Source organism: Zingiber officinale, chromosome 4B, assembly GCF_018446385.1.
Source record: "Zingiber officinale cultivar Zhangliang chromosome 4B, Zo_v1.1, whole genome shotgun sequence".
Taxonomy (NCBI): domain Eukaryota; kingdom Viridiplantae; phylum Streptophyta; class Magnoliopsida; order Zingiberales; family Zingiberaceae; genus Zingiber; species Zingiber officinale.
The window spans coordinates 9,061,144-9,132,505 of NC_055993.1; the positions used below are offsets into that span (position 1 = coordinate 9,061,144).

A 71,362-nucleotide genomic window follows, 5' to 3' on the forward strand; every position below is an offset into this window, starting at 1 on the left:
TATAAAGACTATCCATCAACTTTATATGAGATTATATCATTAATAACTATTTTAAGTTATTAAATCATTTTGATTATATTAACTATAATGTTTAGCCAACCCGAGTACCAAGTGGGATAAGAATTAGTTGTTATTATTGTAACTATAATATTTTCTTTTATCTTGATCTTCTTCCACCTCTTCCAAGTTCCACTCTGATTGATTAAGTTGTTTTAAAAATGTAATTGTTAAATCAGATAACACCGTGAATCTCAAGTCAAATCCAGTATCATCATTGTATGACTTGACAAGTGAAAATCTAAACAAAATATTGAAATATTGTTCCTGGATTGACTTAACACAGTGGCAAAAACCAAATTTGCTAATAGTTGCTATTACAATTCCCTAGCATAATCTATTTTTATCACTTGGCAACAACTGCAAAATGTTCCAGTAAATCAATGAGATTGGGATCTTGTTAAAAAAACCTCTTCATATGCCATGACACAAGAATACACATGAAGGTAAGAGCATAGTTTCAAGTGTGCTGAAAAGTAAATTCTTACAGTATTTGTTTTGCTTAAAATTGATGCGCAGACAGTAAAAACATAACTGAAGATCCTACAGTCGGAACAAATCTAACCAATTTTCCATGGGGCAACTGAAATTTGGTCAATAATCTCGCAGAAATGGGAGAATCACATTTTTCAAAACAAAGCCCCAACTGCAAGCATCATTAGTTCAAACAAAAGAAAATCCTTACATACCTTTTCCTCCAAGCAGAAATAAGGTCTTCAAGGAAATTGTACGCATCAGCAGAGTTCATGGACGAGACGTGCAGCCTTATCTACTCATAGCACAAACTATAGTCAGTTGTTACATCTAGAGAATCTCAATTTACATGTTTATTTATTTAATTGCAACCTAAACTTCCACCGGTAACAATAAAAAGGAATTACTAAAAAAAAATATACTGTCTACCCATTAGAAACACAACAGACCTTCCTTGAAGAAATCTTTGCATCACTTGATATCATGTCGCCACTGTAGAGATCTAGAGAAGTACTAGTAGGACTACTTGGATCACTTGCTTCCTTGGAAAAATCATTTTCACTGATAAATCCCAGTTCTCTCAGCTTATCTTCTAAGCATATTGTATCTTCCTCCATTCTTTGCAGGACAACTGCACCAGTGAACATTTTTAAACTTGAAGATGGCAATGAAAAACTTAAGTTGTCAAATTCCAAAGTCAACAAACTTTTGAGTTTGCTCAAGATATATGAAGAGCACATTCATTCCAAATTCAGAAAATGCTAACAGAATCACAACTTCATCCATGCAATTAATATCAGTATCAAAATTATTAATATGTTTCTATAGAAATGCGTAGAAATTTATTTTAAATATATTTCTAATAGATCAACAACATGAACTTAAAATCAAACATCATTTATCAGAAAGTCTCTTTATTGTTAGATATAACCATATAATGGAACAACCCATTCTTAGTGCATTTAATCAGTTCCTCAGCTAGCTATTTCACAAGCATTGATGCACAACTAGACAACTGATTCTATTAGACTCTACCTGCCACTATATCAAGCATAACAAATTTGTTATAATTATTTTATCTGAGCATTTTCACAAGATTTCTAAGTTTGTATGGAAACACAACATAGTTAAGAAAAAAAACATCCATTTCATTTCACAGTTAATGGGATCAAAATCAAATGTTCTAAGAATAATCTATACATTAAAAAAGGAAAAACACGGTACCTCTTCTATCAGTTGATTGTTTTTTCACTTCCTTGATTATTGGATCAGTTATAGCATCCTCAATATCTGCAGTCAATTTTGCCATAGAATGCTTTCTCTTCTTATCATGCGTATGTAGCTTTGGAATTGGAAGAACAGCATGTTCTGCATTTGTTCGATCTAGTGCAGTAACCGTTCCTACAACACAAAAATAAGACACCTGTGAAGACATAAAAGTAGGAAGTAGATAGTAGTAATTATCAAATCAAAGTAGGGTTGCGCTATGTAACTATAGGCTGCAAAAAAAATAGTCCTTTTCCAAATTTCAAGTATTTAACAACACAAACCAGTTACTCGAAGCTAAATATTTTTTTGTTTTGTAAATCGTACCTTTCATGCTCCTCATTTGTGGCTTCTGAGGATGAGGAAAGCTGCCAATTGGCAAAAGAATACCACCTTTGGAGTCATCTAATTTAATGTCTGTTCCATAATGTACCAACAGTTTCTGAAATGAAGGCTTAACTAGTGAACCATAAGCAAGGAAAACATGTCCTGAAGCAGCTTTAGGTGTATCTAGAAGTTTTGCTCCGTATATGCCCAAATCATTTATCTTTGGCTCCATAAAAACTGAGATCTTTGTGGGCTGACTATGGCGCAATTCTTCAAGGTTACTTCCATACCAAAAATAACCCATGCCAACTTCAGAAATGGCCAGAACAGAAAACCCCTCTCCAAATTTTTCATCCTTTTGTACATCTTTGCCGTCCAGAAAAACAGCTGGATGCTCCATTGAGAGAATACAACTAGCAGATTGCTTTTTGTCTCCACCTACTCTCCAAATGGCAATATGTCTCTCACCAACTCCAGATGTCATGATATATTGCCCATCTTGACTGAAAATCATGCACTGAACAGCCACCTGAATAACTTCTTGGTGTTTAGTTAAGTAAATTCAAGTGGTAATGAATTGATGAATGAAAAAAAGATAGAGGACATGATGTAAAAGAAGGAAGAGAGTGTTGCAAGTATATAAATAACATACTGGGTGTCCAGAAAACTTTTGTAGTTTCTTGTTATCAGAACAACCAAAAGTCTTCAGCTGTCCAGATGCAGTGGCCAATATTTTACCATCTGATGAGATTATAAATTCATCCATATAAATATCAATCGCCCATGATTGAAGTTTATAAAAAACATGTGCATTGTAAAAAAGCCATGAACATTTAGATGTATTAGATATGGACTATAAAAAATAGTTGCTGAAAGAAAATTCAAATGACTGCGAAACCTGAAAAGAATTGTACCAACAACTATCTTAGTAATGAATACATGCATGATGCATCCACATGCGTCCACCACATATTGCAGATGCACGATAGGGTTATCAAACAACAGGCTGAAATGTTGTATGCATACACTTTTTGAAAGATTGTCATCAACTATCACAAGCCTTAACTAAATGTAGAAGCTAACACAAGCATTAAATAAAACGTGGGATTTTGCCCACGATATTGCTACAAGTCAACATTTTAAAACAAAGTTATGTGCTAAAACTAGGAAAGAATTAAAAATAGGTTAAATGCAGTATTGGCATGATATTTGTCAACAGAAAGATTAAAAAAAATAAACACAAAAGCTAATATGTGGATCATCTAAACCAATCAAAGCATATCTATGAAGACAAATAAGCTAATTGACAAAAAAATAGTTTCTTTTGGCATAAAATTTCTTGCCACTAAAAAATAATAACAGATTTGATCTTTTATTGGTCCAAATTGCAAGAATCCTCATTAGTTAGAATACCATAATATATTGTTTCTGTATGTAGTTCTGATACACAAAAATAAATATCTGTAGTTCAAGAAACAAAGTTAAATACAGAACTGAAACAAAGTTAAATACACTATTAAAACAAAGATATCAAGGAGAAAAAATTTGTCTCGTAATTAAACATTACCAGCAGAAACAGCCATAGAAGAAATTGATTTAGTAAATGCCCTAAATTTTCCTATCAAGCTCCCCTTCGCTGCATCAATCTCACAAACCATACCATCAACACCCGTTGTGTACACAGATTGATGAAACTCAGAAAAACAAACAGCATTCACACCCCTGCCAATGATTAGCAGGAATCATAACAAAATAAAGAAAAACATTACAGAAGCAATTGAAAGAACAAAAGTTAAAGCATTACATGCAAATACGAACAGGCTTATAGATTATAATCATAACAAGGGGAAATAACTTAAAGGAGCATTCCTAAGCTTCGAACCTTTAACTTATTCAAGCAATCAAAAACTGAGATAATTAAAAATTATTCAGTGTGAAAGAATTATAAAAAAAAAAATCTTGGTGGAACGCTCAAGTTAAACATCAGTTCTCATATTTCATAATGGATATATTCTATGATGTATAGTGAACATTTAAAGATTAGCAGTGATCTAATTATTCCCTATAGCTAAGGATTTACGCATGAGAATTAAAAACAAATTAAGTGATAGTGACAAAGAATAGAACCCTTCAAATTGTTCAATAAACTTACCATGAAAACATGAAGATGAAATATCTAAAAAAACAATATTCATATGCAGAGTTAGATACAGTGCAAGAATGTGTACAAGCTTATTCTGAAATGCCAAGCTTAAATGTACAGATATTTGTACCTCATGATTATGGTTAAAAGAGAAGTCAGCAATTAAGCGTCCAATGATAAGCCCGGGACAAAATACAGCTATATAGAAAAGACATACTGAAAAATGGTACTTTGTCCTTGTACCTAAGATCTATAATAAATGTCACCAAAAGTCTAAATCATGAATGTCAAAGCATTAACAGTTCTTGACCATATATCAATGAAAGAATTGTTCAGTACTGGCACCATTGACTTTGTTCACTATTTTTCTTTCCCTAAAAAAATACAATTAGTTTACCACAATATAGGCACATTTCAAGTCAAAGTATAATCCTCAAAGAGATTCGCACCCAGGATGACAGTCACTAATTTTCCACTTCAATTGTCCAGCAGATACATCCAACGCTAGAACATCGCCGTTCCCAGTTCCCAACACCAAGAAGGAGCTTCCTGATTTTCTTTTTTTCTACAAGGCAGATAAGAAAAGCAATTTTCAACATAAGTTGTTTTGTCCTGGTTAACGGATGATGAGCAGAAATATCTAAAATAAAACCTTTCTTTCAAGTGGAACCCATTTCATGCAGGTATAGTCAAGTGAAAGGTGCCCACTTTTAGGCTGAGACAAAATGCTTGATGCATCAGAAGGCGATAAATCTGAAAACTCCGTCTGCAACTGACCTTTTATAGTGTCCCATATCTAACAGTCAACACATTCAAAGAATATAAGCACAAAAACAAAACCTGTTAACCAAAACACAAAACTAAACAGGTAATGACAGAGTAGATGAGGACCTTAATACGACCGTCACCCGAAGAAATGGCAAAGAACTCTGAAGAGGGGCTGAAGGCCGCTAGGAGACCTCTGACGTCATGAAAGTTGAGAGCCATCTTGAAATGGGAGTGAGTAAGATGGGATAAAGATTAAACAAGAATCTCCCAGCTGAAAGAACAAAAGGTGGTTTCAAAACCTAGTTAGAACCCTATGTATCAGTTTTTTTTTTTTTTGTGAGAAAAACATAATTAATAAAAAATAATTACACAAAGATATCAATATCATGCTACGATATACAAATAAGTTTGCAAGATAACACTACTGAAAAAGTTGTCTATGCTATGACTATGCGTTGTTTCACATGCCACATACATGCAATTTTAAATTAGAAAATACTAAAACCAAATTAATATATTGAAATTAAAAAAAAACATTCATGTAAGCATGCTTGGGTGTTTTGAATGTGGAGTACAATAGTCTAAAAAGTGTTGTAGGCGGACGCATAGCCTAAATTGAAAAGGGTCCCCTTTGCCTGGGGATTATATAGTTGGCATAAAATGGATGAGAAATCGATCAGGAAAAGCTCCAAGTCAGTGGATCACTAGTCAACACAGTGTGCTAATTGGTCTACTTGCATATCAAATTGTATCACTATTTCGACGAGCTTTCATTTATTGACAAGCTTTCATGTCTTTAACAAATTAATATATTGAAATTAAAAAAAAAACATTCATGTAAACATGCTTGGGTGTTTTGAATGTGGAGGACAAAATTCTAAAAAGTGTTGTAGGCGGCCGGATAGCTGAAATTGAAAAGGGTCCCCTTTGCATGGGGATTATATAGTTGGCATAAAATGGATGAGAAATCAATCAGGAAAAGCTCCAAGTCAGTGGATCACTAGTCGACACAGTGTGCTAATTGGTCTACTTGCATATCGAATTGTATCAGTATTTCAACGAGCTTTCATTTATTGACAAGCTTTCATGTCTTTAACAACACATATAAATCAATAAAACAGGACAAAAGAAAGAAAAAAAAATCTCCATTGGATAAAACTTTGACCAAATGAAAGGGTGGCTCTTAAGTAGGGATGGCAATGGGTAGGATTTGGGTAGGATTTCATATCCTCCATACCCATCCCCATTTATTATATCTATACCCATACCCATCCCCATACCCATCAAGAATAGAAGACAAATCTATCTAACATAAAAAGGGAAATCACAGATCGATTTCCAATTCAGTACCATTGGAAAACCCTAGGAGCAATCAAACTCAATCCAACGTGATACAAGAAACCCAAAAGAGGAGGGAAGGGGAAAAGCGCCACAAAAATCCAAAACCTAGGACTTTCCAATTGGTCCACCCCATGTCAGGCAATGAGACAAGCGCGGCCATCGAACAGGAGAAGCAACGGAATAAGACGCAATGGCATAGAGATGTTACCGATCAGAGAAGAGGATGTGCCGGAGGATCTCGCCGGATCTCGGTGGTCGCCGTTTTGTCTCGCACGCCGCCGCAGGCCGGAAGAGGGAGAGGAATGCGAGATATTAATGAGTTAAGTCGGAGTGTTTCAGTTCCAGCTTCTAGACCCGGTTTACCTCCACGTTAATCCGGTTCGATGTGAATTGTACTCAAATCTTTTATTTTTGGACGGATTAAATAATTGTTATCTGGTTCATGCAAATTTTTAATTGTAGTTAAATTATATTTCATGAAAAAACTATATTTTAAAAAATAACAAAGTTTGATGATTACCAAAACAACATAAAAAATTACTAAAATCATTAATGAATGGGGTGTAAAAATCAATTTGACCCGTCAAGTCTAATCCGATCTGAGTCATCGGATTGAATTCGAGTTAGAGGTTTATGGATCGATTTAGATTTAGGATCCGAGTTTTTTTATAGGTTAAATTAAATTAAATTTTAAATTTTAAAATATTTTATAAAAATCAATAATAAAATAGTAATATAATAATTATAAAATATTATAATAAAATTAAAAATTATAGAAAAAAATGAATTGGTCAGTTTATTCGAATTACTCTACTTAAGATTTTCATATTGAGTTTAAATTCAGATTGAATTAAATTTTTTTATAATATTCTTCAACCCGAATTCATCCGATGCATCTAAAATTATGTTAATGATTTATATAATTTCCCCTAGTTCCATGAAATAAAAAATACAGGTAAATACCTCCCTTATATTCCAAAAGTTAGTAGTCATCTGTAATTTATCTCCTTCGTGTTAATCCTGGGACGAATTGACGGGAGCACTTGAGACAAGCTTATTCATATGTTACCATCATAAAATAGAATGCACCGCTTCAATAAGTGTGTTATTAAATAATTTTGATGTTTAAACAAAGATTTAAGTTAAAAAATATATTATATTTATTAATAAAATAAATATTAAGCTTAAACAAAATTATTTAATAAGTGTATTATTAAATAATTTTGATGTTTAAACAAAGATTTAAGTTAAAAAATATATTATATTTATTAATAAAATAAATATTAAGCCGAGACCAAGTAATTGTTGATGAAGAAAAAAAAAACCAGTGTAATTTGTCAATGTAGTTTGACAATAGATTTACTAACATTACATTTACAATTAGACAACAAGCCAAAAGGTACACAATCTAACACAAACTTGATGTTCTACCACCCAACTTGTTGGAAGAAATGCCACATAAGATTGACAATTACAGAAACACTAGTGCTTGGAGAAGAGATGATAGAACAAACAAGATTTAGTTTCCTTCATTTTGAGATCTGTAGATCAGCCTTCCTCCCAGTCGATGTCGTCCTCTTCATCACCGGATTCAGTCGCCTCCATGTTCAAGTCCGCAAGTACATACTTTTCACTTGAACCTATAATTAACATTTCAAAGAAACGTGATGAGACAATAGTATCGAATTTCAATGTTAGACGCAATCATTCGATGAAGTGAGATCAGATACAATATGTAAGTATCTCAATATCACTGTCAAATGATAATTTTAGAGAGACCTCCACTTGAAGAATAAGCAACTTTCTTATTTAATCAATAAGTAGAATTGTTAGTGCCCACAACAAATCCATGCAGGAAAAAAGATTCAAGATTTAATTGCTTAGAGCTAAGTCAGCATGGTCTATCTTATGTGATCCCACACACAAACATGTATGATGTATCGTTACTAGAACAAACGATTGAACATACAGTGTGTGCGCGCGCTTGTGTGTCAAATATGTAATGTGAGTTTGTCACTATTGCACTCAATTGAAAGAACTGAATGACACTGAAACTGAATGAGAATGGACAAACCGGAAGTTGGAGCATCTTCCCACTCCACAATATCTTTTTCATAAACTTGTCGTTTAGCTTTCTTCCCCACTTGGCGTTCTGTTTCAGAAACACCATCATCTTGCGTCTGAGTTCTGTCTATCCCTTGTTGTATGCTTAAAGCTTCTTCCTGTTCTTTCTGCCTCTTTAATATAGCTTCGTAGTACTCCTTGAGATATTCATCCTAAAAGAAACATACATGTTGTATAAAAGTAGATTGTATACGTGATCAAGCATTGAGACCAAATGATTGCAATTTCAATACTAGCCTGTATACTCTTCTCATCTTCTTTGGCATCTTTTGTTTTTTTGTCATCACCAGGATCAGAACTTTTATCTGCATTTATCATATCTCCTCTTTGTTCTTTTGTTAGATTCATTCCTTCTTTAATCATCAATTTCCTTTTTCTAGAAATACACCCGTTCGGAAAACAAACACCTTGTCATGCGTGGGATTATAGAAGTAATATTCCTTCGTTTCCTTGGGATATCCAACAAAATAGCACTTATCTTATTTAGGTCCTAGTTTATTTGAGACTTGTCGTCCAACGTAAGTCTCACAACCCCAAATCTTCATAAAAGACATCTTGAGACTCTTCCTGTCCATATCGTATATGATGTCTTTATGACGACCTTGGATGGAACTCGATTAAGTGTGAAAGCAGCCATCTCTAGAGCATGTCCCCAGAAGGAAGTAGGAAGATTTGTATGACTCATCATCGATCATACCATATCTAATAATGTACGATTCCTCCTTTCTGATACACCATTCCATTGTGGTGTTCCAGATGAAGTGAGTTGAGATATGATCTCACACTCAACGAGATGGTCATGAAACTCTTGGCTAAGGTATTCCCCACCTCGATCTGATCGAAGCATCTTAATACTCTTACCTAGTTGGTTTTGTACTTCATTCTTGAATTCTTTGAACTTTTCAAAGGATTCGGATTTGTGTCTCATCAGATACACATATCCGAATCTACTGGAATTATCAGTGAAGGTAATGAAGTAATAATAGCCTCCTCTAGCTGCTATTCTGAAAGGGCCACATACATTAGTATGTATGAGTTCTAACATATCATTAGCCCTTTCGCCATGTCCACTAAATGGAGTCTTCGTCATCTTGCCTCGAAGACAAGATTCACATACCTCATATGATTCAAAATCAAATGAGTCCAAAAGTCCATCCTTATGGAGTTGTGATATGCGACTCTCATTTATATGACCTAAGCGATAATGCCAGAGATATGTCTGGTTCAGATCATTCGACTTGAACCATTTGGTATTTATGTTATAGATCGGGTTTTCAAAGTCTAGAATATAGAGTCCATTTATCATAGGTGCACTACAATAAAACATATCATTTAAATAAATAGAACAACATTTGTCCTTTATTATAAATGAGAATCCCTTCTTGTCTAAACAAGAAACAGAGATTATGTTTTTGGTTAAAGCAGGCACATAACAACATTCTTCTAGTTCTAAAACAAGCCCAGTGGGTAAAGATAAGGAATAGGTTCCTACAGCGACAGCAGCAACTCTTGCACCATTACCTACTCATAGGTCTACTTCACCCTTTGTCAATAATCTACTATTTCTCAGTGTCTGCACATTAGTACAAATGTGAGATGCACATCCGGTATCTAATACCCATGAAGAAGAAATAGATAGATTGACTTCTGTAACATAGATACTTGAGGCAGAGGTCTCACTTTTCTTCCTTTTTAGTTCCTCTAGGTACACCTTGCAGTTCCTCTTCCAATGTCCGGTCTCACCACAGTGGAAGCCGGTTCCTTCCTTAGCAACCCCACCTTTGGGTTTCAGTGCATTAGCCTTACCCTTGCCTTTGGCTTGGGTCTTACCCTTACCTTTAGGCTTCCACTTCCCTTTGCCCTTAGATACCATCAGAATGGAACTAGGCTTTGCCTTCTTAAGGTTGATTTCAGCAGTTCTTAACATGCTTAACATCTCAGGCAGTGGTTTATCAATTTCATTCATGTTATAGTTCATGATAAATTGATTATAACTGTTAGACAACGACTGCAAGATAAGGTCAGTGGCCAATTATTGGCCTAGTGGGAAGCCCAACCTTTGTAGATTCTCCACATACCCGATCATTTTGAGCACGTGAGGTCCTACGGGACTTCCTTCTTGCATTCTACATTGAAACAGTGCTTTAGAGATCTCGAATCTCTCATACCTTGCTTGTCCTTGATATAGTTATCTAAGATGTTCAACCATATCATAAGCATCCAGGTTCTCATGTTGCTTCTGAAGCTCAGAGTTTATGGTGGCAATCATGAGGCATGACACATCTACTGCGTCATCTTGATACTTCTTGTAAGCATCCCTATCAGCTCTAGTGGCATTAGCAGGGGGTGCTTCAGGAATAGGCTACTCTAGGACATACAGTTTTCGTTCTTGCTTGAGGACTATTCTCAAGTTTCTATACCAGTCCAGAAAATTAGCTCCATTGAGTTTGTCCTTATCAAGGACAGATCGCAAAGAGAGGATATTTGTTGTACTTGACGGCATGGTAATCTACAATAGTGAAATGCAGGTCTTAGTATCATATATCGATCATTTAATTAGGTCTTTAATTAAATGATTCTCCCACTAAATTCTAAAGCTTGATAGAAGCAAGTCACTACTAGTTCTAAACTCATAAGCAAAGACATTCTAGTGGGACAAGATCCACATTATACCTCATCTTGAGTTAGCTTTGGCTAATCGTCCAAGGCTTGTAAAAATAGGTAGGCAATTTGTACCAATTGGACAAAATCCATATTATACTTTTCTTGAGTTAGCTTTGGCAAATCACCCAAGATTTGTATAACTTAGGTAGACAACCTTCACCAACTACATCCTATATAACTCTTGTATCCTTAGATGAACAACACTGTTTGTTCATTTTCCCCATCTTATGAAATACATATTACAATTCATCTTGAGTTAGCTTTGGCTAATCACCCAAGACTAGTATAATATGATTTACATCTCATGGGTTATGCCTTTAAGTTCTCAATCCAATTGAGATAACTTAGTTAAGTCACATCCAAAGTTCAATAGTCGGACATCACAATTGTCCTGTCGCACTCTACTAAGATAAAACGAGTCACTTTGCTTTGGCAAACCTGACTACAGATGATTGAGGTAGTAGTGAGTACCAAAATTTGATAGGCATATGACACAGACTTACTTACGATAGCTACACATACATCACATACATCATGACATATCATGGCATATATCAACATATATACACAAGTCTAAACGTGACATGGTTATGGCCCCTATAAACTACGATCTTCTCAAGCCAATGAGAAGAGTGATAAGTCAATCTAGGTCCAAGCAGCTTCTCCAAGCGCTTCCTTGGTTGTCATGTGTTGTTGTCCTTCCTTCCTTTTCACCCGTCGTCCAGAAGACTATCTCTTTCTAATTTTGTACATTACAAAATCTAAAGAAACTCGAGTTACATTCAAGTGTAGTCTATTTTACAACTATAATAAAAGGAAGAAGGCACGACACGCAAGTCGTATTATGAATTACAACATTACACACATCCAATCACATTGGGGTGGTCAATAGGGTCATAACCATGCACCATGTCATTTATATTCACAATATACTAATGACATAAATTTACTATGATTTCAATAACAAATTATAAGCCACAACGCCACGGTAGTCCCTGTTCATTCCAAACAAAACACCTGCTTCGGTTAAGACTCAGGATTTGGCCGAGGCTCAGAATCTGGCCAAGACTCATAGTCTGGCCGAGACCCATAAACTGGCCGAGAGTCTTGTGTGGTCGAAAATCATAATTTGTCAATCATAGAAAACCCTATCATGCAATTTCTATATCATATATAAAAATTCTAATAACTTAGCATATCCCTTCACAAATGGCTCTGATACCACTGTTGGGATCTAGCGCTCCAAAGGCGCGGAAACGCAGCGAAAAAACAACTAGATCCTCTTATCCAGCGGATCCATGCGAAGGGAAGAAACAATTTCTATAAACTATTTTATGCTAAGCTACATGGAAGAGTTATACCTTTGAAGCGTGCTCACGATCTCCCGACAGCTCGGATCACATCACGATCAAGCGTTCGCGCCTCTACGGTATCCACACGAACAAGCCTTGCCTTCGTTTGTCTCACAAACTCGACAAGATGGAGAAGAACACACAAGGTTGTGCTAGCAACCTTAAGGGATGTGTTCGGCCAAGAAGAGGGAAGGAGGAAGAAGAAGAATGCCAAGGGTTTCAAAATGAAAACTTCTCAAAAAATATCATCCAAATGATATTTATAACCACCCATGGAATATCAAGAGTCTCCACCCTTTCATCTTCTCATCCAATGGTTCAAAATCAACCATTCAATCTAATGGTTGAATTTTGACCATGCAACTTCCTTAGTGAACTCAAGTTCACCCAATGAGTCTAACTCATTGATTCCCATGCAATTCGACTCAATTCAACAATTGTATCTATTTGAGTCTAACTCAAAGAGTCCAATTCGGATTACACTTAATCCAATTAATGGGTTCATTCGAATCTAACTCAATGATTAATCCAAAAGACCTAATCATCTCATGATTGACTCTTACCCTCTGTTTGGATGGGGTGGGGTAAGGTTCATTAATGGAAGGGGATAGAAGGGGAAGGAAGGGAAAGGAAAGGAAAGTAATATATTTATTTTACCCTTGTTTGGAAGGGAGAGAAAGTTTATGTGAGAGGAAAGTGATGGAATGAAGGTTAAATATACAAATTTACAAAAATATCCTCTTATTTTTTTAATAAATCTGTATGTGAAAAAATAAATAAGGATATAATTGTAATAATTTCTCCTTACCCTTCCTTACACCCCAATTTGGGGTGTAAGGAATTTCGCTTATTCCCGAGCATGCAAGGGGAGGCTTTACCCTTCTCTCCCCTTCCCCTTCATAGCTCACTCTCTCCCAAACAAGGGTAAAAGTTCATTTTACCCATGTTTACCTTTCCCTCCCCTTTACTCACCTCCTCCCAAACAGAGGGTTAGGGCTATTACTAACATTCTCCTCCCTCACTGCCTCAATCGAGTGCCTCCTCTTCTTCCTGGCCACCTCAACTGAGTAGTGCCCCCTCCTCCCTTAGCGCCTCAACTAAGCAACACCCTCTCCTCCCTTGCCGCCTCAAGCAACCACCTCATTTCCTCCCTTACCAGCTCTGTCGGTCGCTCCTTCGTCATCTAATCACGCTATGCACGCCCTTCCTCTACGTAACCATTCCATGGACTCCAAGACCTCGATACCTCGCGCCCCTATCGTGATCCGCCACCCAGAGTCCTACGACCTCCAAGCCCTTGGTATTGCATGCGACCCTGTCGTGCTCCGCATCCTAGAGCCCTCCAGCCTCCAAGCCTTGGCCGTCGATCCCCCTACCATGCTATGCCTCCTGGAGCCCTATGGCCTCCAAGACCTAGCCATTCGCAGGCTCTAGCCCCAACGCCAAGAGGGCATAGAGATCGTCTCTTGTGATGGAGCCACGCTTCTTCCAGTCTAGTTCTCGTCTCCGAGGTCTTCTCCGACCCTAGCACCCTCATCCTGCTTAGGAGTGATTCCGCAACCACCAGCCCAACACTCCGTTCGATCCCGTCGACCCTGATCCACCACTCTTATCGGCTCTACCGACCTAGCTCTTCATTTGGCCCTGCCGACCCTGATCCAGCACTCTTATCGACTCTACCGACCAAGCTTTTCATTCGACCCCACCAATCTCAATCCAGTGCTCCTCTCAAGCCCATCTGTAGGACCGTTGCAGCCGGCTAGAAAGGGAGTTGGATAGCCTGCAAAAATAAGACAACCCTTTCTCGAACTCTCAACAGTACACTTGTATAAAATTAAAGCAGTAAATAAAAAGCAGAAAGAAAGAGGCAGAAGATTTTTACTTAGTTACAACCAAGGAGGTTGTTAATCCAAGAAATGTAGCACTAGTATCTCCTTCAAGTGGAGAAGTCTCTTACAGCAGTGAAAGCGCAAAATAGAGAAGCTAATCTAGAACAGTAGTGTACAAGTGTTGGAAATGGAATGCACTGAGTTGTTGAAAAGCTTCTGGACCAAGGCTATATTTATAGCCTTAGTCGGGGCGCCTGGAAGGGTTCCAGGCGCCCTGGGGGGATAAATTTTATCTCCCAACTTTCAGATCGAGTCAAAGACTCGATCTGGTCAAAACTCAATTCCGAGCGCCCGGAATGGTTCTGGGCACCCGGATGGTCCGGGCGCTCGGAATGAATCTGGGCGCCCGGACCATTAAGTCAACACTGGTTGACTTTTTGGTCAGGGCTCTCTGCTCCGTTTCAGTCCGCCTTTGGTCTGGGTCTTCCGCTCCGGATTCGCTCGCATGGGTGATCTCTGCCATCCGGAAAAGGGCTCACCCGAACCCAACTTCCGGTCTTCTCGAGCAGGCTTCCCTCCGGCTTCTCGTCCCTCGAAATCACCGCGTGCTTCCTTCTCGTCCACCAGCGTACTCATATGCAGTCTTCGTCCCTCGGTCGCCGACCTTCTCGCTAGCTGCGTCTCTTACTCCCCGAGCAATCTTCCACTCTGGCTTTCGTCCCTCGGAACCACCGCACACTTCCTTCTCGTCCACCGGTATACTCTTCCGCAGCGCCTCGTCCCTCGGACGCACCACGTGCCGTCCTTCTCGCTAGCTGTGTCTTCCGCTCGAGTACTTGTGCTCATAAGTTCCTACACACTTAGACACAAGGTTAGAAACACACAGGACCTAACTTAACTTGTTGATCACACCAAAACAACCTTGGGGTTCCAACACCATCAACCTAACACTCCATTCGACCCCGCCGATCTCGATCCAGCTCAACTTTGATCGGTTTCACCGTTCGGACACTCTAACTCACCTCCACTCTGATCTAACACCCTTTCACAAGTCCAACCTCTGATCCATTCATCCAAACTGGTTAATAGCACGTGGATTATGAGAACACATGGAGCAGCATGATTGACGTAGCATGATCCCACGAGATCTCCCACGGTACCAGATATAGATGATGTGACTTTCTGATATGGCGATGGAACACCCTCCTATCGAGATATGACATCCTATCAAAAGTATATCATTCCCTCTAACAACCATGGATATGACATTCCACTCCTTCATGGTATAAATGGAGCCTACCCTCGTAGGCCAAGATACGCAGATATATTCGCACACATCCATTTCCATTAGCCTACTATTGTTCTTCATCATTTCTCTCCACTAGAGACTAACTTGATCGTAGAAGTGGACGAGCCGGAGCACCCCGTCTTCCATTCTAACTCCCTCCCTCACTTTTGACTCCTCGTAAGCTCTCTAGGTGATTAAACCTTCTTGGCAGCGCTTGGCGACTCCCTTCTATGGGCATCTTTGGCAGCCCCACCTTCCTACTGGTCATGGTGACTTCGTCAACATCAGGTACACCTCACCGATGTCTCACTTGTCGATGATCTCAGGCAGCAACGATATACATAAAGTGATTGAATAAAAGATTTGATCATGGAGAAAATGTTGGTTGATTAAATAAGGTGGGTTGTGTTGATCTGATTTTGTTATGATTTTTTCATACAATTACATCAACCTTGTATTGAATTCAAAAAATGAACCCATGTAGAGAATACCATGAATTCTTCATCAATCTCCAGTAGCTTGCACTATAAAATAAAAACCCCCTGGAGTACTGACAAATTTACCAACGGAGTTTAATTTCGTCAAAGATCCCCGATTAAAATAAACTTTTGTCAAAGACTGAAGATGATTTTCGTCAGAAAAGTTTCAAACTGATGACCATTTTGGAGGATACCGATGGATACCCATTGAAATATAATTTCGTCAGAAACAGATTCCTGATGGATTGTTGTTTCCGTCGAGAAGGAAGGACCCACCAATAGAAACACTCTTCCTTTGAAAGAGTGGTTACCAACGAACTGTTATTATCATCGAAAACCCCGGGCAAACGCTAATTTCCCACGGGTGTCGATGGAATTGGAATTTCATCGATAAACACAAATGAAAATTAGATTTCATTGGAAATCACCAAGGAAATTCCAATTCCGTTGGTGATCCTTAGTAAAAATCTAGAGCACAACCTCGATTTTCACTCAAGCTCGCATCCCTTCCTGAGCCCCGTTGTCTCTCCAACCCCACCAGCAATCTCTGATAAGATTTCTCTACCCGCCCCAATCTCTCCCTCTTCCCCAACCTCCGGCGTGATGGCGATTGGAGGCTTTGCAAGCCGCAAGCATGTTGTTTGTTTCATTGTTGGCCGCCATTCGCCACTTTACCACCACGCGAGTAGCTGCTGGTGCCTTGGCCAACCTGCAGAATGCGGCCAGCCGCTTGGTTGGCCAGAAGAACATTGCCATCCGATGGCAGTTGGCTCCTTGGTTGGCTGGCAGAATGCGACCGGCCGGGGCTGACAGTGTGGCCTACCGCCAAAATGCAGTCGACGTCTTGGCCAGGCACCAACTCATAACTTACAACTTGGCCGGTCATCGCTTGGGCGGTGGGCAACTGTTGGCCACGACTGACAACTATGTTGTTGCCTGTATGGCAAGCCACATTTGGCGATATAATTTATTAAACAATACCTATGTTAAGTTATATTTTTATCTATAACATGAAATAGTCATTTTATTATTTTAGTGTTGGTATATTTAAATCTAAGATAATTTTATATCTCATTGTCTTTAGTTAGAACATGAAAGATAGTATAGTTTCTTATTTTGTTAAATCCATATACTTTGTAACAAATTATATGAAATTGAATTCTCATTAAGTGACAATGTCTATGAACAAAGATTGGACATACAATCAATTAGAAAATAGATTTATTAAAGATAATTTTATTATTGAAGTTGAATACTTTATAAACTTTGTTAAGAGTCATCCAGAATATATGAATAGTGTCGAGTTATAGTGTCCATGTAATAATTTCAAATGTAGAAATAGAGTCTTCCGTGATGAGGATATCATGAAACTACATATATGTAGAAATGTGTTTGTGTCAAATTACTACAATTTGTACTATTATGGAGAGTCTTATTTGTATGAATCAATTGGGTCTTCCGATGGTTCATTATCTGGCATAACTATTATTGGAGAACTATCAACTAATGATATTGCAATGCAATCAATGGTTCACGATGCGATGAATGTAGATGTTTATTCTAATATAGATAAAATATCAACACCTGAAGATTAGCAACTATATGAAATGTTAAAAGCTAATAAAAGAAAAGTGAGGGAAGACATTCCTTCTAGTCATTCCCAAATATCAGCTACTATAAGGTTATTGAATATGAAAGAAGAACATCATTTTTTATAATGATGTTACAATGTCATATGTCAATTAATGTCAGAGTTGCTCCTTGCTGATAACATAATAATTAATACCTTCTATAGTATAAAGAAATTGGTTAGAGGTTTAAGTTTGCCTATAAGAACATTGATTATTGTATAAATAATGCATGATATTTTGGAATGAACACAACAAACTGAGTGAATGTAAAATTTATACCCTCAATATAGGCATCGTTCTTGCATACTAGGGGAAAAAAGAACAACATTACTTGGAAAGTAATGTATTATTTTATCTTAACTGCTAGACTTCAATAATTGTATGTATCTGCTGCTACAGCTTACCACATGATGTGGCATCATGAGCATGAGTACGAAGGAGGTATTATGTGTCATCCTTATGATTTCCCTACATGGAAACATCTTGATACTATATTTTCCTCCATTGCAATAGAATCATGTAATGTGAGATTGAGACTTTTTTAAGATAGATTTTAGTCATTTGGTCAATCGGGACAACAATATTCATCTTGACTAGTTATATTAATACCATACAATTTACCACCATGGATATACATGAAAGATGAATTTATGTTCCTTACTATACTTATTCCTTATCTAACCAATCTTAAAGAAAAGATAGATATTTTCTTTCAATCTTTGATTGCCAAGTTGAATGAATTATGGAATGTAGGGTCGGTCACTTATAATGTTGCAAGTAAAATTAATTTTAGATTGCATGCTACATTATTTTGGATGATCAATGATTTTTCAGCATACCCAATATTGTCGGGGTGGAACACGGCTGGTAAATTAACATGCCCACGATAGAGTTTGTTGCATTTTTATTACCTTGTAGCGGAAAGGTATCTTGGTTTGACAATCACCTTAAATTTTTACTAGTTGATCACCCGTTTAGAGGAAATAAAAAAAATCCTAAAGAATGTTGTAGTAAAAAAACCTCCTCCAATAGTCATGCTTCAAGTGAAGAAATCATTAAAGAAATAGATAGTTATGGATTTCTACCAGTATCTCAACCTGGTTCTGATGAGATAAAAAAATACATTGTTGGGATGTGCAAGTATTGTTGGAAGAAAAGGAGTATTTTTTTGGAGCTGTAGTATTAGAAGTATCTACTCATTACTCATTCAACATAATTTAAACATCATTCAACATAATTTAAACATCATCCATATTGAGAAAATTTTCTTAGATATTATCCTCAACACTGTGATAAATATACCTGGAAGAAATAAAGACACTGCAAAATCATATGAGGAATTAAAATAACTAGTTAATAGATCAGAGTTGTATCAGAAGGAAATAATCAATAGATTTCTAAAGACTTGTTATATATTAGACAAAGGTGGTAAACAAGTTTTATGTAGTTTGTTGAAAGAAATCAAATTTCCAAATAAGTATGCCTCAAATATGGCTCGATGTGTGGATATGAACAAGTTAAAGATGTTTGGAATGAAGAGTTATGACTATCATATATTCATGTAAAGACTTATTTCAATAGCTTTTCATGACTTACTTTATCAAAATGTTTGGCTAACACTCACAGAATTGAGTCTATGTTTTAGATATTTGACAACAAGGTATATTATGATGGATGATATGCTTTGGCTAGAGACAGACATTCCTCTCAGACTATGTAAGCCAGAGTGCATATTTTCACCCAATTTTTTTATTTAATGGAACATCTACCAATATATTTACCATATAAGCCATAAATAACTGGTCCTGTGTAGTACAGATAGATGTATCCATTCGAATGATTTTCGAGGAAATTAAAGAATAATATTCATAACAAAGCAAGAGTTGAGGGGTCTAATGCTTATTTAGTTGAAAAAAATATCTTTCTACTCCTATTATTTTGTTGATAATGTGAAAACTAGACATCGCAAGTGTCCTAAAAATTCTGATGATGTTCAGTTAATATACCCATCAATGCTTTCTATTTTCAAGTTTCCTGGTAAGCCAATGGGTGCATATTTTTCTAGATGACTAACTCGAGAAGAATATCATGTTGTAAGAAGATACATACTCTTAAACTATGATGAAGTCAAACTATACATAAAGTAAATTGACTTCTCTAATCAAATATTTATACCCCATTTAAGTTGTTTGCTTGATATCCAAATTGTCTTAAAATTATATTCTTTCCCAGCTTGTACAATCAATAATTATTGTTGGAGCAATCAATGTACCCTTAGATTTTGATGTTTGGACAAAGGGTTTAAGTTAAGGTTTGAATCTATATTTAATATGCTCTATTAAGTGTGCAGGTGACAGGTACAAGGAAAGACCAAGTGTAATCTTGGCAAAGGTGAAGTCCAAGCATGGGAGTATTAGCGATGTAAGTCCAAGCTTGTCCAAGTGTGACTCGGCAAGGTAAACACCTAGAGCAAGGGGCTCTTGGAAAGGATGAAGTCTTGGAGCGAGAAGCTCTTGGCAAGTGAAGTTCTGGGAGCGAGGAGCTTCTTGGTAAGGATGAAGACCCGACAACAAGGACAAGGCTGAAGGAAGCTCTTAAAGGCAAGACATGAAGGATGGGGAAGCATCCAAGGGACGCAAGGCTAATAGAGGAAGCTAGAAGGCAAGGTCAAGGTTATGCGGGTGAGGATGAATGCATGAGTGATTGTACTCGGGGGTAAAATCCTAAGTTAGGGTTTACCAGTCGACTGGTATATATCTCAGTCGGTTGGTAGTTGAGAACTAGCAAACCTGAAATGGAATTCCAGGGTTTGTGGTTCTAGGATTACCAGTCGACTAGTAAAGTTACCAGTCGACTAGGCAGTCTTCTGGGAGAGAACAGAATGCTTCTGTTCGCTCACCCCATAAAGACCAGCCAACTGATTCATAGTGAGCAGTTGACTAGAATCAAGCCATTAGGTTTTAACGGTCAAATTCCACAAAGGTTAGTCGACTAATAAGTATTACAGTCGACTTGTGGTGAAAATATAGCTTCGGTATTTCCTCATAAGCTTTATATAATGGAACTTAGATTGGCTAGCTCAGAGTAATCCAAGAGTTCTTGATCAAGTTTGTGATAAGGTTTCTCCACTAACAAGGAGGATTGAGCTAGTCGGAGTTCTTGGGACTAATCCATTTACGGATTAGGGGATCGTCCACCTTTACGAATAGTCGTGGAGTAGGAGCATCATCTCTGAACCATATAAATAAACGTGTTAGGGTTTATTTTCTTTCTTCTTGTCTTTAGGGTCATCTTTCATACTTGTTTAGTTGTATTTTCGCTGTACTAATAAGTATAGGAAAGTGAATAATTAAAGTGGGTGACCATCTATTCACCCCTCTAGCATGTGATCAAGGTCCCAACAACTATATCTACAAAATCCATCAATATGTACAAGTGAGTTAGCAACAAGTTAGAGGTCAAATTTGCATTAGAGTTTCAAATATATGTAAGTCAGAGAATTTATGAAATTTTTTAGTTCATGTATATTAAGAAGTGTCCTATTTTATATCATAACTATTTTTATTAGTGAAATACCGTAAAATATCAAATGTACAGGATGATAGGATAGTGAATATTGCATCAGAATCCCTCTGTAAAAAAAGGTGTACTCTGGTTACTATGTTCATGGCCTCAAATTTCACGTGGCACAACGAGATTCACGGAAATTAACCTATAATTTTGGTGTTTATGTCAAAGGATCTATGAACAACAAGAACACTAAGTTTGATTACTATGGTAGACTTGACGAAATTATAGAGGTTGAATATCCTGCATTACCTATAAAAAGGTGTGTTGTGTTCAAATGTTCATGGTATGATCCGACCCCAAGAACAGGTACCAGAATACATCCAGATTATAATTTAGTTAAGGTGAGGTTAATGCAAACAAAAGGTTCAACAAATTTAAACTTTTCATTTTCATAGTACAAGCAGGTTAAGTTTTCTATTTTGAATACCCTACGATGAGAAGAAGATCTAGCGAATGGTTGCTTGTTTGTCAAATGAAGCCTCACTCGACCATAGAAATTCTGAATACTATCACTACTCAAAACCATGATACATTTTAGAATAAAGTGGATAGACATTCAGTTGATTCAGAACTCCAATCCACATCTCAATTACTTATAGATGTTAATATCACTTATAAGAATATAGATAATAGAGAGATGTCCAGCAGTGAGGATCTTGTTGAACTAATAGAGTCTAGCGATGAGCACTTAGAAACTGCTAATGTTGATTAGTCAGATGTTAATGATAATATCAATATCAGTATTATTGTTCATTAAATAAGTTATGCTTCCATATTATTTTATATTTATATTATCATGTTAGTAAACTTTATTATGATGTGTTGTAATATTATTTTGTAGACATTATTATGGTAGAGCAGCATCAGGTAGTAACACTCCGTAGCTACAAGGTGTTATAAGGTGTTGGGAAATCATAAGTATTTTTTGTTATTAGTAATTTAAGTTCATATATGACTTTATTTATAATATATTTTTCATACCTTGATATTTTTCCATATAGATTTACTCCATATGGCCACTGAATTGCCACCTATATAACCAAAAATATCAAAGAAAGAGTATACGCTTCTAGTACTATATGGAGGCACGTCGACCAGGAGATGAAGACATTTTATTATAATGAATTTATAGTAAGTAAATTTAATATATTTTGTAATCGATAATATATTTATCCTTTAATATACTAAATTTTTTATTCAACTTATAATAGCAAAAAAATATATACTTGGGAGGAAGGTCACAAAGAACAATTTAAAAATACTTGGAATACTTATTGTTCCAAAATTTACAAAGACCTTCTTTATTATATGAGAAAGAAGTGCACCAGACCGATGTTTGTGTCAACTGAGATATAGAGTGCATGGACGACCACCTGGGATGCAGAAAGGTGGTAAGCAAATGTTGAAAAAGCATGAACAAACAGGAATACATAGCCAGGTGACCCGAGCACAGGAATCACTTGGCATACGTCCGGATCCAGATCTATTGTTGAGCATGTCATGGATCTGGTGAGTTTAATTTAAATTTATATAAGAAAATTTTATATTTATTACCAAACTTGTATAATTTTATCCCAATTATGTATGTAGGAACACTAACTCGCCAAAATTATAACAAAGAAAGATAATAAATTGACATAAAACTTAGTTTACATGTGTTTCTCAACCTGCGGGTTAACCCAAGCCCGTCACGAGCTAACCCGGGCGAGTCGCGGGCCTAGGCAAGTCAACCCACGGCGGACTTGGGTTGATAAAATTTTAACTCAACCCACTTAAATTGTTTACCGGGGCGGGCCAACCCGACGGGCCCAACCCAAATTGACGGCTCTACTTATATGGAGGTCTTTCTCAAGACCCACAAGAAGAAGGATGACACATTTGTCGATCCTCAATCCTAGGGCATATACGTAAAATTATTAACTTTATTACATTTAATCATTTCTATCTTGATGAACTTTAGTAATTGTGATCAAATTGAATATTAATTATATTATATTTTTCCATACATGATCAAATGACAAATAGGGTGGCTCAGACATCTTAGCCACTAGTAGAAGGGGGAGTCACAACCTATATCCACCGAGACACTAAATGAGATTTATTATGATATTGTTGGTGGGCAGACAAAAAATTTCACCCTCTACAGCCTTGGCTCTCATATCAAAGTTGTATTTGATCGTTTGAGGACTACTAGGGGTCGTGATAGTTCCTCTTTCTCTTCTTCTACTAAGGTGCAATATTTAAGACGAGAAAATCAAGAACTACGTACTCAAATTGTCTCAATGGATCAAAGGATGAATCAGTGGATGGTCGTTGAGGAGCAGAGGAGGGCTGCTCATGATGAGTAGAGGAGAGTCAAGGATGATCGGAGGAGAGCAGAGGACGATCAAAAGAGAGTTGACCATAAGGCTCTCATGGCCCATATGTAAGCAGTCATGGCTAATTTCACTCAGGCTCAAACACAACATGGCTTTGAGTCATAGGAGAGTTAAGACTCATCAAACCGTGGTGATTAGTTTTTTCTGAGGTTTGTTCAACTACAGCTTAGTTTTTATTGATCATACATAAACCATACAAAATATATTTATTCTATTTTTATTTTAATATGTTCATTTCTAACTATTGTAACTATATGTTTTAGGAGTCCTGACCTATTGACATATTATTGATCATCGTCATCTACTCATTTCTATATATGTATCAAAATTAGCTATACATATATGTAAAATTTTTAATTATACATAAATGTGATATAAATCTTTGTATTTGACTTTCCATAGGATTTTCTATTACTATCTTATATATGATGTATTCATGATATATATTTAAATATGGAAATTTGGATAGTTTAGTTTTTTCTATTATTATGATTTGTTTAAATTTTGTTTGATTTAGATGTTTGTGATTGTTGGATATTTAGTTACTTTTTAGTTTGTTTTTATAATTTAGTACGTATGTGTGTATGGATGTTAGAATATTTGTGTTTGTGATATTATGGATTGTAAAAAATATATAAATTGTTAAGATGTATGAAATATGTTTTTATGTGTGGACAGTGTGAAATGTGAAATGTATGAATCATCTGTAATGATTTCTTGTATATATAGAAATTGTAAACAAGGTAGAGCCTAAAATATAAATGTTCTCTGGTATTTTTTTTAATTACCGACAGAATACCGACATAATGAGTATTCTATCGATAAATATCGACACTTTATACCAACGGAAACTCGGTTTCCTTTGGTAAATATCAATTATTTTTTTACTATTGAAATTTAATTTTCATAGTAAATTTTACTAGCTGAACCTTTGATCCGTAGATGATTACCGACGGATTCTAAATTCTGTCGATAAAATTGTTTCCAACAAACTATTTCCATCATAATTCGGTCGGTAAACAACTTCACCAACAGAATTAGGACGGAATAATCCGTCGATAATTCTGATTTTCTTTAGTGTTGCCAAAGTTCCTCTCCTTCTCTTAAAAACATGAATAAGCTAGATGATAGAGTCAATCTTTCCCTACGTCCATTACTCCGTCACTGGCCAGAGCTGTCGAACTTTGAAAGCAGAAGGAAAAGAGTCGCAATTAACAAAGAGAACAAGATGCAATTGGAGCAAGAAACAAAAGCATGGAATCGATTCCTCCTTTGTAGTCCACATTATTTAATTTACTCTTCGCCACGAATCAATCCAAGGATTCCTACCCTTTCCCCTCCCCCTAATAGACAGATAGTTCAAATCAACTCTCAACGATATATCTCCCTCAGAGAATTGCTGCCCATTTCATGAATGCGCACCTGCCTTCCGTGCTCCTCAATCCATGTCGGGATCGGAGAGCACATCCAAGTAACCATCTGCGATCCATTCGTACGTCGTCTAATTTCCAGCGAGAAACACTTAATTCCCTCTGCTTCCAAAATGTTTTCTTTTTAATTTAGCATAATCCGGTCTCTGCTTGCAAGTAAAGGATGCACTCCCCTGTTCTTTCCTTTTGCTCAAAGTTTGGTGAAACCTTTCACTGCTTGTGCTATTTGTGGTCGTTCGTGTGCCTTCTGACCTCGTTCTAATTGTAACGTACGGCGATCGAGAATGGGAAGTGCTGGGTTAGGTTTGTTTCAAGATGCCTTCTTTAGATCATGAGATAGAGAAAATTATGAGGCTGCATTAATTCTTGTTGCAGGAATACCTGGTGATGGAAGATGCTTGTTCAGATCAGTAGTCCATGGCGCCTGTCTCAGAGAAGGAAAGCCATCTCCAATTGAAAACCTTCAGAAAGAACTTGCAGATGAGCTGAGATCAAAAGTAACATAAATTCTCTTCTTTTTTATCTTTAATTCCTGCAAAAAAAAATAAATTACTGAAACTGTTCATTGTATCAGGTAGCTGATGAATTCGTCAGGAGGAGGACAGACACAGAATGGTACGTAGAAATCTCCTCAAAATTATCTTAAATTTAATATTTCAGAAATTATTTTTTGCGACTGCAGGTTTCTTGAGTCTGACTTTGACACATACGTGAGGCAGATCAGGATGCCTCACATTTGGGGAGGTGAACCAGAGCTGCTCATGTGTTCTCATGTTCTTCGGTCAGTGCCAATCTAATAGACATCATTTGAGTTAATCAACCAGTTTTGTCCATGATTTGAAGGCCTAGCTAGCTAGTTTCTGCAGGATGCCGATCACGGTTTACATGTCTAGCAGCAGCTCTGCTGGTCCGAAAATCATAGCCGAGTACGGTCAGGAATATGGCAAAGAGAACCCGATTCGAGTGCTGTATGATGGCTATGGACACTATGATGCACTGCAGATGCCTCTTGCAAAAACAAAACCTAAATGGTCAGAATTAATAATCATGCATGCTGACGAAAAAGCATCAATTTGGTTATATATATTTCACTGACTCTGAATTTTGCAGGTGCATGAAGAGCTGAAGCATCTTCTCAGTGAGCAAGAATGTTACAACATAGTGCAAGATCCACTGGGTTTAATTAAGCTGGTTCTGATCAGCTGAAGAGAAGTCACCTCTCTGATTAATTATATTGTTGTTTTCACATGAAATTATTGTTTCAGAAAACAAAATATTCTCTGGTCCATAAGAATTAATTCACTCTTCAAAAATATTCAAGTGGGTTGTGGATATGATGATGGATGGAGATTACTCGTTTCCAATTTAATTTGTTCCTCAACTCAGAATGCCAAGACTGAAAGCGAAGCAAGAAAAGAAAAAAGGACCAAAGAATCAAAGAATAAAGTAAATAATTTGAACACTTTCAACAGATTATTAATTCTATATATCAGTAAAATTTAGAAATTTGGATTATAGACATCTCTGTATGTGGTTCCAACGGGCTATGCACGCAAAGCCATAACGTTGCAGCTAATTGGCACATTTCCGAAGAAAAAATTGTCGTCCTTCGTCAAAATTAACTCAAAATACTCTAAATTTAACTAAAGAAATTTATTGATATTAACTAAAGAAGAAATTAATAATCTCAAGATGTGCATTTATTTTAGAAATAAATTATATTTTTTAAAAAATAATAATAATTGCTCTTCATACCATTAAATTTTTAATTTAATAACTTGATTCACTAAAATAATTCAAATATTTTAAAAATAAAAGTATCTTATATTTAATTGGTATTTGAATTTTTTAAACTAATGCTTGAACCTCTGATATATAATTTATGTAAAAGAGACAAAAGCATGTTTAATTAAATGAATTATTTATCTTTTCCAAAAGATAAATTTAAAAATAATTTAATTTTACTAGTTTTAGTCCATGTTAAACCAAATATTCATATGAAATGAAATTATTAGTTTTAACTTTTATTAAAAACATATTTATAGAATAAATTTAATGGGCATTCAAGATTTTTTAATCACAAACGATTCACTAAACCGTTGAATCAAGTTACTTAAGCATCTCAAATAGGAGCGATTTAGACATTTTGGACTAGAGGAGACAGCACTATTAACTCCAATTGCATAAAGACTGGTTGACCCTTTTTAAGATCCATGCCAAAAGAATTATGATAGACTTATATTATTTCTGTGGAAAAGAGAACAGAAAATCTGTGTTATTCTTTACAATGTTTGATCTCTTTGACAATTCTATCAATTATTGATTTACCAATGTCTAAAGAGTCGAGAAGTTCCAACTTCAAATCGGAGACAAATTCCCCGTAGACGTAACTCGACTATCAACATTTATTTTCCACACCCTCAGCAGTCACAAAATTTCCTTTGTAGACAACTGAGACCGAGAGGGGAAATGTATATCCATCACCTTGGAACTTGAGGAGCGCTTCGATTTTTCACTCACGCCTAAATATTGCTTCACCAGGTTAAAGAGTTTCTTATCGCTCAGCAAACCTCGGTGGGAATTTTTAATACCAACTCTTGCAATCGCCGTAAATCCATCAGCCTATCAAAAAAAAAGGAAACGAAAATATGTTAGGCGTGAAACATAATAAAAGCATATTCCAATATTATAGAATTTAAGTTAAAGGGATTTTGTCGCATCAATAAGCTTTAAACATATTCAGCCAGTAAAGACTTCGAACTAAAACAGATTACTGAGGAATAGAAAACATCTGCAATTATTTCACGAACATGCAATCTGCCGCCAAATATGTTGCAAAGAGGCATCCAGTAATGCTAGGGAAAACACAACTTTCAAAAGGGTTGCTTGCTGTTTCATGTGCTGTTCTTCTAATTAACAACATAGTAATGACTATTTTTTCTGATATAGAAGCAAAAATTCGATATTTCCTAATTTTCTATGATCTGATGGCAATTTAACATTTTAAAATACTATATTCAAGGACAACCTGTAGAGAAGATGAAGATCCATGCTAAATCTTCAGATATTTAATTATTTTCTTCTAGAATCTAGACCTTAACGTTTCTCAAAAAGGTTTCAGGCAGGTGTCATGTCCATTGAAGACTACCAATGATTTTGTATGTGAGTTTGAAGAATTCGCATGGAAAGTGCCAAAAAAATACTACTTCCACAATTACAAATTGGTGAAGCACAGTGGAGTTTAACACCAAAATAGAAGAACAGTTATGGCCATCCTTGCATGGATTCCATGGATTTAAAATACACTATTCTTTTGGTATAGGAAATATGCTTGTTTGCCTCAGCATCGATCAACTGTGATACAGGCTCTTTAAGATATAAAATTGTGCACTTACCTTAGCAGACTCGGTAGGAACAGTCCCATCCCCATCTACATAAGAATACTCAGGCTGAAAACAGAAGGCAAGCGAATGATTGACAACTGATGACAATAACTTAAATTTCAAAAGAAAATAGGGGCATATGCAGTACCATTGTGTGACACAGTTTGGTTAAGTCGTCAACAGGGGAAGTTTCAGATCCAAAGCTGATGCAGAGAGTAGACAAAGCATTATCTTTTTGGTGCCACGTAGGTCATATATAAAGTTCAGCAGAAAATTCAATAAATAAAGTCAAATGATTGATAATGATTTCAGAACTAAATATATGAGAGACCAAAACAATCATGATAAGTCCTTAAAGTATTTTAGACACTAGCAAACAGAATTAAAAAAAAAAATTAATTCAATGTTTCAATGGAATGATGAACACTATATATCTTGTTGATTGAAGACAGCGTGCCATGTCATTAAAAGTCATTTTCTTCTTTAAACACAAAGTCTGAATAGCCACTGTTACAAAAGAATATATACTACTGGATTCTCTAATAAAAATGTTTGCAAAATCTACCTAGGACGTATAGATCTAGACATTCTTCAAGCATCAATGATCCTGAACAATTGACTACTCCTTACCCGTTAGACTTGAGTTGACTAATCTGTTAGGGGAATAATGGTTCCTTGTGATTAAGTTTAGCTAGTGTTTTGATAGTTTAGTAATATGATTGAAGTTAGTTGTCTATTTTATCAGTGTATATGATATCATACGAATTGAAGATTGAAGTGATCAAGCTTGGATGATGGATTTCATGAATCAAGTGTGAAGTCGTGAGGAGCTTTTGACTTCTGTTGATCATAAGCTTGAAGATGGACTTAAATAACTATTTGTTGTATCAACCAATGTAATATCTTGGCATTATTTTGGATAAATTGTGGTATAGATAGGATTTAGTTTCTAAGTAGAATTTGTTACACAGGAAGCTTGATCTTGTATCCTAAAGGGTGTTTGATAGATTGTCTTGAGGTTCCGACTGCAAGGGAAGAGCTTACAAATTCCAACTGCGAAGTACTTAATTGAACATTATTTCATAAATACTGGAACAAAGAAAAGTATGAACTGGGAGTTTGACATTCCAACAAACCGACCTCTTTCATGTAAGGTCACCATCCTTAAAATGAATTCCATTGTTGCTAGTACATCAATGAGTGCATTACTAAAGAACACTAGAGAACACTAGAGAGTAGAGTAATTAAGATAAATAAACGTCTAGGGAAAATAGTTAATTTAGGGCCTTTTACTTAAAACAAATGTAAAGAACTCAATAACACATACCAAACATCAAAAGGAGTCTCATATGATGTCCCATATATGTTGTAAAAGCTGACATTCGCAGGTAACTGGGCATCATAAATGATCTTCCGAGTGTTGGTAGCCCATTCAAGGATAGAAAAATTGAATGGTAATGCAATTGACTTCCCACTGTAATTAAGCTACAAAAAAAATAAAAAGTTGCTGATTAAAGTTTAATTAGCAACTATTTTCTAAGGAAACAACAACATTTTTGCATATTTGATCCAAGATGGAAAAAAAAGATTGAACGCTAAACATTCTCATGATATTTAGGAAGGTAGAGTTCATGCTAATTAAAACAGTGTTTATGATAAGTTAACTAAAGGCATGATATAATAGAAACATTATAGATTCTATAAGAACCATCAAGGAATAAGCTGTAGGCTAAACATTATTGTCACCAAAATATCCAAGCATATAAAATTCATGCTAAATAAAAGGAAGGTATGATTATGAGAAATCAATTAAAGACGACAATTACACAACATTTATATAGTAGAAACATGTTCCTGCAAGATCTGCTCAATCAAAATGTGAAAAACCAAAATAGGGTAACTTGTAGTTCTGAATTTGAATTCAAATGCCAACTTATTTCTCTCTTTAAAAATAGTATCTCCGTAAACAAGTTATGACTAGTCTCTTTTACATCTCACAAGGAAAATAATTAACCTAATAGACAAAATTTTGACATAGAATATTCATTCTTCAATTGTGCATTGGGTTGAAATAGGACCTGCGTATATAAGCCACGCACTACCTCATTATTTTTTAGAGCTTCCTCAAATAAAGAGATGCATGTAGATGAATCATACTCTTCCAACTTCACAACTCCATTATCTTCAGATAATTTCCTCCAAACCTGTATCATGGGTTGATTTTTCCATTGAAAGTCTGGGTTTGGCAGCAATTCATAGATAGATGGGCATTCAACCAACTGCAAATGTAGAAAATTCTTTAGGTGAAGAATTTTAATGAAAACTGCAATAAATATATATACGAATAGAACAAAGTAACTTTTCAATTTATAAGACAACCAAAACAAGAAAGTTCAAATTGTCCAGAACTCAGCCCATAAGCAGACCAGAGTTACTTCCTGAACTAAAAATTACATAACGGCAGCCATGGTGGATTATATGCTTCACGAGATGCTATTTGCTGAAAGTGTTTGCCATTTATTTCACCAAAAAATTGTTTCCAAAAAAAAAAATTATGTATTGTTTTTGTGTTCCGTAAACAGAAAACTTTTTCCAACCAAAATATTTCCAGTCAAAATTAAAAGATAACAATGAGATATTCTCATCTCGACTTTCTCATTAATACTTGATTTGCTATCTATTATTTTTACTTAAGTTGATACAACTAATTTATCACTCTAGGTCTATCATTATCATGAAACAATAAATTTTTATAAAAGAAAATATAAGTATTAAATGTTATGAAATTTAAAATAATTTAAATAAGAAAATATATTCAAATTTAAAAGATAATTGTACAAATATATTATAACACACAGAGAAAAAAACAAATTGATTTATTTCAAGCATACTTGCCCAACAGTAAAAAAGAAAACATATAAATTTAAAATTAAAATATGAAATTAGTAAACATTTAATTAAAATAATTGAACAAGTATGAATATGAAATGTAAATGTAAATGTAAATATCAATGGAGTAGATAAATTTATAGAATATTAGACTAAAATATTAAAATTTGTAGGCTAGCATACAGTCAATTGTGCATAACAAACAATTTTGTTGTTAATGGACTGGATTTGAGGTTAGCATACATGCAATTGTAGAAACACAGTTACTATACTTTCATTTAACTTTAACTAATATTTTATATTTTAATGGGTTTATTCATTTTGGTGCATCCACAGAATTGAAAATAATATACAGTTTGCATGGTTCATTTGATGACTTAATTAACACAATGTTGATGAATAAGACGACTGCACAATGACTGAAAATTTCTATGAAAATTGCACTAAACGTCATTTCTTGAAACTTCTGAAAGAAAAATTGTAGATGAAAAAGGAAAAATTCTATCAGAACCTTCATGTTCTGAAAAAAAAACAACAGCAGAGTAAGGTAAAGAAAGATCTGTACTTATAGTTGCAATTATGTAATTGACTCAGGTATGGCATTCAATGAGTAGGCTGTATGTACTATGAAATAAACTCACATGTCAAGGAATTACCAATTGATGCATTGTCCATCTAGAAACAAAGAAGAAGCTTTCAAAACCATAAACAAATTGCAATCCAGTTATAAGGGAATCATAGATACATCCTGGTGCACCTGTTGAAAAATAAGATATAGTGGCAAAACACATTATGCAGATTCAATATAGAGCTTGCATAATCATGAAAGTTTAAGATTTAATATGAAGTGAAGTGGGTAAATGCTAACACATTATACAACTTCGGGATCATTGTCACCTTGGAAGGGGCAAGCAATGCAGATCCATTTATTGACATACTTAGCAAAAGCCTGTCAAAAAAATAGTTTATCATTTTATTTGCAACACAAAATAATTATTTATGTTAAAGAAAGGTAGAGTACAAAGAAGAAATTTAGCCATGAAACATGAAGGGGCACGTACATCATTATGCAGCGAAATGAAGCATTGGATGAGCATTCCGCCCATAGAATGTGATATTATGTTTACTTTTTTACCGCCAGAAGCTTTATAAGCCATTTCCAATTTTGTTTTCAGTCCATCCATTGTTTTGTCAATTCTGAAGCAACATATCAAAAGGGTCAATAATTGTTCATTACTCGTTAGACTTCTGTTGTATTCATGAACTTGGCAAAATTATTAGAAAATACAATAAAAAATAATATCACTACCGATTGCTCTGACGAAAATCATAACCAAATCCAAAGAGTGTGGTTCCTTTCTCATAACCGCATCCAATAAGCATCTCTATCATATCATGGAAATGATATACCTCAGTCAGATGGAATAGCTTTGCCCACTGAAGACAGAGGAAAACACAAATTCTGATAAGAAACATTTGCCAAAACCTAGCACCATGCAGCAAATGAAATCTAGAAGAAACAATAAAATCATCCAGTGGCAAGCCTATCACCGACACCAGATACATATCTATGTGTTTGCTCGCATGAGATAGCCTGCTACATTTGTCACATGGCTTTGCATGTAAAATAGTGGACTGTAGGATCAGCCAGTCTTTAAGAAGGAAAGTTTCAAATCTGATTGATAACAAATGTATATAGAGTTGGTCATTTTTTTTATTTATACGACTCTTCTATGCGCATGGATTCAAAACAAAATTGTAGGCAAGAAAAGAATACTTGACAAAAGAAGAAATGTCACAATTAAGATTATGTAATTTTGAACCAGCACGCTAATAAGCTATATTTACTCGTCAAGCAATTTAACAAGTACTTTTCATTCTCTTGTGGCGTAACATTGAAAAATAATTCACAACGTTACAGAAGAAGGATTTATTAGTAAAGAAGTGTCCCCTCTGCTCTGCTTCATCCGCTTACAGAACTTCACTAACACTCTCATTAATCATCCTAACTTCTTATACTAAACATGGATAGCCACGCAAGCACACGACAGATCCTTGCAAACAATCACAATATGCACGGAGAAGGAGAACGAACCATAAAAGAACAGAAGGAGAGAGACCGCTCACCAACGATGGATCCAAAATGTCGATCGCTTGAAGCCCGTAATCATCGTCAGGAACAACAATCTCGTTGTTCTCGTTGAGTGACTCCGTATACCCTGCCAAATCATCTGTCTATCAGACTCCAGATTCTTGAACACCAGAAAAGATCAGAACGCCAGACCCGATCGCCAAAAGACCAACTACTTTACCAAAACTACAAATTACAGAAAAGCGGGCAATCCATCGAAGCGAAACAAAAGACCAAGACAAGCGAGCACGAAACATGGTGTAGGGGAGAGGGCAAACCGGACTCCGGATTGTAAAGGGACCAGAGGTACTTTTTGAACTCGAGATTGGCAAGGAGGATCCGGACCCAGACGCAGATGGTGGAGCCGTTCTTCTTGCTCCTCGCGTTCAGAATCGAGCCCCCCATTCCGGAGACCAGGAGCACAGGGTCGAGGTCCGGGTCCGCCTCCCGTCGCCAGCCGCCGCCGCCGATCCAGCTCCGGAGGGAGGGGAAGCGCAAGCCGCAATCGCCGAACATGTTACTCTTGAGAGGCGGGCATTAGGAAGTAGTTGAGCTTTAAAGGGCATCTACGTCGGAGTCGGATGGAGTCCGTCGACTGGTCGGTGAACAGGCGCCCATCCTCCTCGAGTCAAAGCCAACAATGGAAATTAATATAGCCGAAAAAATAAATAAAATAAACAATGGACCGTTGGATGCCAAGATGTGGATCGTGAGTTGAGGACACGTGTCCCAGAGAGGCGTGTCCTTCAGTATATACTAAACTAAAACGACCAGAAAAGAACATATTGCCATTTATCTGGAGAAAGGGTTTTTATCCCTTTATGCTTCGAATAATCTCATTCTTGACCCTACGATTTTTTTTTTTTTTTTACTTTTAAAAAATTTGCCGTGGAAGTCTAAATTCGTTAAATAATTTGAGGAATAATTTGATAATAATCGAATAGACCTATTTTGAGAAAACAATAAATTTTCAAGGGAAAAAATTCCATTGCAGTTTAACTGATAACTCAAGTCATTCGTTCCATTTCATCCATTTACATATCGATTTAAGTCACTTCCATCTTGTTGAGGAGACTAGTAAAGTTTAAGGAGTACTGCGAAACACACACACTTACTTAGTTCATGATAGCTAAAATCAACGTTATGGAAGAGCCACTGCTGAATTATCCAACTGTAACTCAAGACTGATCATAATAGGATCAAGAACATCCAAAATCCATTTTTATACTTATGTTACACCAGATACTATACAGATACTAACAGTATAAGAAAGAAGAAAAGTACTTCACTATGCTATCTATCATACATGAAACTGTTTCACTCTTCTTCTATGCCTCACTTGTGATCTACTTACTATGTACGATTCTGATATGAAAATCTCCAGCAAAAAATTGCAGCATCTTTGATGTGCTAAGCAGAGGATTAAATCTGCCAAAAAAAAAGATTAGATTCAGCACCAAACTCCATTAGCTCAATTCTTCCAACTTTCAGAGTTCAGGAGAAGTTAAACAGATGCAACTTTTGTCAATTGCATAGTTTAATAGTACAAGCCACTGCTCGAGCCCAATACTTTAACCTCGCTTTAACTTCATCCGGATGATCTCCTGCTAACAACAAAAGTGAATCAAATAGCTTCAGTATCAAATAAATAAATCTCGAAATCGAAGAATATTTAGTAAAATCAGAATTTTTACCAGGGCTGGAGATCTTCCAGTTGGCAACGGGAGGAGACGGCGGAGACGCGCACGGATCGATGGCGGCGTCGGCGAGCGGTCGTTGGTGCAGCTGCCGACGATCGCTGAAGAAGCCACGACTCATCGAGTAGCAGAGCTCCAACGCCGGGAGCGTGTTACAGAGCCCGGGGATCTCCTCGTAGCTGAAACCGAATCCGAGGTCGAGGCACCCTTTGAGCTCCTCGAGGTCGCCTTCCGTCAAGCTCCTGGTCCACGCCGCGTCGTCCGGGCCTTGTCCCTCGCCGTCCGCCTCTCCTCCGTCCACGTAGCCCTCGAGCTTCACCCTGCTCCGCTTCTGCGGATACTGCTCCTTCTCCGCCGCATCATGCTCTTTCCCCTGTTCCACTTGAGCCGACCACGCCGGCACCGCCGTCTCCTCCACCTCCTCCTCCCTCACTTCTGTAGAGTAAGTTCCCATCTCCCTTTGGTCGCTATGGCCGGGATGGGTGCGTCTGAGCATTTAAATAGGCGAGATGGAGCGATGGCATGGATGATGATCACGTTCCGTTGCATGATGAAGGATGATGGCCATGGCACGTCACGCCATTTGTTAATTAGTGGTCGATCTAATTTAGTGGATTTAATCTCTTTGAAAAATTTTAATTCAATTATATATTCCAATGTGATGCATTAACTAACTTTTCAATTTAATTTGGCTTTATTGGCTTAACGAAGCTAATTGAGGTATCTTAATACGTTTTCTATAGAAGGAAGAGTAGATTCTAAGAAATGTTAGCTAGAAAGGAGTAATGGATTAAGTATGAATGGCTTGAATCATTAATCAAGATAATTAGTAAGAATATATTATTAAAAATTGATGTGCTCAATGCTATGTTGCTGTCGGTCTCACACAAGTTAATGATAATTAATAATTACATCCAAATTATTCTCTTTGATGTTGTTTGCCACTAGAAGATATTTTTATGATCTACCAATAAAAACTTTTATTTTGCAATTTTTTTAGCTCTTCTAATTCTGATATTTAAAAAATGGCATCTAGATTATCCAGTTCAATTAATATTGGAACTTCAACATTTTGACTAGTTGCAACATCAAGTTATAATAGATATTGATGCATATCAAATCTACATTCGTTACATACATTTAATGCACAAAATATCTACAATTGTAGTTGATATACAATTCTTTAGTTGATTGATGAGATTATTCAGTTCAATTATCAAATCTACATTCGTTACATACATTTAATGCACAAAATATCTACAATTGTAGTTGATATACAATTCTTTAGTTTATTGATGAGATCAATTTAGGATTTAAGATTTAGGATTAACGGAGAAGTATGAGGTAACAAAGGGCTCACGAGGATGATGCATGAGTCTCAATAGGATTCACTTAAAATAAATAAAAGATAATTTTCTACAAATCATATCAAAAACTTTGTATCCACAAACACCAAGATAACAACAAAAGAACCTCTTCACAATTTGTGGATTGTTTGGGTGATCATGCAAACATACCTTTAGGTGGCCTCTTTCTAAAAGCTCAAAGCTTCTTCACAGTTGGTTTGAGCTTTTTAAGAAACAACAAAACAAAAACATCGAAAAAGAACAATTTTTCCTTTAATAATTTATCCTTGGTACAGATGTCTTGCAAGCAAGCAAACAAACCAACCAGGAAACAAAGTTCCTGTTCTCATCTGTTTATCAACCTTGTGGCTCACATGGCAGACAGGATTATCCACAGGATTAATGGTGTCCTCTTCCATGAATTAGTCCCAATAAATGCAATATGTGGCTTTCCTTCATCAGCAACTCTATTGCTCATCTGTCAGATAAAGCATGATATGGAACCATCGAGCTGGTCCAGCAGTTGCAGCCATTCATAAGCCTGCATTTCATGTGCTTTATACAAGCATGACAGAGACTCATGCTAGAGGGAAAGAGACAGAAAATGATATCCATATTTCTTTGGGATATACATGAAAGACTAAAGTGATAATCTTGATAATGATTTTTTTTCTAGCGATATAACTTTAACCACAAGTGATTTTCTTTTCAAAAATTTAAAATAATATAAAATGAATTTCGAAGATGAAAAAGAGCATCGTTTGGAAATGAGTGGTATGTTACATGCTGCCCTGTCCACTTCATATTTCAATATTGCAGGAGCCCCACAAGAACTCATGGTCTCTCTTTATGTCAAGTAGGACCATTTAAAACAAAATACAGATAAAAATTGTTAAAATCAAAAATAAATAAAAGAAAACGTGATTCTTTCTAATGCCAATCCATGACATGTTTCGATTTGAATTGTGACAAGCACAGATGAACCACCACGCGGCCTGCATTATAGCCCTCAGTACAAAAAAATCATTGCTCAATGTACACTCCATTTTATTTTACTTTTTAGAATTTATTTTCTGACAAATGAAAATCAAACCCCAACAAATTTTAACGAACCAAAGAGTCAGACATCAATAAGCATAATATGCTGAATCAGGGAGGAAAATTTTATAAAAAGCTCAATGTACAAGAACTGCATTAAGGGACTTAACAATAGAAGTTAAAAATTTGCATCATCCTCTACAAATTCCAAAAGATGCCTCAAAACCAGAAGCTTACCACCTTCTCCATGTTTGCTACTTACTGCTGTCGCACATTTTATTGCTCGTGTGTAGAGATGCTCAAGCTCAGGGATGCCGTAGCCTTCAGTTCGCTCCATAAACCGCTGTTTCACGGTGTCTAATTGTTCGGAAATATTTGCATCAGCAATGTTTTCGTCCGCGATTGGTTGAGTGGTGGATACCTTTGATACTTCCAGCTGTTCGTTATTCATATCATCTTCTAGTTGGACACGAGCACTTGCATCTTGATCTTCAGTTTGTGGATGAGAACTGTCCTTGATAGAATCAGGTTCAGGGGCGGTTCTTGCCTCGCTACCTGATGATGGAATGAAACGAGTTGTAGAAGGAATTCAAGAGTGAAACAAGAGTGAAACGAGATCCCTTTACCTGTATGGTCATTGTCAGGGTTTTTCTTTTGGCGCTTAACTGCTTCAAAACTTTGTGCCAGACTAACCTCCGGCTGCACATTACGGAGTCTGGCACTTGTTCTTGTAACAGCAGCTAGTTGAACAACAGGTGCTCCTGGAACGTCCAAACCTTCCATGCCATCCAAGTGCAGCGGGCCACCTTGTGATGATATTTTGTCGCAAAATGAAACTAATGCTGGATCCATTTGCGCCATCATACCTTGCATCTAAACAAAAATGACAACAACTAAACAAATTTTGAGAAAATTGTGTAGATAGAAGAGAAAAATATTATATGTATATATGTTACCACATCCAGGAGTTCATAAGCTCTGCTTACAATCCTTGCTCCATTATAGTCATCTTTATTGTATGCCTATACAAATGGAAAATAAATCAAACATAAGGAAATCTTAACAATTTGTAATGTGCAAAATTTATGGTTCTCCGAACAATATCCTGCAGCTCAGCCTGAAATCCGATTTAAGGAACTATCTCCAAGACTAAAAGGTTATCAAAACTCAAGGCCAAAATGGCCTAGTGACACCAGCAAGAAAGCACATCCTGACAAAAAATAGATACCTTAGCATTAGACGCAATGAGGTCAATGTCTTGTGAAAATGCTGCACGTGTGAGGTATTGACCACAATCAACTCGCTGCAACATAGTGGCGATATCTATTGGATTATGAACAATAGAATGATAACCAGGAGCATCTTCATCTGACACCGGATAGTGAAATGCACTGAATCGTTTATCATAGAGAATCCTGAGAGGAAAGAATAATTACAGTATACCAACATCCTATATAAAGCGTGCATGATGACACGAACCTTCCAACTTCCTTTGACTGATACTTAGCTAATCCAAATAAACATGGGTGCCGGTTCAGGATAAAAACTTAGAACAATAGCAAAAGAATGCCTGGACAACAGTACAAGATATAAGCTAAATTTACTATGTTCACGGATAAACCTTGTAGATTGGTTAGCTTCATAACTTTGTATATGCCACATAAACCATCAACCCATCAAACAGAAACAATATATATATAAACAGCATGTGTTAAAGATCAATCTAAGTTCAAAATGATGTGATTTGTAAAACCAAAGAGTTCCTCTATTTTACATAGCAATATACACTGATTTTAGTGCCTGCAGGACCCTAAATGACAATGCATACGAAGATATCTACTCATACACAAGGGATTCCTTGGTGATATGTGAACTCCTTGAAATAGAGATTTTCCCACCCCGGAGAGTGGACAAAAGGCGGGAAAACAAGTATAAAAGGATCAATTCGGAAAAGAGGGAAAGAAAGGAGGAAGAGGGAAGAAAAAGATTAGAAAGTTGGGTGGCGTTTGGTTTAGGGGTTTGGAATGAGGGAATGGATTTATTCTCAAACCTTGTATTTGGTTGATGGGAATGGAATCAAAATTTTGAAATGAAACCCAAAAACTTGGGTATGGATGAAACTCACCCCCTCTCTTGAGTTTTGATGGAATAGGAATGTGAATTAAATTTTGGACAAAAAATATCCTTAGTATATTTGTTCAATTTTTCTTTCATTTCACACCCTCTCTTCTTTTTCTCTCTCATCATATTTTTCTCTCTCCTTATTCTATCATCACACTTTCTTTTTCATCACATTCTCTATCATTTTCTTTCTATATTCTCTCATCACACACTCTCTCTCCTCATTTTCACTCTCTTCATTCTCTTCCATCACCCTTTCTCTCTCATTACACACTCTCTCCTCATTTTTTTATCATACTTTCTCTCTCAATCTCTCCTACCTTCTCTCCTCATTTACTCTCATCACACTTTCTCTCTTCATTTTTCCCATCACTCTTTCTCTCTCAACCCACTTTCTCTCTCATCATACTTTCTCTCTCCTCAACCTTTCACACTTTCTCTCCCATCATACATTCTCTCTCATCATATGTTTCTCTCACGTTCAACTTTTCCTCCTATCTAATTTTTTCTCTTATTTTTCTCTAAGGATAAAAAAGAAAATTTAGGTTCATTCCGATTGAAAATATTCAACTAACCAAATATTATTTTTAAGAATGATACCCAAGCTCATACCCATTCTCATTCCATAATACTATTGATCCGGTGATAAGGGCGGGGGACCCTAGTGGGCGGAAGGTCAACGGCGCGTGGAGGTCAAAGGTCAGGAGATTCAACCCCGAGACATAACCGAGCGGACAAAGCAGGCCGACCGACCGGGCGATGCAGGACGACCGGCCGTGAATCCCCCGAACCAAATGAAGACAACCCGACTGGGGGTCGGGTTTCCGATGCTCAAGGTAAAAAGGTTTTAAGGCTAAGCGGGATGTCCGTTCGATCGTGGCACCCGGCAACAGAGGCAGGAGCAATCTCATCCGAGCATACGACTGAGGTGGAAGTGGCACGCTCGCCGAGCGACCGAACTGCTCGGCCCTGGAACAGACAGGAATCGCAAGAGGACAAAGGAGACAGGGGATAACATCAGCCTCGAGACGTCTGCTGCCGACATGCAACAGAGTTGGCGGCCGAGCCGTACACCGGATCATACGGTGGAAGCTTCCACCGTCACATCCGGGATATGCTCGGACGATTGCGGAATGGCGCCAGAGGTACTTTTCTGACAAAGGCTCGTTAAAGTATGTTTGGGGAAGCGTGCACGCATCGGGGAGCGTGCCCGCGCTCCCCCGGGGTCCTATATAAGGACCCCAGACGTCGACGAAGGTATGCGCAAATCTCTACTGTAGCCACAGTTACGCTGCTTCTATCGTTGCTTGACTTGAGCGTCGGAGGGTCGTCGCCGGGAAACCCCTCCCGACTCAGCTTCTTTGCAGGTTCGCCGGAGATCTACACCACCAGTCGGAGACAGCAGAGCGTGTCACGTCCCCAGCGTCCGTCGACTCAGCGCTCGGGCAGGATCAAATTGGCACCGTCTGTGGGAACGCACCTGAATCCGAGCCTAGAAGATGGAAGAAGCTGGACGTCAACTTCTGGTAACGCTCTCTCCCGAGGAGCTCGAAGCACTCGTCCAAGCGCGAGCAGCAAAAATCGTGGAGTAGCAGCAGAAGGCTCAGGCCGAGCGGGCAGCGCAGCAGGCGACATCGGCCTCGGGGGGCCGAGCCCCACCCGAAGACAGGCACTTTGATGGGGGCGCCACCCGCCCCAATACCTTTTCATCGGGCTCTGTTCCAGACGCCCTCGGAAGTAGCGCAAGCCAATCAAGACAAGGGATCTTCATCGGACGAAGCACCCGTCCGGGACGTCAGAAAAGGAAAGGCGCCCCGAACAGACTCGTCACCAGAGCGGATCAACTGGCAGTTTTCAGACGTCATTCTTCGCGATCCGCTGCTGAAGCATTATGCGCCCCCCGCGATCGGGGAGTACAACGGGACAACCGACCCAGACGACCACCTGGGTAAGTTCGACAGCACCGCCACTCTGCATCAATACACAGATGGTGTGAAGTGCCGAGTGTTCCTCACCACGCTTTCGGGATCGGCACATCGGTGGTTTCGAAGACTGCCGGACGGATCCATCACAAGCTTCAAGGAATTTCGAACGACGTTCCTCCATCATTTTGCAAGCAGTAGGCGCCACCAGAAGACAAGCGTCAACCTGTTTGCCATCAAACAAGGCGCGAGAGAGTCGCTCCGAGCGTACATTCAGCGCTTCAACCAGGTGGTCATGGACATTCCAACGGTCACCTCGGAAACAATGATGAACGCGTTCACGCAAGGGCTCGTGGGCAGTGACTTCTTCCGCTCGCTCATCCGGAAGCCGCCTAGGGACTACGACCACATACTGCACAAGGCCAACGAATACATCAATGTGGAGGAAGCCCAGACGGCGAGAAGAAAAGAAGCCCTGAGTGACCAACCAGTTTCCGCCGAGCGGAAGCAGCCCATCAGTCACCAGCCACCCAGAAGACCGCGAGCTGAAGCCGCCCGTCCTCATCAACACGCTCAGCCGCACGCCGTCCTGCAAGTCGCGGCTGATCGGCCCAAGCCCAGGGGAAGGTATGGACCCCGATGTTTTGTTCACTCCATCAGTCGGCTACTCACAACACCCGCGACTGTCGGAGCCTCCCTCCCATCGCTCATCCCGCGCCGAGGAGTTACCGCCGCCGATCGCCTTCACCAGACCGGCAACATCGACAACGGAGCCCCGTTCAAAGGATAAAAAGGAGATCCCCCGAGCGACAGCATCGTCATCAGCCCGGAACTCACCATCGGGCATCACACGAGCGACCTTGACCTTCCGCTCGGGAGGAGGAAAATAGGGGCAACGCATCTCGGGAAGAGATCAACATCATCGCCGGAGGCCCGACCGGTGGAGATTCCAACAGAGCCAGAAAGGCACACGCAAGGAGCTGAGGATCCACGCGGTCGGCTGCAGCCAGGAAAGGGCGCGCGGACCCGAGATAAGCTTCGGGCCCAGGGACCTCGAAGGAGTCGAAGTCCCACACGATGATGTCTGATCGTCCGAGCGGTAATAGCTAACTATACTATTCACCGCATTTTCATTGACACAGGCAGCTCGGTCAACATAATATTCAAGAAGGCCTTCGACCAACTACAAATAGACCGAGCTGAACTCCTGCCAATGACGACCCCCCTCTACGGGTTCACGGGGAATGAAGTCTTGCCGGTCGGCCAGGTCCGGCTAGCTATCTCGTTGGACGAGGAGCCGCTCAAAAGGACAAGGACCACCACCTTCATCGTGGTCGATGCTCCTTCGGCGTAGAACGTGATCTTGGGACGACCGGCTCTCAATGAATTCCGGGCGGTCGTCTCTACCTTCTGCCAGAAGATCAAGTTCCCGGTGGAAGATCAAGTAGAGGAGGTGCGGGAAGATCAACTGGCCGCTCGAAGATGTTATGTAGAGATGGTCCAAGCCGAGGCCAAGTCCGCTCGGAAAGTACCGCGGGTCGAGGTAAATACTATAACCGAGAAACCACCTTCTTTGGTTTATGAAGAAACCGCGACGTCTTCGCTTGGTCGACCCACGAGCTGTCAGGGGTCTCGCCTAGCGTAGCGCAGCATGAACTTCACGTCCGGCCGAACGCTCGACCGGTGAAGTAAAGGAAGAGGGACTTCAGCGCGGAGCAGAATGCAATCATCCGGGCGGAGGTAGAAAAACTTCTAGAGGCAGGCCACATAAGGGAGGTGCAATTCCCGAGTTGGCTTGCGAATGTGGTTCTGGTCACCAAGCCGGGCAACAAATGGAGAGTCTGCATCGATTTCCGGGACTTGAACAAAGCATGCCCGAAGAACTTCTACCCCCTGCCCCGGATCGATCAACTGGTGGACTCCACGGCCGGGTGCTTGCTGATATGCATGCTGGATGCATACCAAGGCTACCATCAAGTGTCGCTCGTCCGAGAAGACCAAGAGAAGGTTAGCTTCGTCACGACGGACGACACCTACTGCTACAATGTAATGTCGTTCGGACTGAAGAACGCCAGAGCCACCTACTAGCGTCTGATGAACAAGGTCTTCAGGGAGCAGATCGGACGCAACTTGGAAGTGTACGTGGACGACATACTCATCAAGTCCTTCCGGGCGGCTGATCTCTACAGGGACATGGAGGAGACCTTCCAAACATTGAGGAGGTATGGCGTCAAACTTAACCCTCAGAAGTGCCTGTTCAGAGCAAAAGGCGGGCGCTTCCTGGGTTACATTGTGACCGAGCGGGGCATAGAGGCGAACCCCAGCAAGATAAAGGCATTGCAAGACATGTCGCCTCCCAGAAATCTTCGAGAAGTACAGCGTCTCACCGATCGGATAACGGCACTGTCAAGGTTTATCTCTAAGACCGCCGACCGGAGCATGTCATTTTTCAAGATTCTCCGTAAAGCCACCAAGTTTCAATGGGACGAGGAGTGCGATCGGACATTCGAGGAATTGAAGACTTACCTGAATTCCTTACCCGTGTTGGCGAAACCAGCCGTAGGTGAGCCGCTCCACATTTATTTATCTTCAACTGAGCATGTTGTGGGCTCAGCATTAGTAAGGCCGAGCGACGAGGAATAGCCAGTGTACTTTTTAAGCCATATCTTAAAGGATGCTGAGTCTCGCTACACTGGTCTTGAGAAGTTGGCTTTTGCCCTGGTCCTTGCCGCTACGAGGTCGCCCTTACTTTTTGGCGCACACCATTATTGTGATAATGAATAGCCCGCTAGCAAGGGTACTCCTAAACCCTGAAGCATCCGGACGACTCATCAAGTGAACGACGGAGCTGAGCGAATTCGACATCCAATACCAACCCCGCTCGACGATCAAAGCACAGTCCTTGGCAGATTTCGTGACCGAGGTACAAAGGCCCGAGCCCAAAGCTACATGGAAAATATATGTGGACGGATCGTCCACTCGGCTCAGAAGCGGAGTTGGGATCATGCTACTTTCGCCTCAGGGAGAGCGGATGCATTTATCCGTCCGGCTGGACTATCGGGCAACCAATAATGAGGCGGAGTACGAAGCCCTCATAGCCGGATTGCAGGCCGCACGGCATGTTGGAGTCAGTCGGGTGGTGATTCACTCGGATTCCCAGCTTGCCTGTCAGCAACTCATGGGCGCTTTTGAGATAAACAATGCAAGGCTCAGATTATACGCGGAGGCCTTTGAAAAACTCAAGACCGGCTTCACCGAGGTGGTGGTCCTGAAGATACCCCGAGCGGAGAACCAGGCGGCAGATGAGTTAGCCAAACTCGCAAGCTCAATATCGCCGGTCGTCATCCAGCAACCAATCGAGCAAGTATTTTTGGTAGCGCACGTGGACCGGATGGATGGCCTCACATTCCCGAGCGATTGGAGAACAACCATCACAGAGTTTCTGCGCTCGAGCACCACGCCGTCCGATCGGGAGGAAGCCCAGCTACTGAGGAAGAGAGCTGGCCGGTTCACGCTCATCGGAGATCAACTTTACAAAAAGGCGTTTTCCCGACCTCTGCTGAAGTGTGTCAGTTCGGAAGATGCCGAATACATTCTCCAGGAAGTGCACCAAGGATCTTGCGGAGGTCATCCGGACGGCCGGTCCTTGGCTAGGAAGATCCTGTTGGCCGGATACTTCTGGCCAACGCTACACGAGGACGCCGCTCGGACCGTCACAACGTGTCTTTCCTGTCAGAAGTACCACAGTTTCTCACATAAGCCGGCGGAAGAAATGAAAGTGTCCACAGTGTCTTGCCCGTTCGACCAGAGGGGCATGGACATCATAGGACCCTTCCCTATGGCAACCGGACAACGGAAGTTTCTATTGGTGGCAGTAGATTACTTCTCCAAGTGGGTGGAGGCCAAGCTATTGGCCAAGATAATCGAACAGATGGTCAAGAAATTCATCTGGCAGCACATCATCTGTCGGTTCGGCATCCTGCGTCGGCTCGTGTCGGACAACGGGCGGCAATTCGTCGGAAAGCAGCTCGAGGAATGGTGCAATGGATATGGCATTGAGCAGCACTTCACATCTGTGGCATATCCCCAAATCAATGGTCAAGCCAAAGTAGTCAACCGGGAGATACTCAGAATTCTTCGAGCTCGGCTCGACCACATGGGAGGAAGCTGGGTGGACGAGCTGCCGGAGGTCCTATGGGCAATCCGCACGACACCTAAGGAGGGAACGGGAGTAACACCGTTCCACCTGGTGTACGGAGGCGAGGCGGTCGTCCTAGTCGAAGTCGGCGTAGAGTCCGTCCGGATCCAAAACTACGACGAAGATAATTCCGAGCGGAGGCAGCTAGAATTGGACTTGATCGACGAGGAACGAGCCAAAGCATTCGTCCGACTGATGGCCTACCGGCAGAGAATGAAGCAGAACTACAACCGCCGCGTGATTCCCCGAGCATTCCAGGTGGGCGACTTGGTCTGGAAGAAAGTGAAGCCGGTCGGGGACGTAGACAAGCTGGAGGCGCCTTGGGCAGGACCATTCAAAGTCGTCGAGAAGCTCCGATCGGGAGCCTACTACTTGGAGGATGAGGATGGACAACGGCTAGAGAGACCATGGAGCGCAAATCACCTCCAGCCCTATCGGGCCGGATGAAAGGTGCGTCGATGTAATGTATTTCATGAATATTCCGTTCGAATGTATCATTTGGTTGTAGGAATGAAAGCTATAAGAAGAAAGCAAAGGCATGAGCATTGGGCACCAAGCGGGTAGCTGCAAGATGACGTGGCCAAGACCCCGTGCCGTTCGGCCGGGCGTATAATATCCGAGCCACTTGCTCGATGTCGAAGACCCCGTGTCGTTCGCCCGTGCGTATAATTTCCGAGCCGCATGCTCGATGTCGAAGACCCCGTGCCATTCGGCCGAGCGTATAATATCCGAGCCACATGCTCGATGTCGAATACCCCGTGTCGTTCGGTCGGGCGTATAATATCCGAGCCACAGGCTCGATGGCGAAGACCCCGTGTCGTTCGGCCGGGCGTATATTATCAGAGCTATAATCTCATTGTTGAAGACCGTCAAGCAGCGACGTTAAATCTTAGAGTCGAACCAGCGACTATAAACCCTCCGGCCTGAAGACCGTCGAGCAGCGACGTTAAATCTTAGAGTCGGACCGGCGACTATAAACCCTCTAGCTTGAAGACCGTTGAGCAGCGACGTTAAATCTTAGAGTCGGACCGGCGACTATAAACCCTCCGGCCTAAAGACCGTCGAGCAGCGACGTTAAATCTTAGAGTCGGAACGGCGACTATAAACCCTCCGGCTTGAAGACCATCGAGCAGCGACGTTAAATCTTAGAGTCGAACCGGCGATTATAAACCCCCCGGCCGGAAGACCGTCAAGCAGCGACGTTAAATTTTAGAGTCGGACCGGCTGCTATAAACCCTCCGGCTTGAAGACCGTCGAGCAGCGACGTTAAATCTTAGAGTCGAACCGGCGACTGTAAACCCCCCGGCCGGAAGACCGTCGAGCAACGACGTTAAATCTTAGAGTCGGACCGGCGACTATAAACCCCCCAGCCGGAAGACCGTCGAGCTGACGTTAAGAGTCGAGTCGGCGACTATAAACCCCTCGGCGTGAAGACCGTCGGCAATGACGTTAAATCTTAAGTCGAACCGCGATAAACCCCCGAAAGACCCGGCGTGACGTTAAATCTTAGAGTCGAACCGGTGATTATAACAGACCGTCAAGCAGCGACGTTAAATCTTAGAGTCGGACCGGCGACTATAAACCCTCCGGCTTGAAGACCGTCGAGCAGCGACGTTAAATCTTAGAGTCGGACCGGCGACTATAAACCCTCCGGCTTGAAGACCGTCGAGCAGCGACGTTAAATCTTAGAGTCGGACCGGCGACTGTAAACCCCCCAGCCGGAAGACCGTCGAGCAACGACGTTAAATCTTAGTGTCGGACCGGCGACTATAAACCCTCCGGCTTGAAAACCGTCGAGCAGCGACGTTAAATCTTAGAGTCGGACCGACGACTATAAATCCCTCGGCTTGAAGACCGTCAAACAGCGACGTTAAATCTTAGAGTCGGACAGACGACTATAAACCCCCCGGTCGGAAGATCGTCGAGCTCCGACATTAAACCCTAGAGTCGAACCGGCGACTATAAACCCCCCGGTCGGAAGACCGTCGAGCACCGACGTTGAACCCTAAAGTTGACCCGACCGGCGACTATAAACCTCCCAGTCGAGTCAGCGCCTCGCAGGAGCGCATCAACGAGTCGCTAGCGGAAATTCCATGTAAAATGGAAAGTCGTTAGACCGGGCGACGATGTTGAGAAGTTAAGAGAGACCAGGCATAGTAAGAAGTCGTTCGACCGATCGACCAAGGTAAGAAATGTCGTACGGGAGAAAGGTTAACTGGATAACGCAGTCACAAGGAGCGCCAAAAGAAGGGCTAACTGAGCAAAAGTTATATTCAACTGTTCTCCGACCGGGGGCACACTAACGAATGTTGCCCGGAAAGTATGGGCTCAAACAATAGCAACAAAAGTAAGTTTTTAATATTGGTTAATTGTCTAGAGGTGTAACACGCCGAACGGTAGACAGACGAAGAAGACGAAACAGACAAAGAACAAAGGCGCTCCTCACTCTATGGGCTCGAAGATGGACTCCGGAACAGCTTCCAGCAGGCCGGCCATGTCTTGAGGAGGGATAGAGGTATCCTCAGGGAGATGGCCCTTGGCCTTCAGGTAAATAGTTGTCGCCCGGATGGCCCCTTCGAAGGACAGAACTAGCCGATCGCTAAACTTGTCACCAAATGCGTCCGATCGAAGGTAGTTCTGTTTCATCACCTTGAAGCGGTCAGCTTCTCCGTCCTGGTATTCCTTTAGCGCCGCTCGGGAGGCGTCGAGAGCACCTTGGAGATCTTCCTTATCTGCCTGCAGTTTACCTTCAGTGGCAGATCGGCTCTCTTTCTCAGCAGATAGGAGGTCGGTCAATTCTGTAACGCGCTGCTCCAGCGCTCGGATCTGCACCTTCATCGCATCCAGATCAGCAACGACCCTATTTTTTCTGTTGGTGGCCACAGTGATCTGGTGGTCATGGGACTTGACTTGGGCTTCGAGTCCAGCTACCCTGGTTTCCAGGCCGGAAGACTTGTGTCGCTCGGTCGCTAGCAGTTTTTCTATCAAGGTCAGCTCGGACCTAAGCGTAGCATACGAGGGCCCTTCAGTCGGCGCCCCTCCAGAAATTTGGAGTTTCTTCAACTCCTCCCCCAGTTCGGCTAGACGATTGCTGACCACAATGTTCTCCACCCATTGCTGCGTTCGGATGGGATAAGGTCAGGAACCTGGTGAAGTCGTCATAATAGCGTGTTAAGAAACATACCCCGGTGGCTTGCTGCATATGGCTGTCTGCTAGCTGACCGGGAGTCATCAGGGCAACCCGAGCCCTCGCATCTTCCCACGTCTTGGCAAGCGGCCCTCGGATGGTAACTTGATGCTCGGGAGCAGTAGGCTGGTCCGTCGCCAAAAGGAACTCCTCGGTGGGAAGACGGAGGACGAAGTTGATCACTCGATGACCGCTCGGATCCGATTGGGAAGAAACGGCTCGGCTGGATGACTCGCCGAGCAACGCAGAAATAATGTCCGAGCGATTGAGCCGAAGGCGAACCCGGGACAAAGAACTAACGGGTTGCGCCCCAATTGAAGCTGCTAGCTGGTCGAGCTGGGAGGGAGTCCGATCAGACGAGATGGCCTCAGGTGCGGCGGGTAGCGGGTTGATTGCCTCTAAGGGGGCGTCGACTGGCCCAACCACCGGCTCCTCATGTGCAATGGCTGTCCGGCGCCGCTTGCGTATTATCAATGGGGAATCGCCGGCCGAGCGCTCCGCGTCCTCTGACGTAGGCTGCTGACCAGCCGAAGAGATAGCATCCCCGGCCGCTCCAGTTGCAGGGACCAGAGCGGCAGACCCTCGGGCCTCAGTGGGAGTTCCTCCGCTTTCGCCCTCATGCGAGCCGACCGGCTCGATGCCTCGATCGACCATCTCCTTAGCCACCACCGCCTCCATTTCGGCAGCTTTCAACTTCAGCCGATCAGCAACCTTGGAGCGCCACATGATGTCAACTGCATAACAGAAGAATAAATCAATTAGACCAAAAGGAAAAAGGGCAAGGAAAGTGCTTACCCATGCTGCTCGGAAGCTTCGTTCGGATCGGGCTCAAGCCAAATATGTACAACACCCCTTCGTGAAGTAGCTTGTTGATGTTGAACCTCTGGCCGGCTAATAGATTTGCCGCATGAAGATAATCCGGCTGGCTTTTGTATCTACCGAGGTCCGGCGGGCTCGGCACAGTGGTCTGCCATTGGGTGCGAAAGGATGACAGTTCGGGAAAATGAAGGAAAAAATAACTTTCCTTCCAGTGCTTATTCGAGGTCGGCATCTTATCGAAGAAGACAAGGCCGATCCACGATTGGAAGAGGAAAGTACCCCACTCGGACTGTTTGGGATAGTAGAAGTAATGGAAAATTCTGGGGACTAAGGGAATGCCGTTCAGCTTGAAAAGGATTACTACGCCGCACAGCAACCTAAAAGAGTTGGGGACAAGTTGGCCGAGCGGGATGCGGAAGTAATTACAAACCTCACAGATAAAGGAATGTAGAGGGAAGCGCAGACCGGCCACAAATTGGTCACGAAAGAAGCAAACGGTGTCGGTCGGCGGATTGTGGGGCCGATCGGAAGAGGTGGCCAAAGCTAGTCTATGGTCAGGAGGAAGTTCGAATTCGTTAAGGAAGCGTCCCGCGTCAGTCTCGTCAAACCGGCTTACCATGGTCATATACCATAGGCCGGGAGAGGGATCCGAAGGCTGCGAGGTGCTAGCCATCGTCGGAACAGTACCAAGGAAGAAAGGACCGAGGAAAGAAAAGCGAAAGGGTTGACGGAGAAGACCGAAACTATATCGAACGGATGCAAAGACCACCAGAAGGGAGAAAACGGAAGAAAGTAGAGATAGGAGAAGGCTTACTGGGAGCAAAGCGTGAAGGAGAGGGTCGGAAGTTCGTCGGAGCACCGAGGCAAGCGAACGTCGGGAAGATGGTTGCTAGAGGAATCACCAAAAACGCGAAGGCAAGAACGATAGAAGGAGGGTCAGCGTCGGCACTTCATAAACCCCGGACTCGGTCCACTACAATTGTCTGATCCAGGTCATCGAAACGAGCGTTAGCATCGGACCGTCAGATTTGAACCGACGCCTGTCCAATCAAAGCTGACGCCCCCGCCGTACGATGACGGCGGATTTGCCAAGTGGCGATCAGCTATTGGGCGGCATTTAATGAGAGTCATTACTCGCGCGTGGGCAGCTTAATGAGGATTGGCACGAATTCCGAGGAGACCCGACGACTCCGACCGCCCCCAAAACAATAGCGCAACAAGCAGCGAATGGTTTTCAAAACTACCAAGGCATGGTCATCAACTTGCCGATTGGAGGAAGGGGCCTCCTAGAGCCGATCGGAAATACACTTTCAGGAGCGGCAAAGTGAATGTCGCTCGACCAAACTCATAGTCCAGTCAATCGGACTTAGAGTCTCCTTCGACTAGACTTGAAAGGGAGACATGTGATCCGGTGATAAGGGCGGGGGACCCTAATGGGCGGAAGGTCAACGGCACGTGGAGGTCAAAGGTCAGGAGATTCAACCCCGAGACATAACCGAGCGGACAAAGCAGGCCGACCAACCGGACATTTCTGGCCGACCGACCGGGCGATGCAGGACGACCGGCCGTGAATCCCCCGAACCGAATGAAGACGACCCGACTGGGGGTCGGGTTTCCGATGCTCAAGGTAAAAAGGTTTTAAGGCCAAGCGGGATATCCGTTCGACCGTGGCACCCGGCAACAGAGGCAGGAGCAATCTCATCCGAGCATACGACCGAGGTGGAAGTGGCACGCTCGCCGAGCGACCGAACTGCTCGACCCTGGAACAGACAGGAATCACAAGAGGACAAAGGAGACAGGGGATAACATCAGCCTCGAGACGTCTGCCGCTGACATGCAGCAGAGTTGGCGGCCGAGCTGTACACCGGATCATATGGTGGAAGCTTCCACCGTCACATCCGGGATATGCTCGGACGATCGCGGAATGGCACCAGTGGTACTTTTCTGACACGGGCTCGTTAAGGTATGTTTGGGGAAGCGTGCACGCATCGGGGAGCGTGCCCGCGCTCCCCCGGGGTCCTATACAAGGACCCCAGACATCGACGAAGGTATGCGCAAATCTCTACTGTAGCCACAGTTACGCTGCTTCTCTCGTTGCCTGACTTCAGCGTCGGAGGGCCGTCGTCGGAAAACCCCTCCCAGCTCGGCTTCTTTGCAGGTTCGCCGGAGATCTACACCACCAGTCGGAGACAGCAGAGCGTGCCACGTCCCCAGTGTCCGTCGACTCAGCGCTCGGGCATGATCAACTATGATATTCATTTCGATTCCGATTCCTAGGAGAGAACTAAACGCCACCATGAGCTAGCCGCTGCCATGAATCTTGGCCAAACTGCAAGCTTGTCATAGGGGGCTACTGGTTGGGTGTTGTTGGATTGTTAGTTTGCCGGAGAGTTTGGTTAGGGATGAAAGAAAACTAGTTCTGCCCAATTTTGGATGGATGAAGAAATAAACAAAATTGATCAGCAGACAAATTTTGAATCTGTCCTTTCTCTAATTTTGTCCTTAAGTCTGAGTCAAGTAAATGGAGGAAATTATTTGATTCTCATGCAATCCATCCTTCGGGGTAAACATGGCATTAGGAAACATACCTGTTACAAACATCTCGGAGACACATCCTCAGTCTGCGAAGAGCATGCTGCTCAGCCTCTATCTTTGCCTTAAGCTCTGAGGGTTTGGGGCAATTTGCATCCTTTGGGGCCTTGGAGAGTTGAGGAAGATTAGTGGGTTCTTTCAATTTGCTTGTTGACTGATCAAGTTGGGTAGACAAAAGAGCTTCAACCACTGTATCCCAAAATTGTGACCTGTCATTTGCAGTTGGCTTGTCTACTTGATACCTATCAATAAAAAAATAATTGCCATGCTTATTAGACAAGCATAAATTCATATTATTTCACAAGTAAATATTCTGAAAATAAAAGGTACAAGTATAGATATATATATCTGTTTTGTTCAACCATGCGACATGTATGAATGGATGTCAATAAACATTTCAGAATAAAGTGTGCAATCCAGTTACACATGTTGAATCAATTAGAATTGAAGATGTCATGGGAAATAGTTATGAATAGAATTCAATATAAAGGTAAGAACCATAAAGCCAGACCCAAACAATTGGAACCAACATGGTCTGATAATGATAAGTATGCAATTTAGTCCAATTGAAGCCAAGAAATAGACCTACAAACAAACTCAATAGGTAAATTGCACAATAGTGAGCCTCAAAAATTTAAGAATAATCAACAAAAAGTACTAAGCAATTAGATTATATATGACCATGAGCAACTAAAAAGCCTAGAAGAAGAAAACCTAAGGTGCAAAGCCCTTCAATAAAGAGCCTTGGTGCAGTATACATATAACAGTATTCTTCAAAAACCATTACTTCTGCTATACATTCCAAACAATACCCATACAACAGCAATGATTCTTGGTGAACTTAGAATAATTGTCGTGTGCTTTAGATAAATTTTTCTACTAAGTAGTTAGAATGGAGAGGAGGGTTTAATAGTCATGTGTCTCTTAGGCTAATAAGAAAAGTTTAAAGCTTGTATCATCGTGGTATGAGTAACCAGACTATGTTGGTAAATTTTTTGAAAAATAGAAAACCGCAGCTACAAAATGTTAATACAGCAGAAATGAAATATTAAGATCCATATGTGAAGGTTACTAGAGAATATAAATAAAGGAATAGTGAGCACAGAACATGATTTCAGATAATTTGGATTCTCTGACACAATAATTTATTTCTTTAAGAGTTTAAAGACCGCATCTATATCCTCTACCTCTCTCTTATATAGCATTTCCTCAGCCAAAGGCAATGCTTGAAGCAAAGGTAAATGATCTAGCCCACACAGCTAGGAATCAGGATATTTAGTATTCTCTTCCTAATATCTTATTCATTGTCTCCTTTTGTCCCAACCTACTCAAATGGCAAAATAAGGAGAGGATCTTGCCTTGTGACAGGAACTGTCAACCCTGACCCACCCCAATTTCCATACCTAGCCGAAACACAATGATTGGGATTGGAAATAAAACAACTGATCACATCAAATACAACAATATCTAGGCGAAAACTAATCGGCATCAAGGAAATCTGATAAGATTGAGTATGGTCCTACCAATTATAATAAAGGGGGAGGGGAATATTTTAAAGATAAGCAGGCATACATGTTAGAGAGAGCAAAGATGGAAGTTGCATCTTCATCCATTTCTGCCAAGGGTACTAATGATGTTCCTATTAGGAGGACAGGAAGATTGGAAGGTAATTCAGCCAGAAGAGTCATCAAAACAGACTTAAGCTGCTGATCAGCCTGCAAAAGGCAAACATAACATAAGAGTGCATCTTAAACATGTTTCGTAAATCAGTAAATTCAGATTTTTAAGGCGTATGTGCTCACTGTTTCCCACCAAATATGGAACTGTGGTAAGTAAAGTATAGAAGGTGTAGTTCTTCTTGCTTCACTGAATATATGCACCAAAGCCTCTTCTGGTGTCTTGGCACTAGGATCCGATAGTAGAGATGGAAGTCCAAGAGAATGAACAGGAAATTTTTCCAACTCATGTAGAACAGCAGGTCCAACATGATCCTGTAAGGCTAAAACAGGTTTAGCAACAGAGTTCAGCGTGACCTACAACTTACTAATTAAAAACCTACATTTACTAATAAAGAAACTCAGAAATTTATACCAATCCAGCACTTTCACCCCCACATATCAAAAGACGAGGCCTATAGACAAGAGGAATTGCAGAGCCATATGAAAGAACAGAGAGCTTGCTGGCATCTAAAGTTGAAAGGAAAGGAAATATATCAGACAGACATTCTATAATCCTAAGAAGATGCCTTTGTAAACAAGGAGCAATGATTGAGGACAATGGCCTGGAGTGTACAATAGATCCTCTGTGTGCTGCGGGAGTAATTGTGGACATGGCTTCTATAAAGTGATGCCTTTCAACCCTAATGCTATCAACATCGATTACAAATTTGTCGTCACTAGTATACACTTGAGGGTACTTCTCTCGGAAAGAACGGATAGCAGCTTCTGTGCAGAGAGATTTCAGATCAGCTCCACAATAGCCCACACAACTAGCTGCAAGTTCCATCTTTAGCTCCTTTGATGGAGGTTCCTTCCATTTGCGTGTATGAATCGTCAATATTTCAGCTCGTGCCTCAAAACCAGGTAAAGGAAAAACAAATTCACGGTCAAAACGTCCTGGGCGGCGCAAAGCTCCATCAATGGCATCAATTCTGTTGGTTGCACCTATCAGCACAACTTGTCCACGAGAATCAAGCCCATCCATAAGAGCCAGTAATGTTGAAACAATTGAATTGTGAATTTGCTCCTGCTTGCTGGATCTAACTGGAGCAAGGCCATCAATCTCATCAAAGAAAATAATTGAAGGTTGATTCTTTTGAGCTTCTTCAAAAAGCAGTTTCAGCTGTCTTTCTGCCTCACCAACCCATTTGCTGAGAACATCAGCTCCCTTGCGCATATAAAAGCTGACTTTCTGGCCAGCCTTAGAAGCAGCACATGCTAATGCTCTAGCAATCAAAGTTTTCCCGGTGCCTGGAGGACCACAAAGAAGAACACCCCTTGGAGGAGTTATGTGATAGTTGGTAAAGAAGTCAGGATATAGCAAAGGAAAGAACACCATTTCCTTTAACGCATCAATGTACTCTGATAGACCTCCGATGTCTTCAAAACTCACACTTTCATCTACTTGCAACGGCTGAATGTCTGCCCCTCCCTTTGAGCTTTGTCCAGCTGTTTGAATACCTTGAGTTAACGAGCTAATATTGTCGCCATGATAACCCCATCCAGATGCAGCAACATTTAATCCCCAAGCTGTTGAGCCATGCATCTCTAGACCACCCATGGGCCAAGGTGTCCCACTTCTGTTTCGTAACCATTGAGTAGATGGACCTTCATTCATTTCATCCACAAGAAGAGAATCATCTGAATCGTCAGGTAATGACATCCGATGACGTCTATGAACTCGAGGTCCTCCTTTTCTTAGATATCTATTACTCTTAGAACTCACACCCTGATGAAGTGATTTTCGAGGGGATTGGGATTTTTGTTTTCCTTCCTTTTCAGGAATAAGCCTACGAACCTCTGCACGGTTCCGCAAGTCGTATCGCTTCCTTCCATCCTGTTCTTCTTCACCCTCTTCATCATCCCCATCTTCTGCTACTTGATCTCCCACATCTTCATATTCTGCTACATCATCTCCCAGATCACCATCCTCTTCATTGACAGCATCCTCATCCACATCATTTCCATTTTCTGTCTCATCTTCGGTCATTTGGTCTTCAGAGCTGTCTTGACCTTCCTCTGATTCTTGATATGGTTGTGCTCTTCTCCCATTGAGAGACCTTCTAGGTCGCAATCCCTCACGACGAGGAAGGGAGTTGGTTATTGCAATCTTTTCCCTCCTGAGCGAGGCTGAGACTCTGTCATGGCGAACATTATGCTCTGTCTTGTTCTTTGAAGATCGATACCTGGGAGCCTAGGAGAATAAGAAACAATAGGAAATTAAATTATCAAAATTAAAAAGAAAATGCAAATTGCAATATGCATTTCAAATGGCTAATGGAAGATGCTAATACACAAATATGTAGTTGCATATACAGGTAACTTCAGTACCATTAAATCATCATCTTCTGATGCAGAGGTATCTGTGTCATAATCTTCTAAATTTATAGACATCTTTCTTTTTCTTGTGGAACGGCGTAAATTTGTTACAATAGACTGCACAAACAACAAAAAGAAATTAGAGCAACAAAGATACTTGATCAAATATTAAAAAAAAAAAAAAAAAGTAGAACAGGCTGATAGACAACTATTTTGGTTCAATTACCTGGAGCTTATAAGACCTTTCAAATTTATGCAGGGTTCTAGTCTCAAATCATTTGAATCTGTTTTAATTACATTAAATAGAATTGTGTGTCTCCCTTTACCCCTTCCTTCTTTCAAGTCTAGTCAATTTATATTGTGACCTTCTGTTCTTTAGCTTTTTAATTGCTTCCCTATCGTTGAGATAGAGTCATGAAGACATTTTCCTGTCTCTTTAAACAAAACTATTGAATGAATTTTCAATCAAAGAAACTACAGAATCAGGTATATTATCTATGAATCTTCAGTTATGATGACTTTTCATTTGTATTCATAGTCATTCAGAAGACTCCAAATAATACTTTAATGGATGTTGACATCCGCAAATGTTGAACTTCTTATCTTCCAATTTCCAACTGTCAATCTAGAGAATTTGAACCACGTATCTTTCAGATGTTAACATGATTACACTAAGAATTTCTTCAGAAGTCTAAGAAAGTGCTTTTAATGTGGTATCAATTACTTCAATAGAAAAAACAGTCACCACATAGTTTTCCCTCTAAGATGCAGTGAGAATACCATGCCGTTTCTCCTCTGAGATGAAATGTGAATACCATATATCATAATCTAAACAAAGGTCAAGAAGCAAAAAATTTAGTCTCCGGTATCTATTAGCATGCCTTTCAATGTCAAGCCTTCCAAGTCAATTAGCATGAATATGTAGCAGGCTAATAAAGTGTAAGACAAGCATGATCCTACTTGCACATTTCAATAATGCCATCTAAAGGAATGTAATGTAGGTTCTATGAAAATTTTCTCTCGCATGACAAGAAAAAAAAAAGTAAGTTATAAACTCAATGTGTTTTCAGTAACCATCTTCCCTTGCATGCACATATAAAAGTTGTGCAACGCCATGCAGCGGTTCTAATTTCCCATTTTGAAGTGCAGTATCAGCTTAGAAGTCATATGTATTTGAAGCAACGCCAAAGCTCTTACATTTGAAGATGGCATCTTAATAGAGCGATTTCTAGGCCTCAGCACTTCTTCACAATCTGGGAAGCTGCGGTCCTCCTCTTGGACTTGATCCTCTTCCTAATCATAGGCTTGTAGTACAAGTAAGGCCGGCCAAAGTACTTAGGCCGTCGCCGGAGCCGGTCACTGGTCCGCAGGGGCGTGATCGACGTCCCATCTCTTTTGGAATCCATGACAGACCACCACTTCAGCTACAGTTCCGACATTAGTAACCACACTGCTGCAGCAACCGAAGCCCCAAACGAAGGCGCATGCCAAACCCTAGCAGGAAACAAACAGAAGCTCAAAGACTCTCCTTCTAGCAAACAAGCATCCCAACATACAAATGAAGACCCAGAGCAGCTAGTTACTTGGGTGGTCAAAAAAGCATCTTTTGTGTGTTTCCAACCAGAACCCCGAACGGGACAGCAAAAAAAACTAAACGGTGCGAGTAGTATCAAACGGAACTCAAACCTCAAGATCCGCAGCCGAACACAACGACTTGGCTACGAGAGTGGAGCAAGGGGGCGAACGGGAGAAGACGACCGAGCGAGAGGCGGCGAACCAGAGAACGCAGCGCCATCGGAAGCGGGGCGCAACGAAGGATTTGTTGGATCCCAAGTCACGTGCGGAGCGCGTGCAGAACGGTGAGATTAGCCGGAGAACGCTAAGCGCTCGTACGGAACGAACTCGACCGTGGGATCTCGATCCATCGGTGCTAAGCAAGAGTTAACGACCGATAGCTGGGTTTTACGGGTTTTGTGGTCAAACTGTTGACTTGTTTTGCAAACTGTGTGATATAATACAGAAATTCTCCAATACTAAAATAATAAAAAATATATATATAATATTAAAAAAAAGACGTTAATTTACTTATTAACATCTGTCGAAAATCACTTTCCTGAGCTTGCATGCCCATAAAGTAAATGTGTATACACGTCATAAAGAGTAATATCCTACTCACGCAGGAGTAATCAAAAAGTGCAAGATTAATTTCCAATATCCATGCATGCATATAAACCACAACATCCAGAAATTTTCCTTCCTTTCTGCCTTGGAATTGGAAGAGATAATATAAATTAGGACTACGGTCTGTAAAGCTAAAATTGATCGTTAAGCACAGTGGAGTGTGACTTAGAATAGACTCAGAGTGATTTAGAACAGACTCAGATGGATCGACACATCATTAACTTGTCGTTAAACCCTCACCTTCTATACCCACAAGGAATTAACTAGTCCGCGATATGTACTTAATCATCACATTTACTCACTTAGCACAAATTAATTAATGGTTGATTTCCTTGTCGATCACTATTTAATTAGAGGCAAGTTAAGCTTTAGTTCCATAATGCCATGGAGAGATATAGGAAGAGGAGGCGGCAAGTGCTGCTGCCATCAAGCCTCATCTTCTTCTACATGGTAATGGCACTACTTCTAAGCTTGCTCCTGTTAAGCCTCAAATGGCTTCCTTATTTCTTCTCTGTAACTCTCATGGTGTCCGCCATGGTTGGGCCCAAATGCCTCTTTCTCATGTGCATCTTCATCGTCGTCTTCCTGGTCAGTGATTCGAAGTTCTCGAGGTTTTCTTCAACCACAGTAATGGATGATTACATGGAGTACATTATCAATATCAACTACTGCACGAAGGCTTTGCATGATGATGATGCTGAGGAGGAGGAGGAGGAGGATTTGGTTGAATTGAACAGAAGGTCAGAGGATCTAATTGCAAGAGTCAACCAGCAATGGAGGCTTGAAGCAAGAAGTCTATTGCTTGGTTATCATCAAAGATGTCGAAAGGGAGAAATATGCGAAACATGACAAACAAAGTCTTGCATGCTTCATATAATACATACTTGAGAAGAGTCGTGATTTTAAGATCAGTTTATATATATGTAGTGATGAGTCTTGACGAACTTGTATCTGTTGATCTGTGTTATAGGTGCTGAAACTTGATAACACAGTGAAGTACACCTAATTCAAAGAAGACTTGAGCATGGGCATGCATGCTACTTGATTACAGCAAACGCATGTGAGTTATTGTATCAATTAAAGAGAATGAGCATGCATGGCTATGCAGCTAGGCAGCTAGCAAAAGGAACCCTTGACATCCTCAGCAGCATCGGCGGCGGAAAGGAGGCACCTTTTTCCCTCCACTGTTGTAGGCAGCGGACTGCAAGTGGCTGTAGCTGGGAAGGATGGGCCAAGGGATAAGCTTTGCGCCAAAGTGGGGCTCGAACAAGAACCAGCATACCAAAGTCGAGGGAAGAGGTAGGAGGACGAGGATGCGCACCTTCTGCGCCGCCAAGATCTTCCGGTTCACCCGGGAACTAGGCCAAGAATCCCACAGGGAGACTGTTGAATTAAACAAAATTCAAGAGCTAGTCAAATTATAAATTGATTTCAAACGTTCTCTTCTAAGTTTCAATTTCATCTCAGGAATCTCTTCACTTCATGCATACATTCATGAATTTATTTTTTCTGTAAAGCTACTTGCTATCACTAAAAAAAACCAATGGATTAGGGATAAAATTTAGGAACAAATAATTTTCATCCCAAATCGCCAACAAATCTAGCAACAAAAATAAAATTCGTCCCAAAGTAGCAACGAATTTTGCAACAAAATAATTTCATCCCAGAATTAGCAACAAATAAAATTTTATCACAAATTTTATTGTAGTTTGGCAACAAAATTTAATTTTCGTTTCAAATTCTGCAACAAATAAAATATTCGATGGTACTTTTGCAACGAAAATGAGATTCGTTGCAAATTATGTGACAAACTAATAATTCATTGCATATTTTATGACAAATTTAAAATTAGTCGTAGAAATTTAATATTTTAATAAAGCCAAATCTAAGACAAATTCAGGATTCGTCTCAGGTTTAGGGACAAATCAGTGGATTCGTCCCTAAATCTGGAATGAATACAGGATTCATTCCAGAATTGAAAAAATAAAAAAAATAAATCGGAAGCCCTAAATATGGATCTAAAGATATCAAAATCTTATTAAATAAATTGCTATGCGTTCGTACTTTCCTCCTGATGATAAAAATATCCTCATCCAGAATTTTAACCTAATATATTTCACGTGTTGATTTTTTAACATGAATTAGGTCAAATTCAGGTTAAAAAAATCATCACATGAAATATATTATGTTTAAATTATAAATGAGATATTTTTTATGATCGGGAAAAAATTATGAATGCATAAAAACTTATTTCATGAAATTATGATATCTGTAGATCCATATTTAGTGAAACGTATATAGTTTACTATTTGTCACGCCCCGAGGGTATACTTGTTCATAAAATCGGATGGTGCCCCTAGTGACAATATAGGAAATAGATATCAAACCAATTCAAGCTAACATAAAAATACCGATGTAATATAACAACACAAAGTCACAAAATAATAATACATGTATGTATGCATGTACATGTGAACATACTCAAAATCTGATACAGAAATAAACTGCAACCATAAACAACAAGAACAGTAATATAAAGCAACTCAACGGAAGCCCAACTCGAGCGGGACTGGCAACTAGGACCTCTGAGCAACACAACACCTTCTCTATCAGCTAACTTGAAAGTTAAGGGAAAAGGAAAAGGTAGTGAGTACAATCACTCAATGAGTAGAAGAAAATAGTGTATGTATAATATATTAATAGGAGATCAAAGGATGCAGTCTTAGGTAAAATACTTACTAACCAACGCAGGTGTCCTAATATAATTACTAGTTAACCAAAAGTATAATCAATAATATAACACCTCACTAACCTGCTAAAATGAGTATAACCAACAAATTGGGAGTACATACAATCCATCCAAACCTACATGAACAAATATATGATCGACATATAGCAAGTATATAACAAGCACTAACTACGGGAGAACACTCTACTACGGATGGTCCCGTGGGCAATCAGGGTAAATGACTAGTCACTATCTGCAGGCAAACTCGCTACCATGAATGGCCTCATGGGCAGACAAGATAAGTAAACAGTAACTATCTACGGGCGAACTTGCTACCACGAATGGTCTAATGGGCAAATAGGGTATATACGTAGCTATCTAGCTATGGATTACACGAGAACTTGCTACCATAAATGGTCTCATGAGCAGTCATATCTATATCATTATTGCTGACGACTCTCTCTATCATAAATGGGAGACAATGGTTGATAGGGTATACTAACGGTCGTTGATGACTCTCTCAACCACGAATAGGAGACAATGGCTGACAGGATAAACTAACGGTCATTGACGACTCTCTCAACCACGAATGGGAGACAATGGTCGATATAATATAGCAACCCAGGGTCCAGTAGGATACTCGAAATACTACACTATGGTATAATCTTACCAATGTCTGGGCATGAGTCTATATAACAAGGGTCTACTAGGATACTCGGTATCCTATACTACGGTATGATCATCCTAACAATAAACACAAAGTCAAATCATCTGCTAAGGGGTCTAGCAGAATATACAATGACCTACACTACGGTATGGTAATATCATGCATGTCTATAAACATAATCATAAATATTAAACATAACTACATAGCTATCGATAATAGATCAATATATAAGTGTTAGGTTCGAAATGTGCTAGAGGAGGGTGAATAGCTTGTCACGCTTGATTGCTTGCTTCGTTGTTGTTGATAGGCAGCGGAATAAGACTACGAAGAACTCTACAATGCTAACACGAGGATTTACTTGGTATCCACCTCAAGAAGAGGTGACTAATCTAAGGATCCACACACAACACGCACACTCCATTATGAAAGCACTCCTTTACGATAACTACCAAAGGTTGAGAAGCCTTGTACAAACTCACAATACAACAAGAAGGAAAGACAAGCTTATATAATACAAATCTTACAAGATTTATAAAACCCTAGTTTGCTTCTTCTTGCTTGAATACACCTCTTGACTTGTTTGGAAGTGCACCAACACTTCTCTCTAAGCCTCCAAGATCTGGTGTGTACCTGTGAGCTTTGTGGAGAAACGACCGTGAAGATCGTGGAAGAAGTGCGGAGGAAATCGCTCGCAACTGCTTTAAACCTGCACAACGGTCGGATTCCAATCGATTGAATGACTCTTAATCGATTGGGGAGGCTTTGAATCGATTCAAAGCACCTCTGTGCTCTCTGGGAATGACTGAATTGATCCAACATTTCTCGCGTCTGCACGCAACAAATCTCGTCCCCAATCGATCGATCAATTGATTGGAGGTGCCCAATCGATCAGTTGATCGATTGGGAGTGCTTCTGTGCGCGCGATATAAGCTTCCAATCAATCGACCGATCGATTGGGCCATTGCTTATCGTAGAACAGCCTCAATCGATCGACGGATCGATTGAACCCTTGTTCAATAGATCGGCTGATCGATTGAACCCATGTTCAATCGATTAGTTGATCGATTAGTTACCCTTTGACTTGCTTAAACCAAGTATAGGATCCCCAATTCTAACATCTGGTCAACCGTGACATGTTGAAACTGTTGGATCGTGATCGTTCGATAGAGGGGTGGTGAATATCGATTATAAAAATTTTGAAGCGAATAAGCGCAGTGGAAAAGAAAAGAACAAGCCGAAGATAACGCAAGGATTTACTTGGTTCGGAGCCTTTGGCGACTCCTACTCCAAGGCCCGCACACAAGGGTGCTTTCGATGGGCAATTCACTAGCAGTTCGAAAGATATTACAAACTAAGTACAGAAAATGCTAATGAAAGAATTAAAGCAATACCGACAAAATAAGAGACTTAAAAAAGAAGCAGCGCGTTTGGCGGAGCTTTGCAGCGTCGCAAGAGCACAGGAGAGCGAGTTCTTTAATTCAGAGTTGTGTTTAACGCTCCAGCCCTGACCCTTCTTTTGTATGATGCTCGGGGTGCTTGGATCCCTTCCGGGCGCCCTGGTGTGACGTAGCAGGTCCAACCAGAGAGCTCCACGTGTTGACGCCGCGATCAGGATAAAATTCGCCTCCGGGTGCCCGGACCACCTTTCTCCAGGGAACATCTTTCCTGCAAGACAAGGTTAGTCCGAGGCAAATAGATAATGTATATCCTGCAAAATAAAGTGTTAGCACAGCTTATAAGTTCAACATAAAAAGTATGACTTAGATTCCGTCTTTCCGAGACCGGAATCTAGTCACGATCTCGACTTAGATATTCGAAATGGATCTAAGCCGGATCGACGCCTAATGTTCCTTCCCGGGAACGCGTCCTCACAGTTACTCCCTTCCAGTGACTTACCTTTACTCACCTGTCAGACGTCCGGCCAGCCCTTCGACTCGTCTGGACTTCTCGCCAGCTATCCGGTCAGCCCGTCGACCTAGCTGGACTTCGTGCCAAATGTCTGGTCAGCCCTTCGACCCATTTGGACTTCGTGTCAAGCGTCCGGTCAGCCCGTCGACCCGCTTGGACTTCGTGTCAGACATCCGGTCAACCCGTCGACCTGTCTGGACTTAGCTTGTACACTCGATCAGAGTGTTAGATAACGACAAACGTAACTTAACCTGATTTATCATTCATCAAAACCTGAGTTAAATCTTTAGTGCTAACCGCACCAACAATCTCCCCCTTTTTGATGGAATGACAACCTGGTTAAGTTAGTGAAAAAGTATGCACGTAACAAAACCAGCATGATTTTTAGGGTTTAAGTTAGTTTTTAATTTTGACATTTTTGTTTCTCTAACTTAACCACCTATCCCTCCCCCTTTGGCATTCATCAAACAAGGACATAAGTCAAGCAATCAAAAAATACGGAATACAGACAAAGTAAAACTTGTAAGAAATGATGTCAAGTTAATTTGGAGGAGTTTTAAATTTCACCATATAGTACTTTAATTTGTCAACTCAAAGAAAAAGTTTTAACAGCTAATATTCAAGTATAAGTTTAGGGAAGTTTAGATGGTCTAACATGAGTTTTAATTTTGAAACACTTTTCAAACATAAATTTTCAAAATCAAAATTTCAAAGCTGAGTTTGAAAAATCTATTTTTTTTAATTTTCAAAATAAGTTTGTAAAAGTATCAGTTTTCAAAACCTTAGTTTATAAAATCCAATTAAAAACTTAGTTTATAAAAGCTAATTTTTTAAAAAATTTCCAAACATAAGTTTTCAAAATCAAAATTTCAAAACTAAGTTTGAAAATTCTAGTTTTGCAAAACTGATTAAGATTTTTCAGCACTAAGTTTGTATAGACTTCAAATTTCAAAACCTTAGTTTCAAACTCAAAACTGAAAAAATTTGAGAAAAGATATTATTTTTAAAGTGGAGAAAATAGTTTTTGTGCTAAAAGTAGGTTGATTTAACCCTCCCCTAAACCTGACATTCAAAATAGTTGTCTAACCAATTAGATACTTACTGACTATCAGAAGATAGCAGCTTTCACTTGGTTAGTCAAGTTAAGTGCATTGTAATCAGTTAGTGTTTGACTAAACTGAATAACTTAACTTGATCAATGTATGTTTTGTATTTAACGCTCAGACTTATATCGATGCACTGACATAAGCATCTTAAGTCCAAGCAACTGGCCTATACATCTCACCCCTTTTTATGTTTGTTAAACACAAGCAAGGTAAACCTAGAGTGTTGGTGATATGCTCAAATACTAGTCCTAGGGGAACATGATTTCTAAGGGGATTTTCTAGTCTAAGGCTAAAATTGTTTTGAAATTCTAAAAGTAGGAAAGTTTTGAAAAAAAATAAAACCATTTTAACCTAGAATTTAAAACAATTATTTTTGAAAATAGTTTTTGAATTTTGAAAAACCCTAGTGTAACGACCCAACCTCCCTACTACTCTCTAGAGGTGGACGCTACTTAACTACTGACTCTACTTAACCGGTATGATCGAAACCACGGGGAGTCCTTACCGAAAAATTTCGACAGAGTCTCCCCTGTACCGGTGACCATAAACTGAGATACAAACATAGTATACATCAGCTACAGGTGGCTGGAACTTATAACAAACTCTCACGCAGTTAAATAAGTGTCAAACACCAAAATAACTACTTATTAAACAAAACTCATCTCAGCATGCAATCTAAAACAAGGATGAACTCAAATGACATGAACTATAAAGTACAATCTCAAATGTTTACAATCCACTAAAACACGGAAAACTTAATAACGTCCCAAGTCTTTTCCATAGTCCTGGCATCACACACCATCCGTGCCACCTTGTCGCCTTCCTTTGCTAAATCTTTTCCTTTCCTTTATCTGCAGTAAGAGGAAATGCAATCTATAAGGAAAATGCTTAGTAAGCGCTATCTAACTCACAAAAATCTCGATATGCATGTACATGTATCTATAACATGAACTAACTGAATGTTTACTGAAGGCTACTCATGTTCATCCAATAGTAAAGGAATCAAACAGGCTGAAATGCTAAACATGTAAAGCTACTCATGCTCTTCTAATAGCAAAGAGCAGTAAGCTAATCTAAATAACATGCTAGCATAAAAGAAAACTAAACTTGCTGATTTAAAACAAAATGAAACTTATTTCATTTGTTCTAAACTTTTTCTTTTATTCCACTTGTTTAAACATTATACTTTAATACTTTTATACTTATGTGAAACTTATTTTACTTGTTCAAAAGCTTATACTTATAATACTTCAAAATAGTAATCAACTTCTCTTGGGCTCAGGCTTAGTACCATCTTATGCGCGTTCCCTAATAGGTTGGGGTAGCGAGCCACCAATCCTAAAAGAGCAGACCTCGGTCTACCAGGGTCAAGACCTCGGAATTGGACACCTGGATTTGTTTAACGAAAATCTCGGAAGTCGGGTACTAGCCTCTTCAAAGTAAAATATCTTAATTACTTCTTATTTAAATGTCTTGACATTTTAATAAGCATCATGTGTGTCAAAACCCCTAAAGTCTTGACTTTGGGATCTATTTAAGGCCTTGGCCTTTTTCTTTCTTTTCTTTATCTTGCTTATACTTGTTAATACCTCTATTAAAAAGATGTCTCATACAAAACTGCACTAAAATGCTTATTAACTCTACATTGAAATGTTTAACCGAATTGCATGGAAATACTTAATAAAACTGTACTGAAATGCTTATTGAAACTGCACTAAAACTAAATCTGCATACAAGCTTAATCAATTCTGCACTATAAGCTTAATCAAAATACTGCACTATAAGCTTAATCAAAATTCTGCACTATAAGCTTAATCAAAATTCTGCACTATAGGCTTAATCAAATCTGCTCTAAGATTGGAGTTCTGCATGCAACACTTATCAAAATCTGCAAGCAATACTTATGAAAGTCTGCATATCATACAAGCTTAAACTAAATCTAAAACTTGTTGGATTTAAAACCTATACTGCATGCTTCGAATTAAAAGAACTCAACTAGCTGACTCTAAACATATGTGAAGCTTGCTGGAATAAACGGTAGCAAGGAAACATATCTAAACCTCACGTTAGAACTCAAATCTGTATTCTAGAATGAGTGTGACAAGAAAACATATCTAAACCTCATGCTAGAATAAAGAACCTCAAATCTGTATACTTGAATGAAAGTAGCATATCTAAACCTCAGATCTGTTTACTTGAATGAAAGTAGCATATCTAAACCTCAAATCTGTATACTTGAATAAATGTAGTAAAGAAGCATATCTAGACCTCATGCTCATATTCAACAAAAAGAAATTCTGAAACTGAACTATACTACTCGACCAATGGGTCAAAACTGCTATGCTAAACAATTCAAGATCTGAAATGCTAGACAACTCAAAAAAAAAAACTACAATGCTAGAATAAATCAAAATCTAAAATGCTAACCAATCAAAAACTGAAATTCTATCTACCAGGCTTGAAGAAATCTAAATCACATGCTTAATCTATACCATTTACTTCCTTCCTTTGTGATTCATGGCAAGGAAAACAAAATTCCAGATATCATAAGAACGTCAAAGCTTCATTGTTTTAAGCCTTAAACACCAACGATCACTGCTAAACTGTAACACCCGAAAATTCTCAAATTAATTTTAGAAATATTTTATGATTTTTATGGAATTTTAGGATATTTTTATGGAATTTTTAGAGTAGCGGAAGTAGCAAAAATAAATAGAAACGTAAAATGGTCTAGGCGGGAATTGAACCCGAGACCTATGGGCCCTATGCCTTATAGAGGACTCTAGTAACCAAGTGAACCCAGCAGGGCCGTGCCGAAAGAAGAGGGAATCAATTATATTTATACTTAAGTTGGACGAATTAACCACTTAATATAAATAGGGAAAATAATTTAGCGAAGAGTTATTTTGGTCGTGACTTTTCTTCACCCTCACCCTAGTCACGCCGCCCCTCTCTTCTCCCTCATCTCTCGGCGCCAACCACAAGCAAGCCTAGGGTTCCATCCCTAGGGTCATAAGGGCTCTTTCCGACGATGACTCCGGTACGAGGACGCTTCTCTCCGCGAGAGGAACACGTAGACGCAAGGAGATTGCCGAAGGGATCTTCTTCATCGGAAACCTAGCGTTTAGATTTGTAAGAAACTTCGAGCAGGAGGTAAGAAACCCCTCACCTGCAGTATAAGTAGCTCTTTTCGAGGTTTTACGCATTATTTTAGTTGTATGAAGAATGTTAGCATGTAGGGTGTGAACTAGTGCACACCATATGTTTGGAAAAATGTATAGCTCAGTTAAATGCCACCATAGGCATTATAATAGCTCAGTAAATGCAATAGAAGCATTTTTACAGCATGTTCAGTTTTATTACAGCTTATATGGGACTACGGTCCAATGGGTGGGCTCCCACAGTCGCCTCTAGGTTCAGACAACCTAGCTCTAGGTTCAGATAACCTAGAAATATCAAGATAAGAAAAATTCAACTATAACCAGTATTTTATTTTCAGCAGTGGCACTGTACTGGGTTGGGCTCCCATAGTCGTCCCTAGGTTTAGATAACCTAGTAAACCCTACTAGATTCGGAATTTGCAACCCCGGGTTTAGTTAGGGATGCGCGCATAGCAAGTACGGTTGTCGGGCCCATCAGCAGCATGATTAGTATTTTGATCTATTATTATAAATAGTTTTTCAAAATCTCACAATCAGTTATGTTAACATGATTTAAATTCAGTATCAGCTTAGTTCAGTTCAGCTCAGTGTTATATCAGTTTAGTTTCTTTCCATTGATACATGTGATAGTTTCATGCTTAGCTCTTGATATTCCATGACTAGTTTGGATGCCATGTTTTTGTATACATGATTAATAACTTTAGTATTTATATTTCAGCATGTCAGCATGTATTTCAAATAGCATGTTATAAAAGCATGATTCCATCGTATGCATGTTTTGTGAGGTAGATGGTTTCTTACTAAGCGAAAGCTTACAGATACTTCTTTTTCTTGTACTACAGATAAGGGTAAAGGAAAGATGGACTAGCGGAGGCTGGAGGGCAATGCAATGAGGATGTGTGTGGAATAAGGAACTTGGAATAAAGATGCTTGGAAACTAGCGAACTTGAAATTTAGCATTTCTAATTTTAGTTACTTCTCTACCTTTTAGACTGTTTGAGTAGTATGAATTGTGTAGTATGCATTCAGTTTGATATTAGATAGCACTCCATGAGTAATGTCATGCCTAGTAGTTTTATCTCATGCTTATAGAGTTGATGTATGTGATTTAGGCACGAATCAGTGCTGAAATCAGAGCTCAGCTGCGAAATCAGAAACCCCCAATCGATCAGCCGATCGATTAGAGGCTTCCCAATCGATCGGTTGATCGATTGGGTAGCTGTTATTCGCAACCAGAAGGTCTCAGGATTGATTAGTCGATCGATTGATTCAGTTCAATCGATCAGCCGATCGACCGGGCCTGATTCCAGTGAACAGAACCTTGCTGAATCGATCCTCCGATCGATTGGTAAGTCTGGATCGATCAACCGATCGATCCAGAAATTCCTTCGTGCACAGTAGCGTGCTGAATCGATCACTGGATTGATCAATAAGCCTGGATCGATCCAAACAAAGTTTTCGTATACAGTAACCATCTGAATCGATCAGTGGATCAATCCGGCCATTCCAATCGATCAACTGATCGATTGGGAGGCCTGATATCAGCCGCAAACCCCTATTTAGATTCCTTGACCATAGGGGATGTAATAGATGACATGTATATCTCAGATTACACCCCTTAGCAATATGTCTGATAACTAAATTCTGAATTTAGTAGCAGTTAGCAAAGATTTTAATTGGTACAGCTTTCCGCACCTAGGCTTAGTGATGGTCATGGATATAGCTTAGCACAGCATAATGTAACCCCGGCCTTACAGCTTAGCCAGTAGAAGGTGGGGCGTTACATAAACAATGGAAAAAGGGAACACAAACTCATAGCTACCTCAAGCATGCTACTGCCGAACTAAAAAGAAAAGAACAAATCTCAGAATTACACTTAAATCCCTACTGTCTTCATCTTTACAATATATCGTGCAGTTCATATAAGTTTACATACTTTCCTTATTATTTACAACTTTAAAATCAGTTCTATCTCTTCCCTAGAACATCTTCAAGGAAAAACATCCCCATTGATCATGTTCTATCAAAGAATTGAGTTGACTGCGCTTCCTCAAATCAAAAACATCAAACAACTTTCTTTGAACAGATAACCTTTAACACACTTCTAAATATATGACACTCACAACAGACCTTTGAATTCGTAGCTACAATTTACACATGCTTAACTAATAGCAGATGGGAACTACTCATGCTCACAAACAGCAACGCAAAGAGGGACTGCTCATGCTCACAACAACAAAGGAAAATTATTACTTGAAAACCTAAATTCGAATATGTTCTTCATGCTTAAACTGAACTAATCCTTCTCTTCTTTCTTTAGGGTTCACGGCAGCAAGCAAAACCAAGAATCTTCATGGCAAAACTCGAAAAACAAGGAAACACCAAAGCAAATTCGGAACTACTCTTACCACAGGTGAGTAGCAACTTACCATGATTCTTGGATTCAAACCGAAGGAGAAGAAGATTTCTAGGGTTCGGAGAAGTGAAGATCTCGGCCACTTCCTCACCTCTATGTGCTCTCCTCGACGGGGTGATCTCGACGATGTAAATGGCTCTCGGAAAACCCCTCAACCGGTCGCCGGAGTAGCCCTAGCTCCTGCTGCGGATTTCGCCCGAGAAGAGAAACGCCATCGGGAGAGAAAAGAAGAGGAATTAGGTTTTAGGTCACGGGAAAATTAAGCCCTAAGTTCTCTTCTTATAACCTTAATATTCTGTTAACTATCTTAAATAAATTTGCTACCCTTTTCTAAAAAGAACCGTCCGCGTGAACACTTGGTCAGCCGCGCGTTGCTTAAGGCTTGGCTCGTGGGTTCAAATCTCGGCTGCAACCCTTTTCTTCCTATTATTTCCTATTATTAACTTCTACTACTTAAATACATTTCATGCTTCTTTTAATCAACAACGCCTGCTTGGGCTCCTGGTCAGCCGAGACAACGAAAGACTTTGCTTAGCCGGAGGTCTCCGGTTCGAACCTCGGCTAAATTTCTTTATGTTTTTGCAACTTCTTTCGTTTAGTAAAAATATCAAACGACCTCCAAAAATTGCATAAAAATACTCTAAAAATTTCTAAAAATCTCTAGAATATTTCTAAAGTATTTCTAAATAGTTTTAACCACTATTAGAACTCCAA

The 71,362-nt window shown here is 40.0% G+C and overlaps 5 protein-coding genes and 1 pseudogene across 11 annotated transcripts in view; 1 reads left to right on the forward strand and 5 right to left on the reverse strand.

Moving 5' to 3' along the window:
- LOC121974663 overlaps positions 1–6,738 on the reverse strand; it is a 7,493-nt gene extending 755 nt beyond the window's left edge. The window contains exons 1-10 of the mRNA XM_042525817.1: positions 6,585–6,738; positions 5,159–5,306; positions 4,920–5,063; positions 4,717–4,832; positions 3,692–3,846; positions 2,777–2,865; positions 2,125–2,653; positions 1,756–1,932; positions 981–1,162; positions 747–826 (exon numbers count right to left, since the gene is read on the reverse strand). Coding sequence (XP_042381751.1) covers positions 747–826; positions 981–1,162; positions 1,756–1,932; positions 2,125–2,653; positions 2,777–2,865; positions 3,692–3,846; positions 4,717–4,832; positions 4,920–5,063; positions 5,159–5,254 — 1,568 coding nt within the window. The 5' untranslated portion in view covers positions 5,255–5,306; positions 6,585–6,738. The remainder of the gene's footprint in view (positions 1–746; positions 827–980; positions 1,163–1,755; positions 1,933–2,124; positions 2,654–2,776; positions 2,866–3,691; positions 3,847–4,716; positions 4,833–4,919; positions 5,064–5,158; positions 5,307–6,584) is intronic.
- Positions 6,739–7,924: 1,186 nt separating this feature from the next.
- On the reverse strand, positions 7,925–8,818 carry LOC121978088. The gene is made up of 3 exons (XM_042530470.1): positions 8,738–8,818; positions 8,451–8,652; positions 7,925–8,016 (listed from the first exon to the last, which is right to left on the reverse strand). Exons 1-3 carry the CDS (start codon positions 8,816–8,818, stop codon positions 7,925–7,927), a joined length of 375 nt encoding a protein of 124 aa, XP_042386404.1.
- Positions 8,819–24,989: 16,171 nt separating this feature from the next.
- On the forward strand, positions 24,990–26,441 carry LOC121977366 (OVARIAN TUMOR DOMAIN-containing deubiquitinating enzyme 4-like). Of its 6 annotated transcripts, none has more exons than XM_042529955.1 (7): positions 25,014–25,183; positions 25,279–25,424; positions 25,497–25,618; positions 25,696–25,736; positions 25,804–25,902; positions 25,979–26,152; positions 26,232–26,441. In XM_042529955.1, the coding sequence occupies exons 2-7, from the start codon at positions 25,406–25,408 to the stop codon at positions 26,245–26,247; spliced, it is 471 nt and encodes a 156-aa protein (XP_042385889.1). In that variant the 5' UTR covers positions 25,014–25,183; positions 25,279–25,405; the 3' UTR covers positions 26,248–26,441. The 6 variants fall into 6 exon arrangements, with proteins under 6 accessions (XP_042385885.1, XP_042385886.1, XP_042385889.1 ...); XM_042529954.1 differs by having other exon boundaries at positions 25,015–25,183; positions 25,255–25,424; XM_042529953.1 differs by having other exon boundaries at positions 25,016–25,183; positions 25,284–25,424.
- Positions 26,442–27,337: 896 nt separating this feature from the next.
- Positions 27,338–34,175, reverse strand: LOC121974664 (phospholipase A(1) LCAT3-like). Of its 2 annotated transcripts, none has more exons than XM_042525818.1 (11): positions 33,803–34,175; positions 33,521–33,612; positions 32,703–32,830; positions 32,455–32,590; positions 32,291–32,342; positions 32,050–32,150; positions 30,583–30,783; positions 29,832–29,989; positions 28,653–28,707; positions 28,517–28,570; positions 27,338–27,743 (listed from the first exon to the last, which is right to left on the reverse strand). In XM_042525818.1, the coding sequence occupies exons 1-11, from the start codon at positions 34,038–34,040 to the stop codon at positions 27,549–27,551; spliced, it is 1,410 nt and encodes a 469-aa protein (XP_042381752.1). In that variant the 5' UTR covers positions 34,041–34,175; the 3' UTR covers positions 27,338–27,548. The 2 variants fall into 2 exon arrangements, with proteins under 2 accessions (XP_042381752.1, XP_042381753.1); XM_042525819.1 differs by having other exon boundaries at positions 30,607–30,783; positions 33,803–34,174.
- Positions 34,176–34,709: 534 nt separating this feature from the next.
- On the reverse strand, positions 34,710–35,687 carry LOC121974665. The gene is made up of 2 exons (XM_042525820.1): positions 35,219–35,687; positions 34,710–35,128 (listed from the first exon to the last, which is right to left on the reverse strand). The coding sequence occupies exons 1-2, from the start codon at positions 35,673–35,675 to the stop codon at positions 35,049–35,051; spliced, it is 537 nt and encodes a 178-aa protein (XP_042381754.1). The 5' UTR covers positions 35,676–35,687; the 3' UTR covers positions 34,710–35,048.
- Positions 35,688–37,709: 2,022 nt separating this feature from the next.
- Positions 37,710–58,311, reverse strand: LOC121974667 (annotated as a pseudogene).
- Between the last annotated feature and the right edge of the window lie 13,051 nt (positions 58,312–71,362).

What these genes read in the sequence shown, in the direction of transcription:
- LOC121977366 (XM_042529951.1), top strand. Translation starts at nt 25,102, where the DNA reads ATGAATGCGCACCTGCCTTCCGTGCTCCTCAATCCATGTCGGGATCGG. An exon ending in TAACCATCTGCGATCCATTC is followed by an intron (nt 25,184 to 25,496) that starts GTACGTCGTCTA and finishes TTCTTGTTGCAG; the next exon opens with GAATACCTGGTGATGGAAGA. An exon ending in ATGTGTTCTCATGTTCTTCG is followed by an intron (nt 25,903 to 25,978) that starts GTCAGTGCCAAT and finishes CTAGCTAGCTAG; the next exon opens with TTTCTGCAGGATGCCGATCA.
- LOC121974664 (XM_042525818.1), bottom strand. Translation starts at nt 34,040, where the DNA reads ATGTTCGGCGATTGCGGCTTGCGCTTCCCCTCCCTCCGGAGCTGGATC. An exon ending in GAGACTCCTTTTGATGTTTG is followed by an intron (nt 28,708 to 29,831) that starts GTATGTGTTATT and finishes TCTCTGCATCAG; the next exon opens with CTTTGGATCTGAAACTTCCC. An exon ending in CCAAACTGTGTCACACAATG is followed by an intron (nt 28,571 to 28,652) that starts GTACTGCATATG and finishes TTCTGTTTTCAG; the next exon opens with CCTGAGTATTCTTATGTAGA.
- LOC121974665 (XM_042525820.1), bottom strand. Translation starts at nt 35,675, where the DNA reads ATGGGAACTTACTCTACAGAAGTGAGGGAGGAGGAGGTGGAGGAGACG. An exon ending in CTGGAAGATCTCCAGCCCTG is followed by an intron (nt 35,129 to 35,218) that starts GTAAAAATTCTG and finishes TGTTGTTAGCAG; the next exon opens with GAGATCATCCGGATGAAGTT.
- LOC121978088 (XM_042530470.1), bottom strand. Translation starts at nt 8,818, where the DNA reads ATGATAAATGCAGATAAAAGTTCTGATCCTGGTGATGACAAAAAAACA. An exon ending in AAGATGAGAAGAGTATACAG is followed by an intron (nt 8,653 to 8,737) that starts GCTAGTATTGAA and finishes TGTTTCTTTTAG; the next exon opens with GATGAATATCTCAAGGAGTA. An exon ending in GGAAGATGCTCCAACTTCCG is followed by an intron (nt 8,017 to 8,450) that starts GTTTGTCCATTC and finishes TGTTAATTATAG; the next exon opens with GTTCAAGTGAAAAGTATGTA.